This window comes from Chiloscyllium punctatum, chromosome 29 (assembly GCF_047496795.1).
Source record: "Chiloscyllium punctatum isolate Juve2018m chromosome 29, sChiPun1.3, whole genome shotgun sequence".
Lineage (NCBI taxonomy): Eukaryota > Metazoa > Chordata > Chondrichthyes > Orectolobiformes > Hemiscylliidae > Chiloscyllium > Chiloscyllium punctatum.
In genome coordinates, this window is record NC_092767.1 from 60,877,578 (window position 1) to 60,949,666 (window position 72,089).

Sequence of the window (72,089 nt, forward strand, 5' to 3'; positions counted from 1 at the left end):
GAGGTCACCGCAACCAGGTCAGGTCTGATCTGGGATTGGTGATACCCCCTGACCAAACCAGGCAGGATGATCTCGGAGACCCTCACCCTCCTCAGGGATACAATCACCCAAGTACAGGACAGGGGGGTGGATGCTTGCCTCAGCAGTCTGGACCAGGAGAAGCAAACTCATACATACACACACACACGACGCGTTCTTCAAAATGGGCTTTGGGGAGGGAATCTGCAATTGGAGACCCTGCAAGAAAAACCGGAGGGTAGAATGTATTGTGTGGTGCCCTGAACAGACTGTCAATCATTTGGCAGAATGCCTTATCCCCAGAACTTGCCAACAGCAACAAGACTGGGTGGCGGCAGGAAGGACAGCACCTGTGAGAGGCTGTTATTACACCCACTTCATGCTGCCTTTGAAGTGGCTGTGTGGGGAAGAAGGAAAGTGATATTGAGACTGTCATACATCTGCTTCTAGAATGTGCCTTTACAAAGGAATTCTGGAGGAAGATGCAGTGGTTGGTGTGGAGGTTTGGCCCCAGCAGCTCAGTGACACAGGACTCTGCTGCACAGTGTCCATTGTGGGGAACAGACATTAACCAATGTTTAAGACCGTCTTTGGTCTGTCAGAAACTTCCTGGTCTTCCAGAGCGATGAGTTGACCCTGACCAAGGGTTGCAGATAGGCATATTGTAAGGTCAAAGATGCTCCAACGCTTACAGCAGCAACTGCCACCAAGGCACAGTAGGGAAAGACTATTGTGTGAGATATCCCTGCTGAACCCTCCTAGACTTTCAAACATGTAAATATCAATATTATGTAGAGTCAAAGTCCAGAGGTCTGTTTATTTACTTGATATGCAACTATCCAGAACCGAACTGCATTTGTGACTATATACACACACACATTTTTATTTCCATAGTGTAATTTATTCATAAATAAGGCCTGATTTTGCTTGATATAGTCTTTACATATTCATCTTCATGAGTAAGATTCTAAAGGTCAAATGCTAGGAAGCATCATTGGTAGGGTTATTTAATACTCACTAAACTTTAAAACTCCACTTGAGTTGGAGTTGTGTATTGATATCAGGGTAAGTCAGACCACAAAAATCTGGATTTAGAAACTAAATATACAGAATAGCATGAATTATGGTGGGAAAAGGAAAAAACCTAGCAGGGAGAAGGTAGCAACAGAGGAGTGGCTGGTGTGTATGAATTAGTTCAAATTTAGGGGAAGAAAGCCTAATGGTATTACCACTAGACCCTGGTTAGATTAGATTACTTAGTGTAGAAACAGGCCCTTCGGCCCAACAAGTCCACACCGCCCCGCCGAAGCGTAACCCACCCATACCCCTACATCTACTCCTTACCTAACACTATGGGCAATTTAGCCTGGCCAATTCACCTGGCCTGCATATCTTTGGACTGTGGGAGGAAACCAGAGCACCCGGAGGAAACCCACGCAGACACAGGGAGAACGTGCAAACTCCACACAGTCAGCCAGCTGAGGCAGGAATTGAACCTGGGTCTCTGGCACTGTGAGGCAGCAGTGCTAACCACTGTGCCACCGTGCCGCCCACTCAGTAGTTAGGTTAGGAGCCCAGGTCTAACTCCTGCTGTGACAAATTGTGGAATTTGAATTCAATAAATATCCAAAATTAGGGAGCATATGATAACCATGAATCCATTGTTGACTGTCAGGAAAAAGCCTTCCAGTTCATTAATGTCCAAGGGAAGGAAACTACCATCCTGACCTGGTCTGGCCTACACAGGATTGCAGACACAGTGGGGTTGACTCATGTGCCCAGAGACCAGTTAGGGATGAGCAATAAATCGTGACCTGGCCAGTTATGCCTACACCCAAACAAAGGCATAAGTTTTAAAATTGAAAAGTAGACAGGTAGCATCAAGAGGTGGAGAAGTCTCTTAAAAAAATAGCAGGAATAGCTTAGTAAATCTGTTGGAAAGATATCCTGTATCAAAAATTAAAATTCATTAGCTGTGAAAAATATTTTAAACAAGTCAGGCAAGTTGAACAAACATCAGTACGGATTCCAAAGACTAAATTCATCACCTCCAGAGTTGCCCACAGCCTTGCTCCACCACAAACTGATGACAAACAATTATGTTACTATGAAACCGGAATTCTAAAGAAGGACTTCGTCATGGAATAGGTTAGGAAGCAATTTTCTTAGACACAAACTATAACAAAGGCAGATAGCTATCCCTTGAATTCCACTGAGCTGCTTTTGCAGTTCTGGGAAGACCAATTCCCAGTTTGGTTTGTGCATTCCATGCCAGCAGACAAGTCATAAGGTCAGTTTCTACAGAATATTGGGATTATATTTAAGTCTTTTATTAAAAGCAGCACATTGCAAATTTGCATCAAAGTCTGAAGACTTGAATACTGTATATTAAGTACAGTCACAATTGGCAATTTGACCACAAAAGTCTTTTAAAAGTTTCACTAGCATAAAGGGGAGGGATGGCTGCCTTATTTGGAGCAAAATATGTTCAGACCAATTTCTAGGAAGAGGCAGAAGCCTTTTGGAGGAGTGAACTAACTATATTTGCTACATTGGAGGCACTCCCATAGAAACAAAATTTCCAAGAGGGTTGGTCCCTTTAAGAAAAGCAGAGGTAAAAATTTGATTAATTCAATATTGACCAAAAGGAAATGTCAGCAGTTATCTTGAGACTTCATGTTGGGAACGGGGAACAAATGGAAATGCAGGAACATAGATCCTGGATTGCCACTCCATTGGAAAAGCCTAGCCAGATTCAGTTGTAATACCCCACCGCCCACCTTCAGTTAAAGGCAAAAAAGGAATTTCTCAGGATTAGTATTTGGAATTCTTTATTCCAGGCTGTTGTTGATGCTATCATTGACTATATGCAGCAAGATTTTTTCCAGACTAAGGGGCATTCAGAGCTGTGGGAGAGGACACCAGCCATAGTTCCCTGCCCAAGTTTAAATAAGCTACTATTTTTATTGAATAGTGGAGCTTAAAAGGAGACTATGACCTACTTCAGTTTCTTACCCTCATACTAGAATGTGAGATTCTAGTCATTCCTCTAGAGGCAACTTTGAAAATCACCAGTCCTATCATTACACATTTTGATCTAGAATAGCCTTCTCCCAGCTTAGACAGTGTATTCTAGGAAATTGCCTTGTGAACTGCATTTGCAAATTTGATTTGCAAAAGTTTGGAATTTGGTTACTAGTTACACTTTTGCTTCCTCAAAATTCTACTTTCACTTTTAAAGGGCCAGATTCAGTGACACACGCCCTTTATGCTCTGGCAATTTGCTCAACTATGAGTTAAGCCAGCCATTGTGCGTTTTAATTCCATCTCTACCCACTTAGATCCCTTCTGGTGAAGGGAGTATACTTGCATCATTAACATGGACCACTGATTCAATCACCACATTCCTCCCCAGCCAAGATGCCCTCAACTTTGGTCTGTTAGATCAAATTTCAAACATATCAGAAGTCTGTTCCAACCATTATCATTGTACTTCAATTAGAATAGGCCCAGCCCACCTGCTCCTCTACCAGAATGCTGGTATTAGCCATGTCCTCTCACAATCCCTACTTTTCCTCCACATAAAAAGGTTCCAGATAGGTCCATTGTTACCAGTTTCCTGTCACTGAAGGTCAGGCAATCTGTACTTAGCCCAAAACATTTCCAGTTAATGTTTTGCCATTTCTGTTACAGCACCTAAAGCTTAGATTCCAACTCCAACCTCAACCTTTGTTCATTTAAGTGAGAATGGTTTCTCCCATCCATTCTGGCAAAACCCCTCATTTTTGAAACATATCTCCACTTAAGGCCAAGGAAAACAGTCAACTTCAATTGTTACTCAAATCATCCAAATGTTGGACCTATTGTCAACCCCTTACATTCTAAGGCCTTCACATTTTTCCTATGGCAGGATCAGCAGTACAAAATGGTTTAACTTGGCTGGTGTCTACAGTGACAGTAGACTATTGTAGTCTGTGCCCCATTTGTGAAGCCTGACTTTATCCTACCACCTAAATTAGCATCTTTCCAGAATTTAAGTTTACTTTGAATAAACAAGCAATACATTAGTTCCTTTACACTATTCACTTCTGCAGCCTCATTTTGGGTGAACTTTCACACATTAGGATCAAGACCTCATACAGAGAAGCTAATGAGTGATGGGGCTTTGACTGGAATGGCATGATTGTGGATGGAGCAGGTATTAGTGTCAGCTATGGTCAATCCCTTAGATTTGATCTAAGCTAACACAAGATCTCTAGTGTATGAGAAAACCTTCGGCACAGCCATCTCGGCTATTAAGCAGAAACAATCAAAACACCGCCAAACAGAAAAAGGTGAAGTTAGATTTGCCACCAATCCTAGGTGGATGCTGCCAATGTATTGACTTAATGTCAACATTTTCCTGCCAAGATGGTGTAGAAGATCAGTGAATTAGTCCTTTGAATCCATGGCACAATATACTTGGAGGAAAGTTGACTTTATTTGATCGCCAGACAGCATTAACAAGAAATCCAAGAAAGCTGGTCTCCATCTTATTCAAAAGAATTGTAATAAGTCATTTACAGATTAATTAAAAACAAGCAGACTTATCACAGATTCTGTCCTAATTTTTTGGACATTGAGTGAGGGGAATAAAATTCATAGGAGCATATCAAGTGTTAGCCTATATCGTAATGGGCTGTCTCAGACACTGGAAACCTACAATGCCTGGAAGGGAAAAGGGTGCTCAACTTCATTCAACTTGAAGATCACTACCAGCAACTGATTTGGGTAACTATTCCAAACCAACCTGAATGGCCCAATCAACTACTGGAATATTTTGAAAATGACATTTTGGTAACTTGGATTTTGGTTATGCATTTACCCCCAGCTTAAAGTGGTAGGGAATGAACCATATTTGTTCAGTTACAAACTTCACAGCCAGTATAACGAACTTGACAATGAAATCATGTCAGGATTTAATGTTAAATGCCAGGTGTTTGATACCCTAAATAAAAACCTCAGTACAGGGCATCCCCTCTGTTCAGCTTCACTTTGAACATATGGTTCCAGATACTTAGAATCCCTATGGGCATGTCAACATTACCTTGCTTAGTAGGGTTATTGCTGTTGCTTTCCCAAAGAAAAGCAAATTCCTTGGAAGAGCAAATACAAGTGTATGAATATTGTAAAGAGTTAGATTGCACAATTTAGAAAGATTTGGGGAATAAGTAAATACCAGGACTATCAGTATTAGTCAACCGAGGACTGGGAAATAGTTGATATTTGACCTTGGTATCATTCCCAATACTGGAATCAGACTTACAATGGAAATAGCAGGAAACATTAGTGTTAATGGACTTAGCATTTATCAAATAGAGATCTAGTTACTACACAGTATTTAGTGCCAATTTTAAACTAATGCATTTAGGGATTAGGTAACTGTTAAGACAATGTAGTGAAAGCATTGTGAAAAAAGGGTCAAAAATAACTAGAAAGTGCTATTAAAGTACCAGAAGCCATGTTACCATTAATTTGGTTAATCTGCAATAATGATCAAAGCTACAATTCCAATTTACATGCAATTTTAAGCAGGAAGATGGAGCCTTTGGCATTTTGGAATTCAGGTGCCAGTATACTGTACAAATTAGCCCAGTATTTCAATAAAAACAATGCAGGTTTGTAAACATCCAGACATGCCAATAGAATCACTATTCTAGAAAGTGTGTAGCATGTAGTTTCTAATGTGTTCAAAAAATGACTACAGAATGAGTGAGAGGAATGTGACAAAACTGGAATTGTGGTAAACTGACTCAAGGCCCTGCCCACATCCCATTTGGATGGGTCAACTGATTTCAGGCTACAAAGGCTAGTTATCTACACAAATCTCATTTGGAATTGGAGTCACATGCTTCATTTTCCCAGTGGAAAATGTTTCCCAATTACAAATCAAAATTAATCTAAATTAGATTCAAGGGGGAGGCTCAGTTCAAACTTCATAGGAAGCAAACTAGATTGATACCCTAAAGGGAGTAAGAGGTTTAAATCATAGCAGATATGCTTGAATATAACTTCTGAAAAAAGTGGCATCATAGCAGGAGAGAAATACAAGCATGTGCAAATTACTGAGCTCTAAAATAGAGTCCCTATAAAAGAAAGCAATTTGACAAGTCATGCTTCAGCACAGGAAGCTTGTATAATAGACATGAGCTCCAATTGCAGCAACTAGAAATCTGATCTACAGAATTCAGATTTCCAATTACCTTTAAAAAATCTATTTAAATCAAGTCAGCTGCAGATGATAGGAAGAGCTGCTTTGAAAAAATAATCCAATAGAATGGGACTGACCAGCCAGATCACTGGTGCTTTTTGCACTCGCAAAGCATTAATTTCAGATCCAGGAATTCACTAAGCAAAGCAGCACATTGCTACACCATCTAGTGGAGTTAGAAATAGAACAGAACTAAAATAAGTGGTGGCGAATCCAGTGGATAAAACAGGAAAAATTAAAGTTGCAAGATTCCAAAGTTAGTTTTGACATTAATACATTTTATTGTAGCTTAGCTATGGCCAAGAACAATTAAGACCAATGAAAAGCTACTTAACCAGTAATGTTCAGGAACTGAATACTGGATGACTATTAGGATTTTAATTGGATTTGTATCAGAATATTTGCACTGGCAGGCAAATTCCTCTTGTTCAGAAATTGCAAACTGGGTCCTGGCAATATTTGCATCTGGGTCTTTCTGGAGGCACTGATACATTAGCAGACTGACATTAACCAATTAAAGTTGGAAATAGACAAATAGACCACAGGTTGCAGAGGAAAAAGGTTCAAAACCACATGTTCACTTGTTACGACTGGAGCTTTATTTAAAATGGGAGCAAAAGGAATGCATTTTGTTACTGATTGCCAACTGTTCAGATTCTAGCCTTAACCCATTTTGGGCTAAGATTGATAGGAGTGTCTAGTGGTTAATTGTAATACCACCACTTGCTGGGAGAAGATTACAAATTCAGAAATTAGAATAAGCTTGGTCAATTTAGCAGAGATAATGGCTCAAGAAAATTAAATACAAGTTCAAACTTGCTAAACCAGTTGGACTAATGGCCAAGAAATTGGTTTTAAAATTTCATCCAATTTCCCAGCTCACCCCAAGCATCTAAAAGATATCCATCCTCTTAATACTGGTAAATCTTCAAATCAGCCCATTAGCTTCAAGTAAAACTGGTTTTAGTGCTTAATTAGCTAGCACAGACTCTTGTCAATCCAGCCCACAATTTCATCTACAGTTGTAATTTTGGTCAATTATATTGCATTTACAAGATCTTACAACTCAGATTAGGCCAATTGAATCTTGAACAATGAATAGTGAATCTTAGATTTTGTCCCATAGGTTCAGAGTTGAATTCTTCAAAGGAGCAAAAAGTAGTGGCATCAGGGCAGATTAAAAGCAACATCCATTTTCAGGAGTGAATAGGAGAGGGGAACAACAATGCCAAAAGCAAAGATTGTGACCTGTTACCAGAGTTAATCTATCTTGATGGTGCCATTTAGAATAGAGAATGTCAACAGAACTAACAGTGCAGGATTAACATTTGTTGTTATGTTGAAGGAGTGCAGTGAGGGAATTTAAAGTCAGGTGAGATAAAATTATGGCTAAAATTCAGAATCTCTAGTTTCCATCTATTTAATCTTAGTATGGATAATTAGAGGTACTCTTACAAGATTAATAATTTAAGCCAGATTTCAAGAACATTTGGATTTCCTTCACTCAATTCCACAACTACTATTCCCAGCGAGGGTGGAATGCTGATGCATAATTGCTAGTGCAATATTCTTAGTGCAGCTGAACTTTAAATGTGACTATCAGATGCTCTGGTTAGTTTTGACCCCAATCCACAAAACCCCTTTTTGGGAGAGAAAGAGACACTGATAGGAAGGCAAATTGACCACTACAAAAAAAGTCACAATCCAAGTGTTTCAAAACAGCAGTACACAAGACCATTCGAGGCAAAAGTTAAGACAATTTTTCCTGGAGTTTCAAATTGGTCAAGTCCATTTTGGGCAGAAAGTCTACCAAAAAAATTGTCAAATCAAGTGGGCCATCATGTTAAAACCATTACTGGTCAGGAGACGAATGCTGTAGAAGGTTAAATTTATTGTGCACAGGAATAGATCTGTCTCTGCTGGACTAATGCCCTTAGCAGCAGCCACCTCCACCACTGCCTTGCTTTAATGGAGTGCTCTGGATTCGGACATTGGACCTCTCATCGTTGTGTGTAGGACCTGTACCCATGCGGTTCTTGATCTCAGCAGCCATTGTCACAAATGCCTGTTCAACATTAGTGGCATTTTTTGCACTGGTTTCCAAGAATGGAATTTGGAGAGAATCAGCATACTCCTACAAAAAAAGGATATTAGAAGGATTAGTAGCCATTTTAGAAATTCCCAAACTTTCAGAACAAGGTTTAAAGTTCACAACAGCTTATAAGAATGATTTGAAATTGACCCAGGGATTAACTACTAAACAGCTAGAGTGCTGATCAATCTCAAGATGGAATTGTTTGGACATTAGAATAACTTTGCATTTGTTTAAACCATACATTTTAACAAGTAAAGCACTTGCATATTTTAGTCTGTCTTTTGGTCAGTTATGGTGCATTCATGTGTTGATTTTCAACATGCCAAATTGTAGGCTTGATATTTCCATAACATGGAGTCTAAAGTCTATTAATTTTGCACCCATCTTAGCTCCTACTGATGCTTTTGGCCATTCTCGTTACTACTTGAAATGAAAAACAATGCTAAAGAAACTCAGCAAGTCTGGAGCATCTGTAGAAATAATGGGTTCAATGGGATGCTCAGAATAGTTAGTCCAACAACTTCACTCAGATGCTGTCAAATGGAGGGGGGGGTTGGAAGGAGAGAAAGATGGAGGGAGAGAAACAGTTGCCATTTTAAAATTTCAGATCTCCAGCAGCTGTAGTGTTTAATTCCTAGTTTAGATTCTGACTGAACATTTGCTTCCCTTTTCAGATGCCATAGTAATAGCCATTGCACTGGATCAGACTGGAACAGTTACCTCTGCCTATGAATACCTGTCAATTTTGCATTAGTGACCACAAAAGTGAATCAGCCACTAGATTTTTCTGAAGAGCACATTTGTCCAATAAGTGGAGCTTCTTGGAGCCAATTCAGGTAGTAATACAACAACTTTATTCATGGGCTGTCATTGATCTAGACCAAAAACACCACAACCTGGAAATTTGAAGATCCAGAGTTAGAAGTGACCTGAAATAAGTTGGCTGAGAGCATTCCAGAATATTGGTGAAATTTGAAGCCATGTTTAACAGGCTGTTGCTGTCACAACTTACCAGCTTTCTGGTAAAGTTTCTATTTAGTTTGGTTTAAAAAAGTGCCACCTCAGCAACAAGACAGCCACTCATTGAAAAATATCTATTTCCACCTGCAATTTTAATTTACAAAAACTTGAGCTTGTAGAAAATTGACACTAAACAGACGACAAGACAGAGCCATAAATATTTCCCAACATCTTCTGAAGTTCTACAGGTGAAAATGCGAGGATTTACTTCCCCTTTTGTTAAGGTGTTGTCATCCTTTGTAAACATACACTTGACAAAAGACTTATTACACAAATTACCCACTACAATTAAAAACTACCTGGAAATAAACTGGGTATTTTGAACTCTCCAGAGACAGCTAATCAAATTGGGTAAATTTCCATTTCAATGCAACTCCAAAATGATAAAGTCAATTCAATAGCTTCTAGTAACTGGGGCTGCCTTGTAACAAATACTACTTTTCTTGAAAAGTCTGCTAGACTAGAGATTTTGCTCCAGTCTGGGGTGCTACACTGAGTTAAATCAAAATAGAAATTCAGATTAGAAAAACTACCGGCTTTCTCCCTCTTCTCTCCCCTCCCTTCTCCTCCCCCCCCCCCGCCCAAAGCTTGTACTTAATTTCTAACTATAAATCAGACTCAGATGCTGCAGAAATCTGCAGCGTGCAACAGATTACCCTGCAGCCCCTACTTTGAGTCTTTGGTATCCAAGATATAAACCTACAAGCATTACATTTTTGAAAGCTTCCTTCCCAAGATGGTTGGGATATTCATGTTCATTGGAGTGTTTTTCAAACCATACCAAGATTTACAAAGTTACTATCAGAATACCAAACCCAGCAGATGCAAACATTTACCTACCTTAGCTGTAGTATAATCTACCACCTTCTTAGTGGTCAAGTCACATTTATTTCCTACTAATAATTTGTTCACATTTTCATTGGCATAGCGAGCTATTTCCTCTAGCCACTGCTTAACATTATTGAAGGAATCCTGCAAATGTTAAAAAACAACATCAAGCCACACAAGAACCTGCATCTAAACAGCAAATAGTCAAGCAGCTTCAAGTTACAGTATTTTTAAATAGAAAACTGGTGGCAAATTCAATTTCCAGCAAATTGCTCCATCCCGATTGCAGAGAGGATTCGTTTGTCATGACTTGGTTGGGGTAATCTGGGACACTAAAGGATGAGAATGTGGCATTATAATGATGCTGTGGCTTTGAAGTGTTGCCCTGGTTTCCTTTAGAGATGGGACAGATGCTGATTAGTCTACACAACAGCTTGAGGAACATTGTATCCAGCTGGGCTGCTTGTCAGCTCAGACCAATATTTTTAGTTTCAGCTTTTAGATTCAAAAGCAGCTGGAGTTTTGAAGCAGCTATTTCCACACCCCACCAATTGCACCTGCACTTTATATCTGCCTTTGGAATAAGTGTTAGGTCTAGGCTACATTAAAGTGTTTTAAAGGAGTGTTGATCATAGCAGGTATACATTTCCAGTCAAAGATTCTAGAACTGTCTAAAATATTTGTTAGGCCACAACTACAGGAGTATGCACCATTGTGCAATCAGAGGAGGGTGCAGAGATACCAAGATACTGCCTGGCCTGCAAAGTTTGCTTTAAGGGAGACCAGTCTCAGGAGAAAGCAGCAAGGGATATACACATTCCCTCCTTGAGGGAAAAAAGATCAGGGGAACAGATTTAGAAAAGGTAGGAGCAGAAAAGGGTTGGAGGAAAAATAGATGGGCATCTGATGCCAAAGCAGCTCTGGGCAAAGTACTGGGGGAAAGTAGATTAGAGTAACGAGGTTGCTTTTTGACTGGTGCAGATTTGATGGGCCAAAAAGGCCTTTTTCTGTGCTGTAAATCTTACAGCATTTGTGGGAGTGTAACTTGCCAAGTCAAGAAAGATTAGCACTGAATAGCATTGATTTAAGGGGGGGGGGGTGTAAATGCATAAGAGAAGGAGCTATACCAGTTGCCAGGTAAGGTGGCTGAGTGGAGCTTCAAACATTCAGATAGACAGCACAAAGTGGACCTGCCAGAGGAAAACATAGTACTATTCTAGAGGAAGTCTCAGATGAAACTAGTAACTAACTTGGCTTCAGACCTAGTGACCACGTACATAAAAAGGAAAGATTGGACTGAAAGTAGAGGCAAGTGCAAAAACTTAATAGAACAGAGAATTGATGAACCAAGTACAGAAACTATGTTGCAGAACATTTAAATCAGTTTAAGACAAAAGGTAGGAGATTAGATTTGTTCTACAATGCAAGCGTGAATGATTGGTTAGTTTCCGTAGAGTATATGCATAGAAATTCAGGATTGTAGTCTGGGGAGAAGGGGGTCTAGACAAACCACAAAAACTCGAACTGAAATCAGATCAGGATTGCAAAGTAACAAAACCTCAGCACAAAGTACAGATTTTTTCACAATTCAAACTGAATGGAAACAAGATGCAGTTAGTTAGATCTGGACCAAAACTCAGCATTTTGTTTGGAATTGGCAGTTTCAGAATGGTACATGCCATGGCACTAACTGGTGTTCCAATTATAAACAGCCATCCAACTTTAGTTCAAGAGACAATTCAGACTAGTTATTTCAGCTAAGTTCCCAACCAGCTTCCTTAAAAAGGTAAAGCCATCTAGTCCAGATTTCTCATGTAGTCTGTTAGATTGTTATGTATGAAGCTCAGCTGTTTACCAAGGTAAATGGATCAATTTAGAAATTAATGGTTTAGCTACTATACATCATTCCTTACATAAAGTAATGTAGAAGCAACTGTCCCAAATCTACTGTGACCCATGTCACTATTCTAAATAGGTAATTAATGCCCATCCTACCTGATCTGTGACATCATACACAATAATAATCCCATGTGCTCCTCTGTAGTAACTGGAAGTAATGGTCCTGAAGCGCTCTTGTCCAGCTGTATCCCACTGAAACACAGGTTATAACTTGTTAAAAACAATGTCAATGGTCCTGATCTGAACAAAGTAACTGAGTGCAGCAAGGATTTATAGAGTTAGGTGTACAGCACAGACCTAGACCCTTTGGTCCAACTCATCCATGCTGACTGAATATCCCAACCTAAAACTAGTCCCATTTGCCAGCACTTGGCCTATATCCCTCTGAACACTTCCTACTCTTATCCAGATGATTTTAATAGTAATTATACCAGCCTCCACTTACTCTGGTAGCTCAATCCATACACCACCTTCTGAAAATATTCTCCCTTAGGTGCCCTTTATATCAAACTTTCAGAAACTGGTTGCTTAAAACGGTGTCCAAAGGAAAGCATTTGGCATCAGGATATTAAAATCAGTTTAACTTGCAAGTTCATTAGAACTCCACTACCATGTTCCTCAAATCCTTCCAAGTGATTTGCTTCATGTTACTTGTCCTTACAGGATTAGTGGTGAAGAGTCTTACCTTCCAAAAAGATGTCAAATCTTCCACACCTATCAAAACATTCAATTTTTTGTTCCATGGAGAGCTCAACTTTCCAACCCAAATCCCTCATCCCAATCATTCTGGTTCTCTGCAACCTGAGTGCCTCACATTTAAAGTTGAAGTGACCACACCTGTACAAAATATTCTGCTGGGGTCTAACTGGAGTTTAAAGGTTAAAAAGATAAATCTGACTGCTTTTATATCACCTCACTTGATAAATTTTATCACTTAGCTACTCACTCTGGTTCCATGTTGCAGATATTTGTATTGTTTAACAATTTCCTTTAAATACTTGGGGTCAAATCATGCACAACACAGCTGACTGGTAGCAACTCTTGGGAAACAAGATACTTCCCATCTTCTAGTCTTAAACTCAACCATTTACCACACCCAGTCTTTTGACTTTAAATTTATACTGACCCTCCTATTCCACAAGCCCCAAAAATTGTCATCCACCATGGCAAATTGTCAGCATTCAGTGCAAACCCTCTAACCTTGGATAGAGAAAAAGGCAAGTTGGTTGCTGTTTGTACAAGAAACTCAAAGCACTCCAATAGCTTTTCCCAATTAAAGATCCCAAAACTTACAGTATAGCTGGATTGCAATTGCTCTTACGTATTCTGAAAAGTGCTCAATATCTGCCACCTCTAGAACCCTGACCACAGAATTCACAGCAACCAAGGGATACAAGATACTAGGCCAGTGACCAACCCACCCCAATCAGCCAGCTTTTTCATCAGAACTTTCCCTCAACCATTCACTGAATCAATTAGTGAATCCTGGCATTCCTCAACTCCATGTTAGAGACTGTTCAGTTCTGATAGTTTGAGGTGTGGGGAGAAAATAAAGTATTCCAAGGCCTTGAACTAGTTCATCTAGCCTCTAAGGAATGATATTCAATTGAAGAGTTTCTTGCCAATTAAAATTGAATATTTGTAAATATTCAAACAGATCTTATTCACCTTCACAAACAGAAGCTTAGAACTAGAGTCCCAACTTGTTTCGGATACGAAAAAGGAGAATTGACAAGTTATGTTTTTGGAGACCATCCCATCCAGCTGAGAAAAATATAACCCTGTCACAATGAAGGACGTCAAAGCAGTTTGAAAGCTTTATTACTGGGAAGAAATAAACCAATGAACTAAAAATAGTGCAACAGTTTAGGTAGTCTTGGCAGCAAGGTTAACTCCAGAGCATTGGAAAACCCCTCAGAACACAGATGCTGTATAGCAAGGACAGAATCTAGTATTTTGACATGAACACAAATTTATTGTTCCCTCCAGTTTGAGATTTTCCAATGCTCTAGGCTTAAATTTTGCTACCAAGACTGCCTGAATTGTTATGCTCTGTCCATGCCAAAAATGTGTTTATTGCAATAAAGTGTTTAGACACTAGACACAATGAGAAGATGGCTCAAGGGTTCCTATTTGAAGTGATCCACCAGAAACTGCATCAAGCACACCTTAATTTCTCCTCGCCTGCACAATGGAAGTCATGGATTAAGTCTCCACAGTATTTATATTGGATTTGGACTAGAACAAGGTGACATTCTTCCCCTCATCCACACCAAACACTTGAAAAGCCACTGCACAGCAAGTGTTACCCAATTCAAATATGAACAACCTACTCATGCACCTCACCCCACTACAAGTGCATGAATTCTTGTACCTGGAGCCAAAGAAACCACACCCACAGGTCTGATCAAATTTGATTTTCTTGCAAGTTCTGAAATGGCAATCGTTATTCAAGCTCTAGACAATTAAAGCTATTGTTTGATATAATTGGGAATAAATAACAAAGTCATAAAGCAAAAAGTTGAACTGGACTGCCAAAAAAGTGTTGACTATAGTCCAGACAGACATACTTACAATCTGTAGCTTAACAGTTTTACCCTCTAATTCTATGGTCCGGATTTTGAAGTCGACACCAATGGTACTTATGTAGCTTTCTGTGTATGTATCATCCTGAAAAAGAAACCAGGCTTATGAGGGAGTAGGTAGTACCACTCATCCACTTCCTGCCTCAAACACATCCATCACCTGAAACTTATCAGAAGTAGACTTTGTTATAATGAAGATTCATCATATTTCTGGTTCATCCAAAATAAGTGATCCACAGGGATTAAAAGTCCACCCAAGTTTATAAATTTAAATTGCTTGAATTGAGTGTTTAAGATAAGCTTACTGTCACCGATAGTGACTGAAACCACTGAATCTGTAATGAAAGTCTATGGTTCTCAAAGTTACTGGAAACCAATGACTGAAGAGAGTTAACAATTCTGTTCAGTTTGAAAAGCATAAACAAGGTGAAGCAGCTAGTGATTTTAAAGGTTCATGTGGTTATTGAAAGAGTTACCACAATCTAGGTGCTATAGTAAAGCAGTGCAGACAGGGAAAGATCAGAAATGACCCATGGAAATAATAGCACCTCAAATTAAAATTGAGCAATTCTACAGTCATAAAATTCTAAAACTGCAGTTAAGCACACCACACTTCGAAATCAAACTTATCCAAGGGAAGCAGACTCTGGTAAAGGTTTGACAGTATCTGATGAGCAGTTCTGGAGAATAAGGAGCAATTCATGAACATTGAAAACTCATTCACTTCAGTTCTATTGTTGGATGCAATGAAAAAAAGCTACAAACCAGATTTGGAGGGTGGATTCCAACCTCATTTGGAGTTTATGGATCAGGTGGAGCAAACTTTAGATCTTAATAGCCTTGGATAGAAGACTACAGCCAAAAGGTCAACCCCATCCAGACTAAAGCGATAGATAGTCACCAAAATCAATACAGTTCCTAGTGGTCTGGCCTGGCCGAGATCAAGGACTTTTTGAAAGTTAAAAAGGAACTTCTGAATGAGCCCAAAAAGTTAGAAGCCATGAAAGCCCCTTGAAAGATTTACAAGTTCACTATGCTGCCATTTTAAAACCAGATGAAATACTGGGAACTGGACCAAGAATCAGATTAGATTACTTAGTGTGGAAACAGGCCCTTCAGCCCAACAAGTCCACACCGACCCGCCAAAGCATAACCCACCCAGACCCATTCCCCTACATTTACCCCTTCACCTAACACTATGGGCAATTTAGCATGGCCAATTCACCTAACCTGCACATTTTTTGGATTGTGGGAGGAAACCGGAGCACCCAGAGGAAACCCATGTAGACACAGGGAGAATGTGCAAACTCCACACAGTCTGAGGTAGGAATTGAACCCGGGTCTCTGGCGCTGTGAGGCAGTGCTAACCACTGTGCCACCCAAACTTAACATTTTTCAGTCATTCACCAATCACCCTAATCCCTTACTTCGTTATGGTGTCTTCAACTAGGGGCAAGTGAGGACATTAATTCAGTGCCCTATGGGTTGACTGGGAATTAATCACAATAGCCAAAAGACTAGACCATAGACTTTCAAACCAGTTAAAAAAAATTAAGGATTTGCTGCTATTTTCTCCCTCAAAAAAAAATTTGAGTGGAGCAAGGATAAAAACACTTAGTGATTATATGGCATACCAGCCACAGCTGGAACTTGCAAGCCCAGGAGAGAGCGTAAGACATTTGCTGTCATGCCTCCAAGGTCACATGTTGGAAATCAAGACTCACTATTCCTGGACTAATCATAATAAATAAAAATTGATAATGCAAAATGTCTTGTGTATCTAGTGGATGGACCAGGTACAAAAATGCACAAGCCTCTTAATTGCAATATAACCACAACTATAACATTTATAGCTAAAATATAAAGACTGCATGGTTTTCAAAAGATGATCACTCTTGCCCTTGCACCTCAGCCCTTAAAGACCTCTTCAGTTGCTCCCACCTTAGATTTGTGGTAGAGAACTTAGTTATGTTAGTAAGATTGTTAAATTTGAAGTTGATACTCAACTTTGCTTACTACTTTTTCAATAAAGTTTTCCATTTCCAAAAGCAGAGAATACCTGTCAATTCTAATATTACAGAAAACGTACAATTTTTAAACTCCGTTTCAGGATAGGTTGAGGGTGAACTCAGCCACCCATGAATTGAAGCTGGCCACAACAGTTTAGACCACAACAGCATTTTACTATTAAAAACAGCTTTGTCACATTGACACAACTAATCACCTTTGAGTTAACACTGTTTTGGCTAATGAATTCAACATTCCATGAAAGGGCTACTAGCTTAACCAGTACATTCCAAAGGCAGGCAAAAGTCATTGGATTTGTGTAATTAAAACCACTGACCATCTTTGGCCTTTATGTTCATACTACATGAACCAAAGATCCAAGGTCAAGAGAATGAACTAGCTTAGCCAGAGACAATTAAAGTTTGACAAGGCTGACAGAAAAATTCTGTCATTGCAGCAGCACAGTACTAGGTATTAGTCACTAAAGTTAGAACACCATATAGAGATGGTGGAACTCTATAGAGGTGAACAACTAGATGTATAAAATGGGAAGCAGCTAAAGTGATACAAATAAAAGAGTGGAGGCTGTGAAGCACTACATATCTACTAGGCTGTAGTACAGGTCAACAAAAGTGTACTATAAAAAGTGTTCCCTCATTTAGAGTCTAATAGTTGTTTAGAAAGAATGGTCACTAATGCAAATGCTTGTGTACCTAGGAAATGGTCATTGGTTCGTGAATCTTTTTGGCTGATGACCCTGCATTTGGATAAAAACTTGGTAGGCTTTGAGCAGAGTGGAAGTGGTCCTTGACCATTGGCATTCCTTTCTTGTACTTTCACAGGAATAAGAATTTTTCCTTCAGACAGGAATTTGCTCCTAGTTTTTTCTAGGAACAGTCCCTCAAGCACAGTTTTGCACATCTTTCAGGAACCTAGACAGTCTTCAAACTATGTCCTTTGTCTTCTTTTCAGATGGCCTTAGAGAGAATTCCTCAAAAATCAGACAAAGGATGTGTTTTGTATCCCACATGATCACAGCCAATGCTGGTGCTGAGCTGCTTCAAGAGTGCTAGTATTAATACACCAAGCCTCTTAGCTGATCTACAATCTCAAACAGCAGCAATGGAACTTCCAAGAGTCTCTAGGATGTCTCTGTAGTCCAAGTTCCACAGCCATATATAGTTGGAAGGCACAACTCCTTTATACAGTAGATTTTTGGTATAAGCACTATGCCAGTGTCAAAGACACTCATCCTTGGGTGTCCAAAGGCAGCACTGATTAGATGTGGCAATGAATCAATACCAGCCTTAAAATGGAGGTAGCTTCCAATGTTAAACAGTCATTACTGGAAGCTGACCTGAGACAGGCTGCTAAGAAATTTGTTTAAGACCAATTCTTTAGTAATTTCTATGAAGGCATTGAGAGGATTCTCAGATATTGTCATCTCCATGCTGATGTTCCAAACAAAGTTCCTGTTTTAAACAAAAAAGTTGCTAGAAAAACTCAAGTTTGACAGCTTCTGAAGAGAAAAACATTTCAGGTCTGGTTATCTTCCTCAGAAAGAATGGTATCTAGGAAAATGGTTTGTATACAAAGGTAATGGAGAGAGAGGAGTAAACAATAGGTAGGGATAACACTAGTAGAACGAACAGTTGGACAAAAGTATGGATAACAATTTAGCTAGGATGATGAATAGGATTCCCAGCACTTGTCAACTTGGATCAAACAGGTTTGACCCATCTCCTGCACTCCCATCCTCACCCCTCTTCTCTGCAATAGGGATAGGGTTCCCTTGTCCTTACCTGCCATACCACCAGCAATGTGATCAGCCACCAAGATGCTACCAGACATTCCCTTCCAAATCTTCTGCAGGGACCATTCCTTCAGAGACACTGGCCAACTCTTCCTTCACTCAGACTACACCCCAAGGATACCTTTCCCTGCAAATGAAGGTTTAACACCTGCCCCATTTACCTCCTTCCTCAGTATCCAGAGGAAAACTTTCCAGGCAAAATAGCACTTAATCTAGTCTACTGCATTCACTGCTCACAATGGGCTCTCCTCTATATTGGAGAAGATGAAGTTGGGTGACCACTCGGCAGAAGAGTGGTTCTGTCTGCACGAAAGCTTCTAGTTGCCTACCAGTTTACCATTCCCTGGTAAAAATCTCCACCTCTGGCTTGCTGCCATGTTCCTATAAAGCTCAGCGAGCTGGAATAGCACCATGTGTTCTGCTTGGAGAGCCTGCAGCCCTCCAGACTTAATGCAGAGTTCAATAATTTTAAAGCATGAACTCTTCATATCCTAGCCCCCTACCCCACAGGGTGCCATTACACTATTGTCAGCCACTTAGTCTCCAATAGCTATTCACCTTTTTAGCCCAATGTTATTGTTCCTTTCTGTCCAACTGTTCTCCCCCTTTGGGCTCTATCCACATGTTTACACCTTACCCCATCCCTGCCTTCTGCTTATGAACCAGCATCATCAGCTCTTGAGAAGGGTCACCAGACCTGAAGCTAATTGATTTCCATTCAATGCTGCTGGATCAGCTGAGTTTTCCAGCTTTTTAAAATGTTTTCTTCCAGATTTTAATTGGGGGTTGAGTTTGAAATTTTACCCATGCTATAGACAATGCCCACATCACTGGGAAGCTTGCTCTGGATAGTGGGGAGACGGAGGAGGGTGATGCCATCACTTGTGTAAAGGATTCAGTCATATCACCAGTGGGGACCATCCAACATTTTTGTTGGTGAGGAATGAGACTGGAAAGTAATGGAAGAAATGACAGGGGAACTAAAGTGCTTTGCAGTATTCAGTGGAAAGCACCAGTGGTGTACCAACTTTGACAGTTAGGAGTAAGGAGTGTAGTGGCCACTGATAAGGAAGCGGAAAGGTCTGAAGGTAGATAAGGTCATCCAGACCTGATGGGTACAGAGTTCTTTGGAAGTTATCACAGATAGGGTTAAGGTATCCAACATGCTCACCTTCATTGCTCAGACCTTCTCAGTATAGAGTTGAGACATGCTGAGTTTGTACAGAATGTTGGTGAGTACTTTACAGTTCTAGTTGCCCTGCATATATGGAACATTAAATTAGAGGGTGCAGAAGAGATTTACCAGTATGTTGCTGGAACTGGATGGTTTGAGGTATAGGAAGGGCTGGGGCATTTTCCACAAGTGTCTGATGCGGAGGGTGACCTTGTAAGTTAAGATCAGAGGGACATAGGTAAGGTGAATGGCTAATGTCTTTTCCTTGGGTAAAATAGCTCAAAATTAGGGTTTAAAATAAGGGAGGGGAGAAAGATAAAAGGGACCCAAGGGGCAACTTTGTCAGAGGGTGGCTCATATGGAATGGTAGATTGAGATGCAGTTACAACATTAAAGACATTTAGATTGTTACATGAATAGGAAAGGTGGAGGTATGTGGGCTAAACATAAGCAAGTGGGACTGAAGGTTCTGTTTGTGCTGTATGATTCAGATACAAGTTGATGAATCTCACTGGACAACTTACTTTTGACAGGGTCTTCCTTAGCACTGTCAAAAGTGATGTCAGATCATTGAAGGCCATGTAGTGGTTGATATTCTGACATCTCTTGGCATTGTTGAAGTGAAAATCATGTCCATAAATCTAAATTTGGACCCAAATATTAAAACATCACAACTGAGATATTTGTACAAGTCCTCAAGCACTGAGGATGTCACCTAGACAGGGGACGAAACGTTTGCAAGACAAATTCCCAGCTCGGTGAACAGAACCACAACAAGCGCCTGAGCTACAAATCTTCTCCCAAACTGAATCCTCAAGCTAACTTTACCACTTCACAGAAGTTTAATATACTGACCACATTAGCACAGCAAAGCTCTTGCTAATCTTACTGGTGTTAAGATTAATTTACTGCAAAATGGAACTTGGTGACACCACACTTTCTAGGTCCCAAATTCTGTAATTCATTCTTTGGGGCCATCCAAACCTGGCTTTGCATTTGTCTTTGATGGCCTTGTCTCATTGACTGGCATGCTTGACAAATCATAGCAAGGAGCCACTTGTAATACTAGAGGTATGCCAATTTGGCTGATTTGCACAACCTCAAGTCAGTCAGTAATATAAGCAGCATTTAGAAATATGGCAGGTCAAGGGGAATTGGGTAAATAACTTGAGCATCTCTAATACTATCTTAAATTGTACTTTTCAGGACAAGTGATATGACCTGATTGTAACTCATGAGGAAAGCATGCACAAAGTACTTACAGCAAACCGGAGCAGCAGACAAGACTTGCCAACACCAGAGTCACCAATCAGAAGCAGCTTGAACAAGTAGTCACTAAAAAGGAGAAAGAGTTTAGATAAAAGCAAGCAATTGTGTTTCTGCAACTATAGAAGTAACCAGCCTTTAAGTGTACCCTTTTCCCATTGAGTGAGATTTCAATCCCAGCCCAAGTCAGGAACTGATTAAAGATTACTGCTTTAATAGAGAGAAGCTAGACATTAAAAAATTTAACATGGGTACTTCCATTGATAGGAGATTCCCCATAGAAACGTTCAAGTTCTACTTAAGTATTTCATTTAATGGATGTTACTCTTCCTCTATAGTAGCTTAAACCAGGCACTATTTGGCCACAAGGCTCCTAATTGAAGGAATTGATAGCCCTCAAATCAGTAATGTCACCAGATTTGGAAATGCTAAAACACTATCAAGTCAGACTGACTGCTGGTTGCACCTTTAGTTCTGCACAACTCAGGCCAATTTGCTGCTAAATCAACAGTCTAGCAATTACACTAAGTGATGATCAGAACTTGATCAGGTAGTTCTGGCTTTGTACTATTCTTGAGACTTTGCAGAAAGCACAAGTTAGAGTCCTGTTCAATAGCAACCAGTTTGTATTTGCAAGAAATTCCCCAGGTCCAATCCAGTTTTTAAAAGATCTCTTCAAGCAAAGTTTAATCAATGTACAGACTTACAAATTCATTTCTAAACAATGTTGCAGTCACCAAGGAATCAGAATATTGAGGTAGCTTACCACCAGGCTGCAATTTTCATGACAGTCAAAGGCTGGTTAACCCCAGTTTGATACCAAAATTGCTACTCTTAAGAAAAAATATTAGCCCAAGAGTTTCAAAAGCTTCGAAGTGTTCTGGAAAGATAAGGCTAAAAGGAAGGTAGTTCAGATGTATTAATTAGGGAAAACATTGTCATGTTGGAAAAAGAGAATCTCCTGGCAGGGGGAAGGAACAAAATCCATTGGATGAGAGTTAAAATGCAAAGTGGAGATGAGCACACTGTTGTGGTTATTCTCCCAACCTCCAAATAATGAAAGTTTAAGGAATAAATCTGTGGAGAAATCACAGATGTGTCCAAAATACATAGGGGTGATTCGGGATGTTTAATGACCCAAATAATCGATTGGTATAATGTTAGAGTCAATTGTAAGGAAGGGGAGGAATTTCTGAAATGTGTTTGGGGGAGAACCTCCTTGATTCATGGCACCAGGAAGACATTGTTGGATGTGGTGTTGGGAAATAAGGTGAGCCAAGTGGACCACTGATCCAGATGGCTAATGGAGGGGGAACTAGGGGGAAACAGAACAGCTTGCCATAATCTTCCAATCTTGCTCTAGATTGTGGGCGACATGGTGGCACAGTGGTTAGCACTGTTGCCTCAGCGCCAGAGACCCGGGTTCAATTCCCGCCTCAGGCGACTGACTGTGTGGAGTTTGCACGTTCTCCCTGTGTCTGCGTGGGTTTCCTCCAGGTGCTCCGGTTTCCTCCCACAGTCCAAAGATGTGCCGGTCAGGTGAATTGGCCATGTTAAATTGCCTGTAGTGTTAGGTAAGGGGTAAATACAGGGGTATGCGTGGGTTACGCTTCGGCTGGTCGGTGTGGACTTGTTGGGCCGAAGGGCCTGTTTCCACACTAATGTAATCTAATCTAATTGTAAGACAACATTAGATGGAAGAAATTTACACCAGAAGCAGGCCATGAAGCTAGTTTAATCTCACTTGATCTCTTATCTATAGCTCAGAAGGCATGGCAAACATTCATGAGAGAAAGTATGGCAAGCAGAAACCCCATGTTCCTGACATTGTCATAAGATGCCAGGCCTTTGTATTTTCTATATTCAATTATCTCTATTACCTGCATCTCTGCAGAAGATCTGCATTCATTTGCAACCATGTTTATTTCCCACCTCCACACTGATCTTATTCTACAGCTCAAAGTGAATGAATCCAGGATAACTGAAGGAAACAATATCTACAATTGACGAATTGAGGATTAGTTGATTGCAAACTGCATCTTCAAACTTCAAGAACTCCTTGAAATGTACTTTGAAAACTGCATTTGGATTATGTTAACTTGCCTCATGATAGTTAAAAATCACAACACCAGGTTATAGTCCAACAGGTTTAATTGGAAGCACTAGCTTTCAGAACGATGCTCCTTAATCAGGTGATAGCAGAGGGCTCTATCTTAATTTATAGCAAAACTTTAGTGTGATGTAACTGAAATTATACACTAAAAATTGATCTTCTGTTAAGCCTTTCATCTGTTAGAATACAGTGACGATTTACACATGAAAGTTGTGAAACTAAAGCTTTTTAAAGTAGCATTCTCAGGTTAGCCGTTAACAATGGTGATAGCTAGACAATGTGAAGGTGCTGGCCCCATATTCTGTCTATACTATGATATTTAGATTATCTCTTTAGATTAGAATCAATCTAAACATCATGGTAGACAGAACACAGGGCCAACACCTTCAACATAATGTCTAGCTCTGTGCTGGCTACCATGATTAGATTATCTCAGAACAGAGCTAGACATTATGTTGAAGGTGTTGGCCCTGTGTTCTGTCTACCATGTAGAGATTCTCTTTAAGATTAGAATCAATCTAAACATCATGGTATAGACAGAATACAGGGCCAGCATCTTCAACATATTACTGGATTAGTTCCCCACCCCCAAGCTTATCTCTCCATGCTTCAGGCTCACTGCCTTTATTCCTGATGAAGGGCTTTTGCCCGAAACGTTGATTTCGCTGCTCGTTGGATGCTGCCTGAACTGCTGTGCTCTTCCAGCACCACTAATCCAGTATTTGGTTTTCAGCATCTGCAGTTATTGTTTTTACCATCTTCATATTGTCTAGCTATCACCATTGTTAACAGCGAACCTGAGAATGCTACTTTAAAAAGGTTTTGATTTACACATGAAATTAGTGAACCACTGTTCTTACAGATGAAAGGCTTAACAGAATCAATTTTTAGTGTATAACTTCAGTTACACCACTAAATGTTTGCTATAAATTGTTACAATTGAGCCCTCCACTATCACCTGAAGGAGTGTTGCTCCAAAAGTTAGTGTGCTTCCAATTAAACCTGTTGGACTGTAACCTGGTGCGATTTTTAACCTTTGTACCCCAGTCCAACAGCAGCATCTCCAAATTACTTCAGTGATGTAATATTTCCCTCACGTTAAAGTGAGGCAGGTCAACCCATTGTTTATTCTTGAGCTATAATGAGCAAACAGTCCAAAACTCACCCAAAGTTGAGCCAGTACAATTGGTTGAGTTTAGGATCAGAAAAAGCCATCTAACCTAAACAGGCCTTGAGTGATTTCTCATCATGACAATACAAAGACACCCTACCCCCACATTTCACCCACCACAGGCCTGAAAGGAACAAAAGCACAGGATTCATAGCTAGCTCACTGGGTTTGCAAGATTTTAAACTGCTTTTCCAGCAATACAATCTCTACCCTTCACTAGAAGTCAGCAATAAACTGTTGCCACTCTTCCTTCAGCAGGTCTTAATCCAACCCATTGACCCCTTCTACATAGGAGAACCATTAACTACAAGCATTCCATATCCATTTCATGCTAAAATCCACTTGAGGAACTTCAAGCAATCTGTATGCCTCCCCAAGTCTAGGCAGCCTTCAGATTTTGATGCTGAAAGTTAGAAATGCAACAGTAGTCTTGGCTCACTGACTGCTAGACCAGTGCAGACAGGGTAAGGAGGCAGCAAACTCATGCCTGGTCTACAGCCAAGTAGTTATTGACAAATGATCAAATTTTTTCATCTTTAGCTGAGGGGAGATTTGTCTTACCATAGGAGCAAATCCTTGCAAATTTTGAAGCTTCCATTCTTGAAAGCTATCTAATACCAGCAGGACACCAAAAATCTGATGTACCTCCATTGCATTTCCAAGGTTTGTTAACGAAACCCAACTTTTTGAATCCCTATAACCCTTTCAGTAACAGCATGAATCCAACCAGTCCACACCAACCATGTTCCCAAATTAAAAGCTGGTCTCTTACTGTATTTGACCCATATCACTTCAAGCTTTTCCTATGTACTTAAACTTTACCCAAGTCCAACAGTTCATTCCACACAAACCACACAAAGTTGCCCCTTTTGAAAAAACTCAGTTAACTGTTCTAGTGTCTCCTCCAGAGATATAGCCCAAAATATTCTTTTAAAATGCCTTAGGACATTAACACCAAGACCTATAAAACAGTCAGCTTTGCACAAGCAATCCTGATAAAACTACAGATCTACAAGCACTAGCCATTTGCATTGATACACTATGCAGGTAACATCCTTACTGCACAACAATTAATTTCATAATACTGAAGTGCAACTGAACTTTACTCAGTACCTCAGCTCAGATCAGTTGGGCTCAATTATATAGTGTTAAAAGTTGCCACTCATTTCCCCTTTGTGGTTCTGCTAACTCAGGAAATTAAAACTAAGAACCTGCATTTCTGGTACTACTGGAGAACCAGAACTAAAATGTCAAGTCTGAAAACTAATCATATTAGGAATTCAACTCTAGGTAAACAGCTTTAGCTGTACTTTAGCATTAATTACAGAACAGTACACTGGCATCAAGTCAGAATGATTAAAAGCAGGCCAATAAGAAGTTTGCCCTGTTAAGTTGAAATTTCACAAAGATTAAAATTCCTGTCTGTCCTCCCAAGATCATTTTACTGAAGAGAACAATTTTCCATTCTACATCAATTGCAGAGCATATGATTTTAGGATTTGTTACCTTATCTTTACCCCAACCATAGCAGCACAGCTTGCTACCTTTAGCAGTAGCATTTATTCATTCAAACATGGTGATAGGTGTGCCCTGACAGGCAAAAGAGATTGTGGGAGGTTAATGCCAGTTTGATCAGATGTCCAGACCCCAGCTATTCACAGTTTAATGATTTAGATGAGGGAACTAAACGCAACCTTTGTGCAGATGGAAAGGCTGGAATGTGAATGGAGGGAGATGCAGAGCTAGAGAGATTTGGGCAGGCTAAGTGGGCAAGTGCAGCATAATGTGGATAAATGAGGTATTCACTTGTAGCAAAAATAGGATGAATTTGTTTGAATCTTTAAAGTGAGGAAAGGTTTGGAGGTGCCTGGCTCATTGAAATTGAATGAGCAGATGTAGCAGACTAAAAGGTGACAAACTGTTGGCCATCATAGCAAGATATTGATTACAGGAACATTGATATGCTGCAGCAGTTATTGGTGAGACCACACCTGGCATAGGGTATTGCAAGATTTTTCAGGTAATTTGACCAAAAAACTGCAGATAGAACAGCAAACATTTATCAAATTTATTCCTGGGATGACAAGACTGATGTACAAGGAGATGGAGTTAGTTAGAACTGTAAAATGGACTAGAGTTAAGAATGGGGGAGGATTAAGTTGAGTGACAGGACTAGACAGATTAGACACAGGAGAGTTCAGACCCAAATATCATAGCTTAAGAATAAACTATTAAAATAGGACCAAGATGAAGAAAGATTTCAGAGTGGAGTGCCTATGGAATTCACTACCCAGGAAGTGGTTGAGGTTAAATACTGTGAAGGAGATAACTCCTGGTTAAATGGAGCTATTGATCAGCCACATGAATGGTAGTGCAGGCTTCAGGGGTTGAATAGCCAAATCTATTTCTAGCTAGGTTTCGAGATGCATCTTTGCAGGATGAAGTCTCAATACTTCCTAAAGCAACTGCTCAGGTGTTATAGCTGTAGGTTCTGAACCTGTCTCAGGAGAGGACACCACCACTACACTACAAGAGCTCTTCAGTTCTTTGTGGTAGGGTCCTTCATCCAAGGATCTTCAGCTACTTTAGTGGCCTTCCTTTCAATGTTGGAAATAAGCATGCTCACTAATCATAAAAACTTCAGCACCCATAACTCCAGATAGGAAGCAGTTCATGTCTAGAGGGAGAAACCAGAACATTGTTTGAGACATTTGCCTATACATCACAAGTGTCAATGACCCTCTCCAGCAAGAGAAACTGACTATTTCACTATAGGAGCCGATCAAAAGTTGAATTCAGTGGTAACTGACTCCAAATCCTTCCATCTAAAAACAGTACTAGTGTGGTGAATACATCCCACTTGTCTGGAGAGTGTAACTCCAACATTAGGAGGAGCGGTCATGCTCAAAAGGAGGGAAGCTCAGAGTAGTCATCTGTACTACATGGATACAGACCCTTCAGTCCAAGTCAGCCAGATATCCTAAACATGTCTAGCCTCATTTGGCCCGTACCCCTCAACGTTTACTCCTACCCATCCAGATGGGAATGGAGATTGTACTAGCCTCTACTTCAATACACAAGCCTCTGCATGAAAAAAGTTGCCCTTAAGTCTAAGTCCTTCCCCTTACCTGAAAGGTATGCCCTCTAATCTTGGACACTCCCCACCTCAGACCTTGTCCATTCACCTTATCCATTCTGATTTTAAGCCTCTCAAGGTTACCCCTCAGCCTGAGCTCTACAGAAATTAGCCCAGCCTATTCAGCCTTCCCTATAAAGGTAAACCATCTAACCCTAGCAATATCCTTGCAAGTCTTCTGAACCCTTTCAAATTTCACATCCTTCTAAGTAGGGAGACACCCCCAGAATTGCATTCAGTATTTCAAGAGTGAATAACCAGTGTCCTGTACAGCTGCAACATGTCCCAACTCAATGCACTGACTAATAAAGGCAAGCATACTAAATGCAACTCCAGCTTATGAACTTTAAGGTCTTTGTCCAGCAGCACTTCCCCAGGACTGTACCATTAAGTGTACAACTGCTGTCCTGATTTGCCTTTCCAAAAGGAAGCATACACTATCCACTACACCTCCAATTTGTGTTACATGTAAATTTACTAACCATGCTTGTGTTCACATCCAGATCATTTATGTACAAAATGCAGTGGACCCAACACCAATCCTTGCAGCACACTGATCACAGGCCTTCAGTCTGAAAAGCAACACCACATCTACCTAAAAGCTTGTATATTCAAATGGCTCATTCTCCCTGTATTCCATGTGATCAAACCTTACTAACTTGTCCAACATGAATTTGTCAAATGCCTTACTGAAGTCCTTACATCACTACTCTGCCCTCATTTCAAAAACAGATTTCTCAGACATGATTTCCCACATACAAGACTATGTTGACTAACCCTTAGTCCCTTTCCTTCCAAATACATGTAAATCCTGTCCCTCAGGACTCCCACAACTTGCCTATCACTGATCTATAGCTCCCTGGCTTTTCCTTACCACTTTAGTGAACCTCCAGTCTTCCAGCACCTCACCTGTGACTGATACAAACCTCAGCAAGGAACCCAATCACCTTCAGCTTCCCATAATTCCAGAATACACTGATTAGGGTCCAGGGCTTTAACCACCTTTATGCATTAAAAGCATCCAGCAGCACCACCACTAATGTGGATATTTTCCCAAGATAGAACAATGCAGTTAAATAGAGATATGTGCTTCTCAACAGTAAGTGATGCACCACTCAGAAATACCCCCCCCACCCCCCCTCGGTTCCACATAGGCACCCTTTGCTGGTCTTTAAGGGGCCCTGGTTACTCTGGTCCTTGATTTGTAGGATCCCTTCTAGATCCTCCTTCACCCTACTTGCCAGAGCATTCATATCCCTGGTCCTTTTGATTTCCCTCAAGGAATTGAATATACTTGAGTAAAAGATTCATCAGATCTCTGCTGTTGATAATCAGATGCCTCCTTCCCATTAGTTGAAAACAATTTGCCTGGTTATCCAGCATTCCCTACACCTACAAGTCTTGCCTTAAGGCACTGTCCATGGACTCATTCTCTAGCTTTTACCTGTAAGCATCTGCCCCCAGCTTTTGAAAGTCTTGCACTGTCAAAAATTGGCCAAGTTAGAACTTCAACTTTTAGATTTCTTTCCCCCAGTTAGAATTAGTCACTGGCCCCAAAATGCTTCCCCCAGAGTCATCTGCACTGCCTTATTTCCTCAGGTCAGGTTTTGCATTTTCTGCGGTAGGTATATCCACAAATCAAATTCTTGTACATTTAAATTTCTCTCCATCCAAACCTTAATACTATGGCAATCCTAGTCTTTCTGGAAAGTTAAAATCCCCTTCCACAACCACCCGATTAATCTCACATTAGAAAAGAACGCCTTATAAAGTTTATAAAAAAATATAAATGGTAGGTGAGGGAAACTGCCAGGATATTTGGGAACTTAGATGAGCACAAATATACAAGGGATATGGACCAAGGGCACACAAAAGGGATCAGTTTAATTTGACATTATGTTCAAAGGGCCTGCTCCTGTGCTGTATGGTTTTATGTTCTAAACTAGAAAGGTTGGCACCATCCAGGACAAAGCAGCACTACATTCAAACTGACCCTCAGCAGCACAATCTTCAAAATGCACTATGGAAATTCATCAAGGCACCTTCAAGTCATACATTGTAAACTTGCAACCTTTACCTTCTAGTGGTCAGACCGGAGGACATTACCCATACAAATTCCTTTCGAGTCATACCATCCTGATTTGCCGGTAAATCACAGGTCAAAACCTTGGAACACCATATCTATATTGGGGGGGTAGTCGTAAGCAACTTGTCACTGAGCAGCACAGTGGCAGAGTAGTTAGCACTGCTGCCTCAGCACCAGGCAGAATTCTAGCCTCCAGCAACAGCGTTGAGTTTGCACATTCTCCCCATGTCTGTGAGTTTCCTCCGGGTGCTCCCGTTTCCTCTACAGTCCAAAGGTGTGCAGGTCAGGTGAATTGGCCATGCTAAATTGCCTATAGTGTTAGGCGCATTAGTCAGAGGGAAATGGGTCTGGTTGGGTTACGGAGGGCAAGTGTGGACTTATTGAGCTGAAGGGCCTGTTGCCACATGGTAGGGAATCTAATCTGGATCTGGGCAAAGGCAATCACTATTCTTGGACTTGTGAACTTTGTTAAAGAGCTGAAAATAACCCTTTACCTTTTATTCAGCTGTCTAGTGTAGAGTTGCCACAGGTCTTTGATGGGTCACCTCCACTCATTAGCCAGTCTTATTCCTAAAATCTCTGCTATGGTCATTTTGCTATAAGCAATTGACAAATTGGGGACACTTTCTAAAGCACAAACTTTTAAATTATGTTGGCTGCAGCAGGATTACAATCACTTCAAACAATGTTTTGAACTTTTCCTATAACAGGGTTGCACAAGAATGCAACCATTGTTATAAAACCAGCTGTACCTGCCTTGTGTTTAAGTATGCTAGGTATAATACTGACTTCTGAACTCAGGATCAATTGGTATCCCATCTTATTGAATTGAGCCATTAAATGAATTGGTGAACTTTACCTTAATTTCATATTTTTGTGCAACTTGTCATTCATGTAGACACATGTCAGGGTAATGACTTTATTTTTCATATAAAAGCATTGTGGCAATAAACTTCTGTTCCAAGGAAAATACAAACAATGAAACCATAGCCTTCAAAGGCTAGAGTATGTGCAAGTTGTTGATATTTAATACTAAGGCACCTTAGAGTACAATACACTTGCTGTAGCCTTAAACCAAAGACATTGTTACATGATTAAGGAACAGCATCTCAGCAGATAGAGACTTAATTGCTAGAATCGTAACTGTTCCAAGTTAAATCAAGTAAGCATCTTTAAACCAGATTTGGGGAACTTAACTAAACATTGATTTATGCATTATTTGATCTGGATGAAAATTAGTGGCCCAATTAGCAAGTTTGCGGACATGAAAATTGGAGCTGTAGAAGTGAGGAAGATGGTCAAAGGATAGTATATAAATCAGTTGGAAACTTGGAGAAATTACAGATGATTTTAAGTTTGAGAAGCATTCTGGAAGGTCAAATGCAGGAGTATAGAGTAGATGGCAGGACCCTTGGGAGCATTGATATAGAGGGAGTTTTGGGTACAAGTCCCTAGCTCCCTGAAATTGACAACATTTATCTACCATGTTGTCAAAAGGTCTTCATTGTTCAGAGCATGGACTCAAAGTTGGCAAGTCATGTTGCTGTTTTATACAACTTTAATTAGGCCACATTTGAAGGATTGTACAGTTCTGATCCACTGCACTGTAGGATGTGGAGACTTTGAAGGTGGTGGAAACGACATTTACCAGGATGTTGCCTGGTTTGGGGGTGCATTAGTTAGAGGTTGAAGAAACTTTGCTAGAATGTTGGACTCAGGCGATCTGATAAAAGTATAAAATGGAGATGCATGTATAGGGTGGATGCCAGTTCTTTTCCTGGAATAGAAGTATTAAATGCTACCAAGCAGAGCTTTAAGGCAGGGGAATAGGGAAGTGAGGAATTTTATGTTTTCCAATATATAGGGTGGTAGGTGCCTGGAATATGCTGCCAAGGGAGATTGTGGAAGCAGATAGCAACATAAAACATTTAACAGACATCAACTGAAAAGGAGGGATACAGGTCACATGCAAGCAGATGGGATGAGTACAATGGCACAGTTAGTGCCACAGGCAATGACAGTGGTCTATCACTAGATTAATCCCCAGTGCAGCTCTCCACTACAATGCCAACCTCACCAAGCCAGTGGATAAAAGGGGTGTAGTGGTAGTTTGGCACATTGACCTCTTACACCACTGAAGCCAGACACCAACTAGAAGACACCTCTTACTGTCCCCCTTACCATGACCCCACCCCTCATCACCAAACTATCTCCCAGACCAAACAGAACCTCATCACCTCAGGAGATCTCGCACCCACAAACTTCATAGCCCAGGAACCATGCTGCCAGATTCTACCTCCTTCCCAAGATCCACAAGCCATTGTCTCAGTATGTTCCTGCTCCACTGAACTCATCTCCACCTACCTCAATACTGTCCTTATATGGAGTTCCTGGACTAGGGATATGTTCAAGATATCACCCACACCCTCCACCTCCAAGACTTCTGTTTCCCCAGCCCCCAACACCTAATCTTCACCATGGACATCCAATCCCTATAGACCTCTATCTGCCATGACCAGAGCCTTCAAGCCCTCCATTTCTTTGACATCCCAACAGTATCCTTCCACTGACATTTGTTTTGCTGAACTAGTTCTCACCCTTCATTTTTCCTTTGAATCCATCCACTTCCTCTAGAAGGGTAGCCATGGGCACCTGTATGGGCCCCAGCAATACTGGTCTTTGTCAGCTACGTAGAACAGTCCCATCTTCCATAGTTACACCAGCACCAATCCCTACCTCCATCTGCTACATTGACTGCATTGGCACCAGCTCATGCTCCAACTTCAACACATTCCACTGACCTTAAATTCACCTGGACCTGACCTCACTCCCCTTCCTGGGATTCTCCATTAATGACAGACTTGACACTGACATTTTACAAATCCACTGACTCCCTCAGCTACCTGGATTACCCCATTTCTCCTGCAAAAACAGCCATTGTGTATTCCCAATGCCTCTGCCATCTCTGCTCCTGGAGGAGCGGTTCTACCACAGATCACACTAGATGGCCTCCTTTAGAGACCACAATTTTCCTTCAATGTGGTTGAAGATGCCCTCCAACACATCTCATCCACATCCCACACCTCCACAGGCCCAACCCCCTCCAACCATGACAAGGACAGGACCCCCCCATCCACCTGACCAAGCTACCAACCTTCACCAACATCCTGACATTTCCACCACCTCCAAACAGACCCCACCAGGAGATAGTTCCCTCCCTACCCCCTTTCTGCTTTCCACAAAGACTTCCCTCTGACTACCTGGTCAGGTCCACACCCAAAGGCCCACCCTCTTGTCCTGGCACCTTCCCTGCCACCACAGGAATTGCAAAACTTGTGCCCACACCTCTTCCAAGGCCTCAAAAGGAGCTTTCCACATCTAAAGTTTCACCTGCACATCCAATGTCATTTATTGTATCTACTGCTCCCAATGCAGTCTCCTCTATATTGGAGACTGGATGCCTCCTTGCAGAGCACTTTAGGGAACATCTCTGGGACACCCAGACCAATCAACTCCCTCTGCCAAGGACATGCAGGTCCTGGGGCTCTACCACCACCTGAAGGAAAAACACCTCATCTTCCCCTTGACTTCAACCCCAGGGCATCAATGTGGACTTCACCAGTTTGCTCATTTCCCCCCTCCCCCACCTTACCCCAGTTCCAAATCTCTAGCTCAGCACTGTCTGCATGAGCTGTCCTACCTGCTAATCTCCTTTCCCACCTATCCACTCTACCCTCCTGACCCATCACCTCCATCCACCCATTGTACTTTGCTACCTTCTCCCACTCCAGTTCTCTCTCCACCTTGGAGGCTTCCTGCCTCCATTCCTGAAGGGCTTTTGCCCAAAACATCAATTTCCCTGCTCCTGCTGGACCTGCAGTGCTTTTCCAGCACCACTAATTTAGACTTAACCCCAAGACCCAGCTAGTGTTCTGGGGACCTGGGTTGAAATCCCACCATGGCAGAGGAATTTTGAATTCCAGATTTATTTTTATTGAATTAAAGTGGTCTAATGATAATAACCATGAAGGCATTGTCAGTTGTTGGAAAACATCTGGCTCACTAAGTTTAGAAAAAGAAACTGCTATCACCTGGTCTGACCTACATGTGATTCTGGACCCACAGCAATGTGGGTGACTCAAATGCCCACTGGTCAATTAGGGATGGGCAACAAGTGCTGGCCAACCAGTGACCCCTCATCCTAATAAATAACAGACAGACATGGTGGGCCAAAGGGTCTATCAACATCATAGAACAGGAGTAAAGTATGAAAATGTAGTGGTGATCGCGTGCATAGCTCATTTAGTTAAATGTTTGTGCAAAATGCCAAGTGCAGTAGAGGAAATGTATCACTCAAGGAATTGCACTAACTAACTTGGTCAAGAAAATCCAAAACCATGCTCATAGCAAGTTGAGCATTACTGCAGAAAAACAGGCAGCTGTAAGTTAGATTTGCTGACTAGCATTACATTCACGATAGTTATCAATCCCAAGGATAAAAAAGCAGCTTGAATTTTTCATGCCATCTCCATTGTCAGCACCATACTTCCCATAAAGTTTAAATATAATGGAGTTGTTCCACAATAGAATAAGGCAACTTAAAGGGGCTGAGGGGATGCACAGAGGATGGAGAAGATCCTAAACAAGTGTTTAGCGTCTCTTTGATAAACATTGAAGCAGGGAACTTTGGAGAAATAGTAATGGTTTGAGAAGAGCTCATTGAAGTGGGGGTGCCAGAGGTTTTTAGTGTACCCCTGGACATTGGGGAAAGCTAAGAAAGAAATTCAGGGCCCCTAGCAAGGATATTGTATCATTGACAGCTATGGGTGCGGTGCCAGAATACTGGAGGGTGGCAAACATGCCATTTAATAATGGCTACAAGGAAAAGTCAGGGAACTACAGACCAGCAAGCCTAGTGGGCAAGTTTAAGATTCCCCATAGTATGGGAGCAGGCCCTTCAGCCCAACAAGTCCACAGTGACCCTCTGAAGGGTTACCTCCACAGACAATTCCCCTACCCAGTATTTACCCTTGGACAATGCACCTCACCATGGGCAATTTGGCATGGCTAATTCACCTGGACTGCACATCTTTGGATTGTGGGATGAAGCTACAGCACCCAGAGGAAACCCAAGCAGACAGAGACTGTGCAAACTCCAGTCACCAGCTGTTGGGAGGGATGCAGACAATATATTAGAAAGGAAAGGGATGATGGGGATAGTTAGCATGGCTTTGTGGGTGGAAAATTGCACACTAAGCCTGTTGTTTGAAGAGTCAACCATTATGGATGAAGGCAGAGTACATGTCGTCTACATGGACTTTAGCAAGGGCTTTGACAAGATTCTGCATGGAAAACTTAGTAAGTTTGGATTATGTGGGATCCTCAGAGAAGCCAATTTTGTCTCTAATTGGTTAATAGTAGAGATGGGGTGATAGAGGGTTGTTGCTCAGATTGCAGGCCTGTGACCAGCAAGGATCAGTGCTGAATCCACTATCATTTTAAAATATGAAAAAATAGGCATGTTTTAAGTTTATGGATGACATCAAGTGATACAGGCGACCCTTCAGTGAATGCAGTCGTCATCTCAGTACAATGGGATCTTGATCAACTGAGAAATGGCAGATGGGGTTTAATTCAGATAAATGCAAGGTCTTGCATTTTAAGACAAGCCAGGGTAGAACTTGCATGGAGTCAGCATGAAAACAAACCCTCAAGTCCAAGCCAACCAGTCCCAATTTAAACTAGCCTCACTTGATCTAGTCAAAAAAGTGTGGTGCTGGAAAAAGCACAGCTGGTCAGGTAGCATGGAGCAAGAGTTGACATTTCAGGCATAAGCTCATGAAAGAGCTATGCTCAACATGGATTCTCCTGCTCCTGATGCTGTCTGACTTGGTGTTGGGAAAGCACAGCACCTTTTGACTGATCTCCAGTATCTGTAGTCTCACTTGGTCCATATCCCTCTAAACCTATTCATATATCTGCCAGATTCTTTCAAGTGTCATATCTACACAAGTGCACTACATCTACCACTTCCTCTGGCAGCTCATTCCAGACACCATCCTCTGAAAAGTTGCCTCTCTAGGTCCCTTTTAAGTCTCTCACCTTCAAATTATGCCTTAGTTTTGAGCACTTAGGGAAAGATTTGTTATTCACCTGATTTATAAGCCTGTATAAGATCACCCTGCAACCTCCAACACTTCAGAGTAAAGGTCCCCACACAAGTTGGGCCAAAGGGTCTGTTTCCATGCTGTACATCTGACTAACTCAAACCCTCCATTCCTGGCAACATGGTTCAGAAAAGATTTAACAATCTCCAGGTTAATCTTCTCCCTGTTACAGGGTGACTGGAACTGCACATTACTAGAGGCAGCCTCACCAACATCCTGGACAACCTCAACATGCCCCAATTCCTATAGCAAACAAGGGAAGTGCACTAAGCACCAGCCTGTCAATCTGTAAGACATTTCAAAGTATTATGTACCTGAACCCCTAGGTCACTGCTTGACAATGCCATCCAGAGCCCTACCATTAATTGTGCAAGTCTAGCTTTTAAAATTATACTACCTTCATCCAAATTAAACTGCCACTCAGCCCATTGACCTAGTGGATAAAGATCTTTATCATGTCAGATAGCCTTCACTGCCCATTTTCCACCAATTTTGACAGTTAATGATAGGTCATGGGGAGTGGCATCAGAGGGACCTGGGGTATGGTGCATAGCTCCTAGAGAGTGTGACAGGTAGTCAGGATAGTGTAGGTGGTGTTTAGCATACTTTCTTTTATTGATCACTGCATTTGAGATGTCTATTACAGCTGTACAAGACCACTTAAGGCCACAGTTGGAGTATGAATTCTGGTCAGCCTGCTATGGGAAGGTTATTAAACTGGAAAAGGTGCAAAAGATTTAAGGATCCTTAAACCTTAAACTAGAAGGTTTAAGTTTGGGGGCTGGGACTTCAGAGCTCAAGAGGGAGGGGGTGATCCAAGAGGTTTCATTAAATCTGAGGGTCTATATGAAAAAGGTGACTAGCCAAGGTCTTTTCCCCCCCCCCAGGAAGGAAGAGTCGAAAACTGAGGGCATAGGTTAAAAGAGGGAGGAGAAAGATTTAAAAAACCTAAGGGGCAACTTTACAGAGGATGGTGTATATGGAATGAGCTGCCAGAAGTGTACAATACAACATTTTAAATGCATCTGGATGGATAAATCCATAGGAAGGGCTGAAAGGCATGTGGGCCAAATGGGACTAGATTAAGTTAGGATATCTGGTCAGCAAGGACAGATTAGACTGAAGGATCTGTTTCCATTATCTACAGTGGACTAATTAAAACTGACTTAGGTTTAGAGGAATGTAGTCAAATGGGACTAGTTCAGTTTAGGAAGCCTTTGGCACAGATACATTGTGCCAACAGGTCTGCTGGTGCCTTATGACTGACTAAGAACATTAGCTCAGCCAGTAACAGCACACTTCAGTGATACCTCCTTCAACCAGGAAGAAACCAGTTGCACTACTACAACTTACCCAATTGGTCCGGTGTTGGACAGAAATCTGGTGTCATAAGCTTTAAACAAAACTGCCATCCTCTAATCCCCTGTGACCAGCCCCCAGATATTGAGGGGGGGAATTTGCAGTTGATCACAACTCCAAGCAGACTATGTACACATGTTCTATCTTCTGTTCCATTATTAGATGCAAGTGCAGTACAGGCCCTTTGGTTCCCCAGGTTGATACAACAGGGCCAATCTGAAACCCATCTAACCTATTTATTCCATTTTTCCATATGCCTATCCTATAACCATTTAAATGACCTTAAAGTTGGCAAATCTACTGTTGCAGGTGTTCCACACACCAGAGTAAATATCTGACATCTGTCCTTTAAATGGAGGGTAATAGACATATCCCTCATGCTAGCCATCAGCACCTGAGAAAGGCTCAGATTATCTGATGTCTCAATTAAGTCACCAACCTTTAAAAAGCCTCAGTCCCTCAGCTTTTCCTCCAAGACCTTTCCTCCATACCAGGCAACATCTAGTAAATCTCCTGAACCCTTTCTAAACTTTCAGCATCCTTTCTATAAGGATAGTGACCAGAACTGTATGCAATACCAGGGTTTTGTATAGCTGCAGCACGATCAGTTCAGAAACTCAATCCCTCTAATAGGGATATGGTGTTAGCTTTTAAGACCATTAACTTGGGTGATAACTTAAGGACCATGCACATGGACACAGATCTCTGCTCATCTATACTACTAAGAATCCTTCCATTAGCCCAATATACTACATTCTTGTTATTCCTTCCAAAGTGACTCACTTTTCCACATTAAACTCCATTTGCCACCCCTCAACCCAGCTCTGCAAATTACTATGTCTAACCTAAACATCCTTCATCACTACCCACAACTAATCAACTTGTGTCATCTGCAAGTTTACTAAACCATCCTTCTACACCCTCATCCAGGTCATTTGTAAAAAAGTGAATGAATGGACCCAAGAGATCCTTGTGGTACACTAGTAACTGAACTCTAGGATAAATATTTTCCATCAACCACCTTGTCATCTTCAGCTCAAATTTCTGATCCAAACTGCTAAATCAGCCTCAATCCGATTGTGCAATTACCTACTGTGGGGAACCCATCAAATGCATTCCTGAAATCCACAATTGCTTTACCCTCATCCACCTGTTTGGTCACTTTTCAAAAGGTTGAGGCACAAGCGACCTTTCACAAAGATTGTCAACGATCCCTAATCAACAGTTTAATCCTCTTACAACCCTTTCCAACACTACTCAACTGAAGCTCACAGGTCTATAATTTTCAGAGTCATCTCTACTCCCCTTCTAAGAGGGAGCAACATTTGCTATCCTCCAGACATGACACTTTGTTGACAGTGACAACAAAGATCAAAGTTAAGGCACAGCAATCTCCTCTGGCTTCCCAGAGAATCCTAGGATAAATCCCATCCAGCCCAGGGGACTTATTTTACACTTGCCAGAATTGCTAACACCTCAGTCCTATCTAGTCAAGTAGCCTGTATCTCCGTATTCTCCTCAACCACATTGAAAAATATTCATTTAGCTCTTCCCCATCACCTGACTCCACAACTTCCCACTTGATTGACCCCAATTCTATTCGTCATTTTTATTCTTTGGTTGACAGGTCACATTCCTGCCAAATGCACCAGGCAATGACTTAAAATTAAGTGATAATGCTAGAGAAATTCAGTTCTGATAGTATGAGAAAATTGAATCTAATCACTCAGATTTCCAGGAATAGTAAGGTCAGTCAACTCAATGTTAACTGTTCTTCACTCTTCACAGCAACCCTATGTTTCCCCAGCCTTGTTTTTCAGATCCAGAATTGGGAATATTTTGCTTTTAACAATCCAAGCAGTGCCTCTGAGCCATTACTACTGAATCCCACATCCTGTGATTACCATTGGACCTGAAGCAGAACTGGATTAGTCAAATAGTGGCTACAAGAGGAGTAACTTCTCACCAAACACCTCTTTGTAGTGAACAGATGTTAGGAATTATGGCAATCTCCATGTGCCCGAATAGAATTCTGACAACATTCAACACCATCTGACACCCCATCCACCACCTTTAACTCACCAGGCATCTTTCAAACCAGTGACTTCAGTCACAGACCAGAAAGACATGCTTGGGATCAACTCCACATCAGTGGCTCAGTGCCAGAGACCCAAGTTTGATTCCACCCTCAAGCAACAGTTATATAGTTTACATACTCTTCCCCATGTCTGCATGGGTTTCTTTGCCCAGTCCAAAGGGATGCAGTTAGGTGGATTGGCCATGCTAAGTTAGCTATAGCATCTAGGAATGGACAGCTAGTGGGTTAGCCATGGAAAGTACAGGGTGAATAGGGATTGATCAGGGTTGGGTCTGTGTGGGTTGATTGTAAGGTCAATGTGGACTCCAGGCCAAATGGAGTGCTTCCACATGAAGCAAGCTTTGATTCTCACTGGGAATACAAGCATGGGTCCTTCATGGTCAAAATCCTGAAACCCCAATAGAACTGATGTAGGAGTGACTGCAGCAGTTCAACAGCAATAGTGCTAGTCTATCCAGCTGACCCAAATGCTTAAGAAACCAAGCACATTTCCAATTTATAATTTCACTTATGATCAGTTTGTCAGCTGAGAAATTGGAGCTAACAGATGGAGGTGATCAGTATTTCAAGAATGACTAAAAGCACAGATTAGCATCTTAACTTAAAGTACAACACTGCCATAAATGAAAATTGTTATCAGGTAGTTTTCCCCAGAAAAAGATCATTCTTAGCTGAAGAATGTTCAAGGCTGATAATGAGAACTTCTGATCTTGAATACCAGTTACACCTTTTTGAAAAAAGGGATGTTTCCTCGAGTATAAGCTATACAAAATCATTAACTTGCACTAATTTGAACAGACCCAGTTAAAAGCTCCCATCTGCCTTGATGAAGATGCCAACTCAGCATTTCAGACAACATCTCAAACGGATGCACCAAACACCACTGCCCTGTGGCTGACCACTTCAACTCCCATCCCCAAGGACAAGCAAGTCTGGGCCACCTTCACTGCTAAATCCAAGTCATCCAATGCTGGGAGGACAAACATCTGTCTTGGGACCCTCCAACCACATTTCACTAGTTTCCTCCTCTGCTCCCCCCAACTCAGCCGACCTGTCCTGCTGGCTTTACCTGCCTTCCAATCTATCCATCCCACTCTCCTCCAACTATTACCTTCCCCAACCCACCCTCCCAAATTCTCATTCCTGATAAAGCACTCATGCCTGAAACATTGATTGCCTTGCACCTCAGATGCTGCCTGACCTGCTGTGCTTTATTAGCACAACACTTCACTGTCTCAACTGTTCACCCAGGAACTGGCAGGAGACCCTTCCCTGCACGTTCATAGAGTGCCAGGTTCATATTTCCTTGAAAGTAGAGTCGCAGGTAGATAGGATAGAGAAGGCAGTGTTTGGTATGCTTTTTTATTTGACAGAGTACTGAGTTGGAGGTCATGTTGTAGCTGTATAGGTCTTTGGTTATGACACTGTTGGAATATTGCATGCAATTCAGATCTTCCTATCGGAAAGGTGTTGTGAAACTTGAAAGGGTTCAGAAAATATTTAAGGATATTGCCAGGGCTGGAGGATTTGAGCTAGGAGGTGATGAACAGGCTGGGGCCATTTTCCTTGGAGTGGAAGAGGCTGAGGGGTGACATTGTAGAGGTTTACAAAATTGAGAAGGGCATGGATAGGATAAATAGACAAGTTTTTTCCCCTGGGGTGGGGGAATCCAGAAGAGGGCATAGGTTTAGGGAGGGGTGGGGGGAGAAGATCAAAGTTGCACCTTTTTCCACTCAAAGGGTGGTACATTATGGAATGAGCTGACACAGGAAGTGAGGCTGGTACAGATGCAACATTTAAAATGGCATCTGGAAGGGAATATGAATAGGAAGGGTTTGGAGGGATATGAGCCAGGTGCTGGCAGGTGGGACTAGATTGGGTTGAGATATCTGGTCAGCATGGACAGGGTATGTTTCCATGCTGTACCTCTAGGACTCCAAGTTTCAGTTCATAAAATCTTCTCAAAGTCCATCTCTATGGTAGCAAGATTACAGGCCTTGCATTAAGGTACAAGTGTGATTGGCTATCAAGCCTTTACCCCGAAAGAACAGTTCAAAATGCAACTATTTAAATTGGACAATCATTTCTTGGGACTGGAGTCTACAGCCACTGCTAACATGTACAGCATTCTGGTCACGTCCAATTACAAACATTCCCAGAAGGCAGTCCGTCTCCCCAATCAAAACCACTATCCAGACTTCAGAACAGATCAAACCACCCCTTCATGTCTCTTCTGGCAAAAGACAATCCTAGAAAATAACCTCACATTTGTAACAGTGGTAGCCATGGACTCAGTTGTAGAGCTCCCAGCCAAGAATAAAATTCCTCCCTTTTAAAGCCACTTCAAATGTTTTAGCATTTGATGCTGTTCCTGTAAAACAGCAAGAACATTTTAAATTGATTGTAGCTGAGGCAGTGAAGTATTGTGCTGGAAAAGCACATCAAGTCATTAACAAAGCTCAAATATTGTAAGTCAGAGTACAAACTTCCCCCACCCCACTGATGAGACTCTTCAGCCTCATTCCAAACTGGAATAAACCTCAAGGATTATGCCACTTTCCTGTTTTTTAAACAGGAATGTGTACTTTTTACCTTGTCCACCCTCATCCAACAGCATCTCCACATCAAGATGAATTATAAAAATTTTAAATTCGAGATAATTACTCTTACCAATTGTGACTACTGCACCAAACCTGGTAAGGAACAATGAAGTGCAGGTGATTACAGCATTTAAGCTGTCAATTGTTGGTGCTAACTGCACTTTGTTTAGTTAAGCTCAGCGTTTTACTGTGAAATTGCAGCCCTTTAAGAGTACCTTAACTTACTCATGGAATGTGGGTATTGCCAGCTAGGCAAACATTTATTCCCATTCCTAACTGCCCAAAGGGCATTTGAGTCAACCACTGCTGTGGGTCTGGAGTCAGACCAGATGATGGCAGTTTCAGGACTACCTGGTCAGGTTCACACCCCCCTAACAACCCACCCACCTTTCCTGGCACCTTCCCCTGCCACTGCAAGAATTGCAAGACCAGTACCCACCCCATCTCCCTCACCTCCATCCAAGGCCCCAAAAGGAGCCTTCCATATCCAAAGTTTTACCTGCACATCCACCAATATAATTTATTGTATCGGTCACTCCCAATGCAGTCTCCTCTACATTGGAGACTGGAGGCCTCCTAGCAGAGCTCTTTAAGGAAGATCAACCACACCACCCTGTGGCCCAACATTTCAACTCCCACTCAGCCGAGGACATGGAGGACCTTCCGCCTTGCACGCCTGGAGGAAGAACGCATCATCTTCCACCTAAGACTTCAACCCCAGGGCATCAATGTGGATTTCACTAGTTCTCATTTCCCCTTCCCACCTCACCCCTGGTCCAAAGCTTTCAGCTCAGCACCATCCCCATGATTGGTCTTACCAGCCTCTTTTCCACCTATCCACTCCACCATCTGACCCATCACCTCTATCCCCTCCCCCACTCACCTATTGTGGTATGCTCCTTCACCCCACCCCCATTTATCTCTCCACCCTTCAGGCACTGCCTGTATTCCTGATGTAGGGCTTTTACTTAAAGTAGTTTTTCCTGCTCCTCGGATGCTGCCTGAACTGCTGCGCTTTTTCGCGCCATACTTCAGAATCTGGTTTCCAGCATCTGCAGTCATTGCCATCTGGGTAAAAACAGTTTCCTTCCCTAAAAGGACTTAGTAAACTAGTTGGGCTTTCCCTAACAGTTGACAATGGATGCACGGTTAGACTCAATTCCAGTATTTATTGATATTGACATGGTGGGATTCAAACCAGAGTCCCCAGAACATTACCTGGGCCTCTGTATTAACAGCCCAGCCACCTGCCCTTGACAGGTAAATGCCATGCTGGACACTCTGTACCCACAAGGTAGTGCAGTTTGTACTGGTGCATACAATGTTTCAGCATTAGCACCAGTGTCAACTGACTTTGAAAGTTACCTCAAAATCATTGACTGTAAACTTATGGCTGTAGTGTTTCTCTCCTCTTTGCTTAATCAGCTGAGCATACCTTATTGAATTAATTACAAACTATATTCTGCATCTGTAGTAGGCAAAAACTGCACTAATTGACAAAAGATTTGAGAAATCTAACGGACATTGGTATGTAATTTCATTGAAATACATGAATAAAACTAATCATTTAACAAGGACAATGAAGCTCAACTGGACTTACAAGTGTTAGCATTTCCAGCTATTCATTTAAATAGGCTGATGTACTTAATTCACAAGTCATACTTTCAAAAGACAGATCAGAAATCAATTAACAGTGCTATTGTAGCATGTCATACACAACAGGTTTCCATTCCTGCTCCACCATAGTCTTTAGAAATCATGAGGGGTTAGGATTCTACTCACTGGTGTAGAGAAGAATGAAAGGTAATTTCATTGAATCATAGGATCTTTAAGGGGCTTGACAGGGTAAATGTTGAGGGGATGTTCTCCTTCATGGGAAGGGTCTAAGACCAGAGGACAATCAAAACTAGGGAGGCACCAATTTAAGATAGGAAGGAATGGAGGTCTTTGAAACTCCTTACCATGGAGAGCTAGAGGGGAAGTCAGTATATTTACAGCTATTTGCAATCAATAAGGGAATTTAGGGTTTGAGACAGAGCAGGAAAGTGGACTGAGGAATGCTGGATCAGTCTGTATGCTTTTGAACAGTGGAACATGCTCAAAGGGCCATAAGACAAGACATAGGAGTGGAAGTAAGGCCATTCGGCCCATTGAGTCCACTCCACCATTCAATCATGACTGATGGGCATTTCAACTCCACTTACCCACATTCTCCTGGTAGCCCTTAATTCTTTGTGACATCAAGAATTTATCAATCTCTGCCTTGAAGACATTTAGTGTCCCAGCCTCCATGGCAATGAATTCCACAGGCCCACTCTGGCTGAAGAAAGGTCTCCACATTTCTGTTCTGAATTGAACCCCTCTAAGGCTGTGCCCACAGGTCCTAGTCTCCTCACCTAACAAACAATTTCTTAGCATCCACCTTTCCAAGCCATGTATTATCTTGTAAGTTTCTATTAGATCTCCCCTTAATCTTCTAAACTCCAATGAGTACAATCACAGGATCCTCAGCTGTTCTGCATATGTTAGACCTACCATTCCAGGAATCTGAGAATGTCTGCTGAACACACTCCAGTGCTAGTATGTCCCTCCTGAGGTGTGGGGCCCAAAACTGGGGCCTAACCAGAGCTTTATAAAGTCTCAGTAGCACTTCACTGCATTTGCTTTCTTAATCAGATTCATCCTGCATATTTACCTTTAGAAGAATCTTGACTAGCACTCCCAGGTCCCTTTGTACTTTGGCTTTTGAATTTTCTCACCGTTCAGAAAGTAGCCCATGCTTGTATTTTTTTCCAAAGTACAAGACGTCACATTGAACTTCAGCCATTTCTGGACCACTCTCCCAAACTGTCTAGATCCTTCTACAGCCTCCCCACTTCCTCAGTACTACCTGCCTGTCCACCTTTGTATCATCAGCAAACTTCACTAGAATGCCCCCAGTCCCTTCATCCAGATCATTAATATATAACATTAACAGCTGCAGACCCAACACTGAACCCTGTGGGACACCACTTGTCACTGACTGCCATTCCAAAAAAGAACCTCTTATCCCAACTCACTGCCTTCTGTCAGACAGCCAATCCTCAATCCATGCCAGTAGCTCACCTCAAGCACCATGGGCCTTCACCTTACTCAGCAGCCTCCTGTGTGGCACCTTAAAAGGCCTTTTGAAAGTCTAGACAGACCACATCCACTGTTTCCCTGGTCTAACCTGTCACCTCCTCAGAATTCCAACAAGTTTGTCAGGCATGACCTCCCCTTACTAAATCCATGTTGACTTGTTCTAACCCAACCCTGCTCTTCCAAGAATTTAGAAACCTCATCCTTAATGATGGATTCTAGAATTTTACCAACAACCAAGGTTAGGCTAATTGGCCTATGATTTTCCATCTTTTGTCTTGATCCTTTCTTGAACAATGGGGTTACAACAGCAGTCTTCCAATCATCTGGGACTTTCCTGACTCGTGACTTTTGAAAGATCTCAATCAACACCTCTGCTATTCCCTCAGAACTCCAGGATGAACCCATTAGGGCCAGGAGATTTGTCAATTAAGACCTTTTAGCTTTTCTAGCACTCTTGTAGTGGCAACCATACTCCACCCAGCCCCCTGACTCCCTTTAATTGTTGGGATATTACTCATGTCTCCCACTGTGAAGACTGATGCAAAGTACTTAAGTTTGCCAGCTATTTCCTTATCTCCCATCACTAGCCTTCCAGCATCAGTTTGAAGTGGCCCAATGTCTACTTCTGCCTGTTTCTTATGTATTGAAATAAACTTTTACCATAATTTCTAATATTACTCACTAGCCTACCTTCATATTTGATCCTCTCCTTCCGTATTTCTGTGTTATCCTGTTTTTGTAGCCTTCCCAATCTTTGATTTCCCAGTGCTCTTGGCCACTTTCTTTGATAGATTTCCTGACTTTGTCAGCCATGGCTGTCTAATCCCTCCCCAGATAATCCTTCTTGGGATGAACCTCTACTGTCCTCAATTATACCCACAAACTAACATTTTTGCTCTGTCTTCCCTGCTAGGCTCTGCTTCCAATTGATTTGTCAGTTCCTCTCATGCCCTCAATTACCTTTATTTAACTAACACCATTACATCCAATTTTGCCTTCTCCCTTTCAGACTGCAGACTGAACTCCACCATATTATGATCGCTGCTTCCCAAGTGTCCCCTTACTTTAAGATCTTTTATAAAGTCTGGTTCATTACATAGCACTAGGTCCAAAATAGCCTGCTCCCTTGCGGGCTCCATGACAAGCTGTTCCAAAAAAGCCATTCTGTAAACATTCCATGAATTCCCTTTCTTTGGATCCACTGGCAAGATTTACCTAGTCCATCTGCATATTGAAGTCTCCATGACCTTGCCTTTTCCATTTCCCAGTACATGTTGCGCCTCTGGTCCTGACCACTGCGGTCGTCTGTACATAACTCCCATTATGGTTTTTTTGCCTGTATTTCCTCAATGCCACCCACCAACTCCACATCATCCAACCCTATGTCATTCAGTGCCATAGATTTAATTTTGTCCTTAACTAAGAAGGCCACCCCACCTCCCTGTCTTTTCGACAAGAGTAGCCAAACTGCCTATTCTTGGTCCAATTCCTTATGGTGTTACATTCAAACCCATGTTTAAGTTTTGGGCATATTGTCAGCTTATTAATTCATAGGTGGCTCTGGGAGGTAAAGCCTGTATAAGACCCAAAAAGGTAGAGGTCTAAATTTTGACAATTGAAGTCAACTTGTATAGAGCACAAATGAAATGAAGCATGATCTGGTAAGCAGCTGCTCTAAGGGAATAGGAGATGCAATTTTTGTGCAAATAGGGAATGGTCAATGACTTGAGCAACTGCCTGAATTGCAAGTTTCTTTGGAAAGATCAAAGTTACAAAGGTAAAAGAAACAACATGGGGACAATGGACAAGAACACCATTGAGCCTAGTAAAGGTGAAATTCAACTTTTGGAAAAGCGAACAGTGAATAGGAACAAAACTGAAGCCTGCAGGATCCAGGTCTCCACAAAACTAAACTTGTTAAACATTGGGAGAGATTGTTAAAAACCCAACTATTTTCAAAAGTGCAACCTAGTCTTGAATCAAGACTGCATTTAAAAGCAGTCACAGGACAAAGACTATCAATTCCAAGCTGCAAGGAATAGAAATACTGAACTGCAACCACATGAACCAGCAAGAACTGTCCAGAGTCTGAAACACTTGACTTCAGATTGTGCAGCCCCAATTGCTAAGAGGTAATGACGACAACATGTACAAGTCAGATTCAGAGATGTACAACATGGAAATAAACCAGTTAGTCCAACTCATCCAAGTTGATGATATTCTAAATTTAGTCCCATTTGTCAGCATTTGGCCTATACCCCTCATTTCCCAAAAACAGGAAACATCAAGCACAGCCTTTAACAGGGGAGGTAATAACTAGGAACAATGCAAAAGCTAGATTTTGATTAATGGTTTTCACAAACTTACTAACAAATTGTACTGCTAGCTGGGGGGTTTAGCATTACAGATAATTTGTTTGGAGGGTGGGGGGGGAGAAGAGAAGGAAGAGGAGAGGCAGAAAGGACAGGGGAAGGTAATCTAGTGGTCCAGATGATTGCTGCTGTGCTCAAGTACACAAATCCCACTGCAAGCACCTAGATTTTAATGAAATTTAACTCCAGTAGAATTGAAATATTTACTTAGTACTGACATCTAATCAATCTACAATATCAAAAACTCATCTGGTTCAGTAGAGTCCTTTAGAAGAGCAAACCTCACCCTCACTTAGGTCTGGCCTACATTAAAATTCCAGAACCATAAACAGTGACTTAACTGCCCTTGAGTAGTTTTGTTGTGCTGAAGTCAAGTAACAATGCTAGCTTTGCCACATCTCATGAAATAAAAAGCTCCAGGGCAACTAGTGAAGACCACCAAGCTGATGTGCTTGAAAGTCTTTTTGCACCACCCTTGGAGGACCAAAGCAATTCCATTCCTCCAGCTATATCATTCCTTATCTATTAATGGTATTTCCAGCATTGTTACTTTACAGTTACTATTTTTCCATATCCAGAGAGCAAAACCAAGGTGAACTAACCTAGGATAAGCAACACTAGCATTAAAAACAGCACAAATTAGGGATAGATAATCTAAAAAAGTTTAACAAAAGCTAAATGTTGACTAGTCAACACCAGAGGGAAAGAGTGAGGACTGCAGATGCTGGAGATCAGAGCTGAAAAATGTGTTGCTGGAAAAGTGCAGCACATCAGACAGCATCCAAGGAACAGGAGAATTGACATTTCAGGCATAAGCCCTTCTTCAGGAATCTGAAGGAGAGCTTATGCCCAAAACATCAATTCTCCTGCTCCTTGAGGTGCTGCACTTTTCCAGCAACACTTTTCAGCTATAGTCAACACCAATGCTTTGAAGTGGAGCATTAAACAAGGTTTGTCTTCAAAATAATGCCCCCTATAAATAGAGTACAGAATTACAAATTGAATAGCCAGTCCTCCATTAGCAATCCAATTAGAGGTTTTAATTACTTTTGAATAAATAGAAGAGTTAAAACCTCATTAGACCCCAATAAGTGGTTGATAAGATGGGTGCGGTTAATTGACACCCCCTAGGCTGGCTACTCATACACCTTACATCACCAAGTCATTGTCAGTGAATCAGACTGAATCCAAGTGCTCTAGAAACATTAAAGACATCAACCTTAAGAAAAAAAGGGTCTTAAAACAGAAACCCATGACCCTGAGTGCAGGAACAGGCCTGGACTGAGCATCACTGAATACTTCAGGGAGATATTAAACATTGCCTTCCAAGGCCCACAAATAGTTTTACAGGAGGAACATGGTGTGTTCACACATTCACACCTACCCCCCCCCCCCACCAAACAAACAGGAACAAAATACACTCCAACTTTCCTGTCATTTTGTGACAATAAGACATAAACATTAACCCAGGAACTAAAACCTGACCGGAACGAGTTGCATTAAAAACCCGTATCGGGATTAACTAGAAGGACCACGAACGAGCGCGATTTGAAAGGAAGGAGGAGTTTGGAAGAGAAGGAAGGGACAGACCGCTGCCCCTAGCTCCTGTACTTACTATTCAGGATTCATGGCTGACATCACTCTCTCCCACACACACAACGAGACAAAGAATGGAGGGCCTTGGTAAAAGGGTGTCGAGCAGAGTCAGAGTCTCTGGGCCTAGCGATGACAAACCCCCCCCTCTCCCGGAGGCGACAATGTCAGCTCAGGCTGAAGATGGCGGCCGGCTGGCTCAGGGGCAGCCCGTCTCCAGCTGATCGCTCCGGCAGCTGAGCATAACCGCGCCCACGGCGCCCGCCCCGCCCCTTTATCCTGACGGACGCCGGGGGTGCCCAATGGTAGCGCCCAACGCCGCGCAGCATCGGCCAATCGGAGCGGCGTGGGGGCGCGGACTCCACTGCAGCTGGTCATGATGTCAGGCTTGAACGTGGCAAGGGGATCACGAGAGCGACAAGGTCACGTGATACCGGTCTTAAAGGGGACTTGTCTTAAAGAGGAATGTCTCTTCAATGAGAGACTCTCAAAAGGAATGTCTTAAAGTGGAATGTTTCTTAAAGGAGTATGTCTCTTAAAGAGAAATGTATCTCAAATAAGTGCCTTTTATGGGGATTTCCCTTCAATGAGAACGTCTCAAAAATGATTGTCTGAAATGAGTGTCTCTTAAAGTAGAATCAAAATTGGTTAGGGACCAAAAAAAACTGCAGATGCTGGAATTCAAATTAGACAGGCAGGAGGCAGGAAGAACACATCAGGCCAAGCAGCATAAGGAGGTGGAGAAGTTGACTTTTTAGGTGTAACCTGCCTGGCCTGCTGTGTTTTTCCAGCCTCCTGCCTGTCTATCTTAAAGTAGAATGTCTCTCAAAATAGAATGTCTCCTAAAGGGGAATATCTCTCAAGGGTGAATGTCTGCTAATTATGTGTCTCTTAAACTTGGATTTTCTTAAATTAATAAGTCTTAGAGCTGTACAGCATGGAAACAGACCCTTCTATAGAATAGGCAGAAGTGGGTACTGCAGATGCTCAAGATTGGACTCAAGATTAGAGTGGTGCTGGAAGAGCACAGCAGTCAGGCAGCATCCGAGGAGCAGGAATCCTGATGAAGGACTTTTGCCTGAAATGTTGATTTTCCTGCACCTCGGATGCTGCTTGACCAGCTGTGCTTTCCCAGCACCCTTCTTTAGAATAGATTAGAATCCCTACAGTGCGGAAACAGGCCATTCAGCCCAACAAGTGCACACCAATCCTCTGAAGAGTATCTCACCCAAACTCTCCATTTACCCCCAACTAATGCACCCAACCTACACCTCCCTGAACACTATGGGCAATTTAGCATGGCCAGTTCACCTAACCTGTACATCTTTGAACTGTGGTAGGAAACTGGAGCACCCAGAGGAAATCTGTCCATGCTGACCAGATATCCTTAATTAATCTAGATCCATTTTCCAGCATTTGGCCAATATCCGTTCACACCCTTCCTAATGATATACCCATTCAAATGTCTTTTAAATGTTGTGGAGATGCCAGTATTGGACTAGGGCAGACAAAGTTAAATATCACAGAACACCAGGCTATGGTGCTGCTCTGAAAGTTTCTACTCGAAATAAACCAGTTGGGCCTGGTGTTGTGTGATTTCTAACTTTTAAATGTTGTAATTGTACCAGCTTCCAGCAATTCCTCTGGCAGCTCATTCCATACACACACTACTGTCTATCAGAAAAAAAGAACATGGAGAACATTTATGGTCACTCAGGCAAGTAGTTAAGGAAGGACAATATGAATCATTAATGGCAAATTATGCTTAACTAATTTTATTGAACTTTCTGATAAAGTGACAGAAAGGCTTGGCAAACTAATGTGGTTGATGGACTTCCAGACAGCATTTGATAAAGTGCCATGGAATAGACTTGCCTATGAAGGTGAAGCCTATGACATAAGAAAGACAGTAGCAACATAGATACAAAGTTCCAACGACAAGTGATCTTGGAAATATTAACTCTGTTTTTCTCTCCACTGACAGCTGCTGTGTTTCTCCAGCACTTTCCTTTTTTTTATTTTAGAGCTCTAGCAACTACAGGACTTTGCTTTTGTTTCAATTGAAACAAAGTTAATTGAGTGTCATGAGGTAGAGTACTGGTGAGGAGTCAGTTTTCAGGCTGGAGGAAAATGAACAGTGAACAGGGGTTCCCTAAGACTTAGAGCACAGCTTTCTTGATCTATATTAATTACCTAGAATTTGGTGTCAGAGCACAACTTCATAATTTGAAGATGACACAAAACTTGGTAGCATTGTGAACTGTGAGGAGGAATGCGATACACTTCAATTAACACAGACAAGTTTGTGGAATGGGTCGTCAGGTGGCAGATGCAATTTAATGCTGAGAAGTGTGAAGTAGTACACTTTTGTAGAAATAACAAGGAGAGGTCATACAAAATTTAAAAATATAAATTATATACTTACATGAATAAAATATAGAATTCTAAAAGTGTACAAGCGCAGTGGGAGTTTGGGGGGGGGGGGTTACTCTTTATGCTCATTGCAGAGTTATCATGTGAATGCTTCATTACATTAAACAGGGCAGAGGGAGCACTTTGCAGTTTTAATGGGAAGGTAGAGAAATACTTTAAACAAAGACGGAGGGATGGAGATTGTGTGCAGAGCCAGGCACCAGGGACCAAACATACTCATTCTGTATTCAAAAATCCAAAAAAGGCAAGGCTATAAGGAATAGAGTTTGAGGCTAATTTTATCAAAAATCCATAATACAACATACAGTCCCTATATAATTTCTAGTTTGAATGCCATGCCAATCATATTTATCCAACAACAACTTAAAGTTATATTGGACTTCTAACAGAATAAAATGTCCAAGGCAATTCACAGGATCATTACAAAGTAAAATTACAGGAGGTCTTGTTGTGTAGTGGATAGTGCCTCTACCTCTGAGCCAGAACATCCGCATTCAAGCCCCACTCCAGGACTCTATTTACCAAGGAAATTTCATTCATAACACAGCCACAGTGCAACAACCCTCAGGCGCTATGCCAGGCAGCAAGAGCACAAGAGCTTTATGGTAAGACAAAACCGTACAGTATCTGTAGCACCAAAGCCTCTCTGCGTTAAACAACTCTACATGCAGACTCTTGACTTTTGCCTCATGACAAACGTCCTCCTGTTTGAGGGTCTGCAACTTTTGATAAAAACAACACTCGACACCATGCCTCAATAGGTAATTTTAGATTAGTTATTCAATAGCTTTGTCAAGGAATATAAGAGCATAGAATTATGAGCAAGAATAGGTCATTCAGCCTTTCACTTTTATAAGGCCTTGGCTTAGAGACTCAATTCCACTTTTATGCCAAACCTTCATAGCCCACAACTCCTCAAAATTTCAAAGACCTACCCACTTCCTCTTTAAATACTTTCAGTCTTGGGAAGGTTTTAAAGAATGCCTTAAAAAACAAAGGGAGAGTGAGAGGCAAATCAAACAGGATACGACTGACAGAACAACTCATGTAATTTGCATTCAATCCATTACACAGGTGAAATATTATATTCTATCAACAATCATTTTGGTTTCCTCATTGTACTCTTTTCTCCAATGTTTTTAATGTGAAGCAAATAAGATGCATTTAGCACCTTTCATGACATCATGGCACTTCCCAAAGTGCTTTGCTGCCAGTGAAGTGCTGGTTCAAGTTCTGAAGAAGAGTCAGATTGGATTCAAAATGTTAATTTTGTTTCCCTTCCCACAGACAATACCAGACCTGCTGAATTCCTGTGACTGATTCCAGTGCAGCCCTTGCTGTGACATTGGAAACATGACAGACAACCAGTGTAAAGCAAAGCCCAAAAGCAATGTTGCGATGACCAAATCACCTGGTTCGACTGGCTCTTCTTCAAAAAGTTGGCAACAAATTGTTTGTGGATTAGTGGTGCTGGAAGAGCACAGCAGTTCAGGCAGCATCCAACGAGGTTTTCAGCATCTGCAGTCATTGTTTTTACCTAACAAATTGTTTGTACCTACCTGAGGGGCAACTGGGATTTTGAAGATTCTGCCTCAGCACAGTGATGTGGAATCAGCCAGGGTTATGGCCTGGACTCTCCCGGAGACCACACTGACTCAGAACTCAGATTGCAATGTTGTCAGTGAGCACTAACATAGTGCCCGTTATGATGGAGATCTAGATTGGTCCAGCCACTCTCCCAGCTAACACATCCAGATGTTGGATGTTGTTTAGGCACATTCCCGCCTGTTATATTCTTTGCTGCTTGTACTATGCAAATAACAATAACACCAACTGACCCCCCCACTCCCCTGTCCCTTAAGCAGTTGGGGGTTACATGCTTCCCCACAGCCCTCTCCAAACCTCCTCTCTCTCGGCCCTGGCTACTTTGTCCTTCATTATTTTTTCATATGATGTGGGCGTCACTGGCAAGGCTTACAATTGTTGCTGATCCCAAATTGCCTTTGAAATGATCAGACTCAGTGGCACGTAAAAGGCATTATTAGTGAACCAGATGGGATTTTAGCAAGAATCGATGATCGTCGTCGTGGTTACCAATTTAAAATAATGTAATGGAGAATGTTAGACTAAGTCCCCTAAAGGGTTAACTGTAATAGTCTGTGACGTCATAGAGGGAAATGACAGCTGCTCATATGATCTGAGTGTCTAAGAGAAAGTAATGAGAACGAGAGGGTGTCAGATCTTGAAACTGAATCTGTTGCAGACAATATTAGAGTATTTTATAGCCAGCAATCTTCAGGAACTGTTAAATGCGCTTTAACCCAACATACAAGCCTTGCTGCCAACTTTATAATGTCAGATTTATTAAGTGAATTTAAACCCCACCAGGAAACATATTAGAATATAAATCCATGCCTGTGGATTATCAGTCCGAAACAATACACCAGTGTCCCTCCCTGCCACCTCAGCTCTGATTCTGTAATCTCTTCCGAGAACGGGATGACTAAAGAAATTGAGGGTTTTGTTAAGAAAAAGAAGGAAGCATATGTCAGGTATAGACAAGATAGATCAAGTGAATCCTTAGAAGAGAATAAAGGAAGTAGGAGTATACTTAAGAGGGGAATCAGGTGGGCAAAAAGGGGACATGAGATAGCTTTGGCAAGTAGAATTAAGGAGAATCCAAAGGGTTTTTACAAATACATTAAGGACAAAATGGTAACTAGGAGGAGAATAGACCTCTCAAAGATCAGCAAGGCAGCTTTTGTGTGGAGCTGCAGGAGATGGGGCAGATATTAAATGAGTATTTTGCATCAGTATTTACTGTGGGAAAAGGATATGGAAGATATAGACTGAAGGGAAATAGATGGTGACATCTTGCAAAATGTCCATATTATAGAGGAGGAAGTACTGGATATCTTGAAACGGGTAAAGGTGCATAAATCCCCATGATTGGATCAGGTGTACCCGAGAACTCTGTGGGAAGCTAGGGAAGTGATTGCTGGGCCACTTGCTGAGATATTTGTATCATCAATAGTCACAGGTGAGGTGCCAGAAGACTGGAGGTTGGCAAACGTGGTGCCACTGTTTAAGAAGGGTGGTAAAGACAAGCCAGAGAACTATAGACTGATGAGCCTCACGTCAGTGATGGGCAAGTTGTTGGAGGGAATCCTGAGGGACAGGATGTACATGTATTGGAAAGGCAAGGACTGATTAGGAATAGTCAACATGGCTTTGTGCATGGGAAAATCATGTCTGACAAACTTGATTGAGTTTTTTTGAGGAGGTAACGAAATGGATTGATGAGGGGAGAGTGGTAGATGTGATCTATATGGACTTCAGTAAGGCATTTGACAAGGTTCCCCATGGGAGACTGATTAGCAAGGTTAGATCTCATGGAATACAGGGAGAACTAGCCATTTGGATACAGAACCGGCTCAAAGGTAGAAGACAGAGGGTGGTGGTGGAGGGTTGTTTTTCAGACTGGAGGCCTGTGACCAGTGGAGTGCCACAATGATCGGTGCTAGGTCCTCTACTTTTTGTCATTTACATAAATGATTTGGATGCGAGCGTAAGAGGTACAGTTAGTAAGTTTGCAGATGACACCAAAATTGGAGGTGAAGTGGACAGCGAAGAGGGTTACCTCAGATTACAACAGGATCTTGACCAGATGGGCCAATGGGCTGAGGAATGGCAGATGGAGTTTAATTCAGACAAATGCGAGGTGCTGCACTTTGGGAAAGCAAATCTTAGCAGGACTTATACATTTAATGGTTAGGTCCTGGGCAGTGTTGCTGAACAAAGAGACCTTGGAGTGCAGGTTCATAGCTCCTTGAAAGTGGAGTCGCAGGTAGATAGGATAGTGAAGAAGGCATTTGGTATGCTTTCCTTTATTGGTCAGAGTATTGAGTACTGGAGTTGGGAGGTCATGTTGCGGCTGTACAGGACATTGGTTAGGCCACTGTTGGAATATTGCGTGCAATTCTAGTCTCCTTTCTATCGGAAAGATGTTGTGAAACTTGAAAGGGTTCAGAAAAGATTTACAATGATGTTGCCAGGGTTGGAGGATTTGAGCTACAGGGAGAGGCTGAACAGCCTGGAGCTGTTTTCCCTGGAGTGTCGGAGGCTGAGGGGTGGCTTTATAGAGTTTTACAAAATTGTGATGGGCATGGATAGAGTAAATAGGCAAAGTCTTTTTCCTGTGGTTGGGGAGTCCAGAACTAGAGGGCATAGGTTTAGGGTGAGAGGGGAAAGATATAAACGAGACCTAAGGGGCAACTTTTTCACACAGAGGGTAGTATGTGTATGGAATGAGCTACCACTGGAGGTGGTGGAGGCTGGTACAATTGTGACATTTAAATGGCATCTGGATGGGTATGAATAGGAAGGGTTTGGAGGGATATGGGCCGGGTGCTGTCAGGTGGGACTAGATTGGGTTGGGATATCTGGTCAGCATGGGCGGGTTGGACTGAAGGGTCTGTTTCCGTGCTGTACATCTCTATGACTCTATGACTCTAACTCAGTTGGCTGGAAAATTGCTTTGCAAAGCAATATGATGCCAACAGCGTGGGTTCAATTCCCATCACTGGCTGAGGTTACCGTGAAGGACTCTCCTTCTCAACCTCTTCCTCCCTTGAGATGTGGTGGCCCTCAGGTTAAACCGCCACCAGCCATCTCCCTCTGATGAGCAAGCAGCCCTATGGTCTGGTAAGACTATAGCAACTTAACTTTAACCTAGACCTCATGCTGTTAAGCAGAGTTGCCAACTAGGGTTGCCACATCTCAAACGCAGTTTTGTTCATTATATTTAAAGAAGGCAGTTTGGGGGAAGAACACAGTAATAAGCGGGTTGTCTGATGAGGATAAGTTGGACAGGCTGGGTTTGTTTCCACTGGAGTTTCAAAGGTTGATGAGGAGGGGGGTTGACCTGATTGAAGTTTTGAGAAGATTTATAGCTCAGTTTGAGGTTCATTTCCAGACGTCCCGTTACCCTACTAGGTAATATCTTCAGTGGGCCTCAGACGAATGCTGAAAATTCCTACTTTCTATTTATATGTTTAGGTTTCTTTGGGTTGATTGAAGTGTTTAATATTCTGAATGGTTGTGACAAGGTGGATGTGGAAATGATGCTTTCCCTTGTGGGTGAGTCCAGGTCCAGGAAACACTGTTTTAAAATTAGGGGTCACACTTTTAGGATGGAATTGAGGAGAATTGTTTTCTCTCAGATGTCTGTGTAACTTTGGAAGCTTCTACCTCAAAGTTAAAACTCACACGACACCAGGTTATAGTCCAAGAGATTTATTTGAAAGTTCAAGCTTTCAGAGCGCTGCTGTGACCTATGTACCCTGTCCCACTAACTACCTGACAAAAGAGCAGTGCTCTGAAAGTTTGTGCTTCCAAATAAACCTGTTGGACTATAACCTGGTGTTGTGTGATCTTTAACTTTGTCCACCCCAGTCCAACATCGGCGTCTCCAAATGCTTGCCTGTATGTGACTCCCGGGATTGTTTGCTGGGATTGAAAATTAACCTCCAAACCAACCACAAAGAAACATGATAAGGGGCATTGAAGGAAATGGTTTGGAGGAAAACATGCTGAACTCTGGCAAATGGGACTAGATTAGGTTGGGATATCTGGTCGGCATGGACAAGTTGGACCGAAGGGTCTGTTTCCATGCTGTACATTTCTATGACTCCATGACCTTTCGTTGAATGATTTTAAAAAGGTGCTCCATGAGAAATCAAAGTCAGGGACTGACCAAAAATAAAACCTGAAAGAGTTGCGGATGCTGGAAATCTGAAACAAAACCAGAAATTGCTGGAAAATCTCAGCAGGTCAGGCAGCATCAGTGGAGGGAAATCAGAGTTAACGTTTCATGTCCAGTGACCCTTCTTCAGAACTGATGGTAGCTTGGAAAAGGATGGTCTTTACACAGAAGGTGGGGTGAGGGGAGGGGGAGAGTAAACAATAGGTAGAGATAGAGCCAAAAGAGAGAGAAAACAGTTGGACAGATAAAGGTGTGTATAAAGGTCAGTCCAGGGGAAAGCATAGCTACTAATGGAGACAATTAGTGGCTAGTGATGGGTGATAAAAAGGCCTGGTGTGGGAGGGGTAGGGAAAAGCATGGGGAAAGGTGCGCCAGTCCTAAAATTGTTGAACTTGACATCGAGTCCAGAGGCTGCAGAGTACCCAAGTGGAAAATGAGGTGCTATTCTTCCAGCTTGTGCTGAGCTTCGCTGGAGACATGCTTCAAGACTGAGACAGAGAAGATGGTGGGGTGTTGAAGTGGCAGGTAATGGAAGATCAGGGTACTTTTTGTGGATAGAATGTAGATGTTCTCTGAAGCGGTCACCCAGTCTGCGTTTTGTCTCCCCAGTATAGAGGAGCCAACATTGTAAGCAATGAATATAGTACACTACACTGAGTGAAGTACAGGGAAAACACTATTTCATTTGGAAGGTGTGCCTGGGGCCTTGGATAGTGAGGAGGGAGGAAGTAAATGGGCGGGTGTTATATCTTCTGCAATTTCAAGGCAAGGTGCCATGAGGCTGTGGAGATGTGTTGGGAGTAAAGGAGGAGTAGACCGGGGTGTCCTGGAGGGAATAGTTCCTGCAGAAGGCAAGGAAGGGTAGGGGAATATGGTATCTCACTGGAGGATGCAGAAATGGCGCATGGATGTGGATGCTGGTGGGATGGTAGGTAAGGATAAGGGACACCCCATTGCTGTTGTGAGAGGGAAGGAGATTAGATTCCCTACAGTGTGGAAACAGGCTCTTTGGCCCAACCAATCCACACCGACCCTCCGAAGAGCAACCCACCCAGACCCATTTCCCTCTGACTAATGCACCTAACACTATAGGCAATGTAGCATGGCCAATTCACCTGGCCTGCACATCTTTGGATTGTGGGAGGAAACCGGAGCACCCGGAGGAAACCCACGCAGACATGGGGAGAATGTGCAAACTCCACAAAGTCAGTTGCCCGAGGCTGGAATCGAACCTGGGACCCTGGTGCTGTGAGGAAGCAGTGCTAACCCTTGAGGTGTGGTGTGGGAGATGGGTCGGACACGGCTGAGGGTCCTGTCAACCACGGTGCTGGGGAATCCTTGGTTGAGGAAGAAGGTGGACATTTCAGATGGCCCATTATTGAAATTGGACTCATCAGAACAGAAGCGATGGAGACTGGGGATTAGGGAGAGTGCAATGGAGTCTTTACAGGAAGCAACGTGTAAGAACCGTGGGAGTCAGTGGGAGCCAGCTTATTTCTAGAAATGGAAACAGAGATGATGAGGAAGGGAAGGGAGGGGTCAAAGGTGAACCAGGTAAAGATGAGAGCGGTGTGGAAATTCGAAATTGAATAGATAACCCTTTCCCATTCTGGACAAGAAAGGGAAGCAGCACCAATGATGTCATCAGTATACCAGACAAAGAATAGTGGATGTGGGCCAGAGTTGGACTGGAATGTTCCACATACCCAACAAAGAAACAGCCTTAACTGGCTCTGACCAATCAGGTATCAAAGTGGCTTTACAATTGGCTGTGGAAAGATGGCCATCTCAGTGACCAATGACAGAAGTAGCAAGGCAGAGCATTGAATTAGGAACTCAATACTGAACTGAGGGAGATCAGCGTTTGGGTCTAGGGGAACCTTCAAACTCCGCAGCCCCACAATTAATGTTGAAAAAATAAATATTGTGCATTAGTGTGAAATGATATTCTGCATTTATGATTTCATGATGAAAAGGCAATAATAGTTACTCATTGTCCATTCTCATACTTGCCTCAGGATCGGTACTGGAAGAAATGCATGTAATGCTGTGTAATTTGGCACCGATGGCGGAATACTTCCTGTAACTGTTCATCCATGATTTCATGCTTAACTTCCACATTCAGTTATCATTATGATAGAGTGGGCTAGATTAATTTGTGTTCTTTGATAGTATTTACTGATTCACAGATTTGGAACAGTTATGTGGGCTATTTGTAAAACTGCTTCTTGAACAGAATGAGGAGCATGATATGAAGGTTTTGGGAAGACTGTGATGGGGATACTTCGAAATCTACAGAACAACAAAGAACAGCATAGGTACAGGCCCTTCAACTCACCAAGCCTGAGCTGAAACGGTACATCTTTTCTAAACTAAAACACTTTTTCTGGCACATGGTCCATATCCGTCTATTCTTTGCCTAGTCATGTATCTGACAAGATGCCTCTTAAATGTTGCGTAGTATCAGCCTGCACCACCTCCTCTGGCAGCGCATTCTCGACACTTACCATCTTGTGTGTTAAAAGAACTTGCCTTTCAGATCTCCTTTACAGTATGTATATCAGTCTATGTGGATCTAGATCCTTCACGTCTACTGCTGAGGCCTCTGTCTGTTTGCTTACATTGTCTCATGAGCAGTTCACTCCATGTTTTGCCTCTCCCACACACCACCTCCGAAACCCTGCCATTCTCTGTGACGCTGAGAGGTTGAACCAACCTTGAGGGTATCCGAGTGGACTTGATTTTTTAAAAAATGGTCATCATGGAACAGAGCACTTTTCTCAGATATAAAATAAAACCAAAGTAGACAAATGTGATATCCTGCGACACATAGAGTTGTAGAGATGTACAGCATGGAAACAGACCCTTCGGTCCAACCCGTCCATGCCGACCAGATATCCCAACCCAATCTATTCTCACCTGCCAGCACCCGGCCCATATCCCCCCAAACCCTTCCTATTCATATACCCATCCAGATGCCTTTTAAATGTTGCAATTATACCAACCTCCACCACTTCCTCTGGCAGTTCATTGCATACACCCACTACCCTCTGCGTGAAAATGTTGCCCCTTAGGTCTCTCTTATATCTTTCCCCTCTCATCCTAAACCTATGCTCTCGAGTTCTGGACTCCCCGACCCCAGGGAAGAGACTTTGTCTATTTATCCTATCCATGCCCCTCATGATTTTCTAAACCTCTATAAGGTCACCCCTCAGCCTCCGACGTTCCAGGGAAAACAGCCCCAGCCTATTCAGCCTCTCCCTGTAGCTCAAATCCTTCAACCCTGGCAATATCCTTGTAAATCTTTTCTGAACCCTTTCAAGTTTCACAACATCTTTCCAATAGGAAGGAGACCAGAATTGCATTCAATATTCCAACAGTGGCCTAACCAATGTCATGTACAGCCGCAACATGACCTCCCAACTCCAGTACTCAGTGCTCTGACCAATAAAGGAAAGCATACCAAACGCCTTCTTCACTATCCTATCTACCTGCGACTCTACTTTCAACGAGCTATGAAGTGCACCCCAAGGTCTCTTTGTTCAGCAACATTCCCCAGGACCTTACCATTAAGTGTATAAGTCCTGCTAAGATTTGCTTTCCCAAAATGCAGCACCTCACATTTATCTAAATTAAACTCCATCTGCCACTTATCAGCCCATTTGCCCATCTGGTCCAGATCCCGTTGTAATCTGAGGTAACCTACTTCGCTGTCCACTACACCTCCAATTTTGGTGTCATTGGCAAACTGACTAACAAACTGACTCTTATGCTCACATCCAAGTCATTTATATACATGACGAAAAGTAGTGGACCCAGCACCGATCCTTGTGGTACTCCACTGGGCACAGGCCTCCTGTCTGAAAAACAACCCTCCACCACCACCCTCTATCTTCTACCTTTGAGCCAGTTCTGTATCCAAATGGCTAGTTCTCCCTGTATTCCATGAGATCTAACCTTGCTAATCAGTCTCCCATTGGGAATTTTGTCGAACGCCTTACTGAAGTCCATATAGATCACCTTCCACCGCTCTGTCGTCATCAATCCTCTTTGTTGGTTCATCAAAAAACTCAATCAAGTTTGTGAGACATGATTTCCCACGCACAAAGCCATGTTGACTATCCCTAATCAGTCCTTGCCTTTCCAATACATGTACATCCTGTCCCTCAGGATTCCCTCCAACAAGTTGCCCACCACCGACCTCAGGCTCACTGGTCTATAGTTTCCTGGCTTTTCTTTACCGCCCTTCCTAAACAGTGGCACCACGTTTGCCAACCTCCAGTCTTCTGGCACCTCACCTGTGACTATTAATGATACAAATATCTCAGCAAGAGGCCCATCGATCACTTCCCTAGCTTCCCACAGAGTTCTAGGGTACACCTGATCAGATCCTGGAGATTTATCCACTTTTATGCATTTCAAGACACCCAGCACTTCCTCCTCTATAATATGGACATTTTTCAAGATGTCATCATCCATTTCCCAACATTCTATATCTTCCATGTCCTTTTCCACAGTAAATATTGATGCAAAATATTCGTTTAGTATCTCCCCCATCTCCTGCAGTTCCACACAAAGGCCGCCTTGCTGATCCTTGAGGGGTCCTATTGTCTCCCTAATTACCCTTTTGTCCTTAATGTATTTGTAGAATCCCTTTGGATTCTCCTTAACTCTATTTGCCAAAATTATCTCATGTCCTCTTTTTGCCTTCCTGATTTCCCTCTTAAGTATACCTCAACTGCCTTTCCACTTTTCTGAGGATTCATTTGATCTATCTTGCCTATACCTGAGATATGCTTCCTTCTTTTTCTTAACCAAACCCTCAATTTCTTTAATCATCCAGCATTCCCTATACCTACCAGCCTTTCCTTTCACCCGAACAGGAATATACTGTCTCTGGACTCTCATCATCTCATTTCTGAAGGCTTCCCATTTTCCAGCCATCCCTTTACCTGCGAACATCTGTCCCTAATCAGCTTTTGAACGTTCTTGCCTAATACTGTCAAAATAGACCTTCCTCCAATTTAAAATTTCAACTTTTAGATCTGGTCTATCCTTTTCCATCACTATTTTAAAACTAATAGAGTTATGTTCGCTGGCCCCAAAGCGCTCCCCCACAACATGATTGGCAGCAAGGGCAGAACAGCTTCAAAGGGCTGAATGGCCTATACCTTATGGAGTGACAGATGATGAGACTCCAGTGCTTTAACTGTGGCTGTAACGTGTGGTCTGTACATTGCTCGTGACGGGTTTCACTTCTCTGCTTGTGACAGAGTGGGAAGTTGTGTGTTGATCCAGGTTACGCTACAATATAAAAACTTTCAGATTTTAGTTCATCAGTGTCCAATTTCAGCTCAAAGGATGCTGAAATACTTCCATTACAAATCAACTGAATCCAAAGGAGAAATTTGCCAATATCTTCACCATGTCTTGCCCCTGACCTGCATTATAAAACTTTGTTTGAACAGAAATCTACCATCTGGCTGACTGGAATCTCTCCTTTCCACAAAAGGGAAGGTATAAACAATTATAAACGGATGTGTTTTTGTTTCAATCCTGCCTTGTTGTACAGAGGCCATCTGGGATCCATCGTTCGGTATCTGCAATTGTTTACTCGCCCTTCTACACTTGTTACCATGCCTGTAGAATCTATAACTCTTTTCCTGTTGATGGTCACCATTACATCAATAGATTCTACCTTCTTTTAGGGTCCCAGCATGAGTTTAGGAATCACTATGAAATCTTCCAATGGTTGCCCTTTCAGTGGTTCAACAGCAACAATATCTGAACCGGTTATTTTCATGAAACCAATTGAACTCTCGGTGTTACCTCAAGAATGTTGAGGTCAAGACACACGTGTAGTCTCAAAAGTGAGATGCACTGGTTACAAACTACGACACATTTTCAACTCACTTACACTTTCGTTGTTGCAATGTTACTCGCAGCATTTCTTGCTCGAGAGATTTTCCATCTGCAGTCTGATTTCTACAGGCTATAACTTCTATTACTGCAGCCCTGGTATTTAATCTGTGCCAATGCTTTAACAAGGTTATTTTATCATTTTTCTTTGAGAGGGGTCGTAAAGACAGAGGTGCTGATATGTCTGGATATGGCTACTTTAAACAAAGGCAGGGAAGTGGCCAGTTTTCCCAGTTCAGGTTCTTTTCTGGTTTGGTTTGTTTTACCAGGCAGTCAGAATCTGCTGCAGCAGAGAAGTTGTTACTACGTAAAAAGGTTCCATGCTTCAACAGATGTTTCTTGCCTGACTCTTCTCTCTGCAATCTCTCCTGCCTGTAAGAACCAATGTTTGAATTTACCATTTTCTAACGGGTGTGTTTTTGGGATATCACGGTATTGGAAAAATTTCAGACTACATTAAAAGAAACATCTCCTTCATTAAGTTGCGATTTCGAGTCAGTTGTGTTTCCAAACAGTTAAGTTATTCTAAATTCTGTTTCCTTTTGTTTGTGTATTAACCATAGTGTGTAAATAAATTCTGTATTGCTTAAATTGCAGCTGCATCAGTCCTGGAATATCCACCATACATCTGCCTTTAAAATAAGAAAAAGTTAGGGCTACCTTCTTAAACTGTTTTGAGGGATTCTAGCCTGGTCCATGGTAGATCTGATAGGACAGTGACCTATATCAGCACTGAATCAACTTTGACATTAATACTGTAGTTTGTCTAATGACGAGTTTTGTCAAAATTAAATTGGTTAAATCACCATTCATCCCTAAGAATTCTTGGGATATCTTTTCTAAAAGAGGAGGTTATACTGCAATAACCTCTTTGCATAAATAAGCATTGTATTTTTACTGCTCTGAAAAATTCCATACTTTCAACAAGATGTCCAATCCTGTGTCCTGTTTGCTCCATCCTTGACATTAATTTTACTGAGAATATTGCTTATCTTTCGATTTCTTCTTGTTTGATTGTTTACTCTTATTACTTTAAATCTGCAACATCTCGATGCTGTTTATCCTATTTTCCTCAAAGGTTTAATGATTCTGTAATCGATCCAGACTGATGGGTTTAAAGCTAGTAATCTTGCGCTAGATTAATACTATTAATTTTCTTGAAGTTTCTTTAAACTTTGAAGCTCTCTCTAATAGCAATCTGCCATTTTTCTTTGACTGAAAGCACTTAAAACATTGCTGGAATAGATTTTATTCTTGGTCTTCTAATAAAGAATTAAATTCTGTGTTATGCCAATGCTGTTGTATTTTAATTCTTCTAAATTATAAATTTTGCTAACAGCAATACTGTGTCTCTTCACATTTTGCTGAGAGAGAGGAGTTTTTCTCCCCTTTCTTTAACAATCAAATGGTGGCTTCCCACCTTCTGGAGGTTTTCTGCCTTCTGCAGCCAAAATGGCGGTTTCCTGCTTCTTCATGCTCAAAATGGATATGTTCTGCTTTTCAGGGTCTGAAACCTTGCATAATTTTAAAGTTTGTGGCTGCAGCCTTAATAAATCCTTCTGCCAAGTTCACAGTTTAAAATATAAATGCCCCGATCTTATCATAATTTCTCAGTTCTTCAATTTTCTTCTATTCTGTCTTCAAAATCTCTTCAATAGCCCTCTTGTTGCTTTAAGCGTAGTCTGAAATTTTTCTGATACCGCAATTAATATTCGAGTACTTGTTCAATCTATTATAACTGTACATCTTGGAGCCTGCTCACAATGATTGATTGTTTTGAATGGTGGGTGCTCCCATTTCCTCCGTCCTTCCATACCTGGTCCTTTGTGCCATTATTTGTGGTGCAGGAGTAGATCATTTGCCCTTTCTCCTTGCTCTGCTGTTCAATAAGATCATGGCTGATCTGATTGTAACCTTGAATCTATATTACTGTCAACCCTGATAACCTTTCACCTATGAGTTTAACAAGAATCAATCAAGCTTCACTTCAAAAATATTCCACGACCTTGCTTCCCCCACATTTTCAGGAAGAATGTTTCAAAGACTTATGAGAAACCTTTTTTTTTGACCTCATCTCTGCTTTAAATGGCTGACTTCATCTTTACAAGCAATGGCTCCGAATTCTATGTTCTTTCATCCTTTGTTTATCCACCCAGTCAAGGCTCCTCAGGATCTTATTTCAATCAAGTCATCTCTTACTCATCTCTATCAATACCCTTCTCAAAAGAAAACCGAGTTTATTGTATGAAAGTAATAGGTACTAGTTAGTTAGGCATATTACAAAGACCATTGGGAGCCAGAGATGACATGTCTGTCTCCATCAGGAACTTGTGCTCAACTGCCAATTCCCTACCGGAAAACTATGATACATCACCAGATTGGGTGAAGCTTAACTGAGCTACAACATTATCGCTTTCTGAGTCATTACCTTTTGTAACAAATCACCAGGGAATGCAGACCAGGCTGGGTGTCTTTACTTGGCTTCGGAGGAGGCTGACTGACTCCCTAATAGAGGTTGTTAAAATGATGGCAGAGTTGGATGGCGTGATGGCAAAGATTTTTCTACTTGTGTAAAAGATCAAAACCCGAGCCATAAAAGCTCACAGAGGGCGTTGGCCTAGTGGTATTATCGCTAGACTATTTATCCACCATAATGTTCTGGTGACCTGGTTCCCATCCTGCCATAGTATTTGATTCAGTCGAATTCTTGTACAAGCAGAAGTTGCTTCTCTCTGTCCAGTCTGTTCACGATTTTGAAAACCTCGATCAGATCTCCTCTTAGGCTTCTTCTATCCAAGGAGAACAGTCACAACTTCTTCGATCGATCCTAGCAGCTGAAACTTCTCATATCTTTCAAGTTTAGTTTCTTAATTTTAAACTAAGAAGTCTCCTGCCATCCCCACCCCAAAATCTAATAGCTTTTTTGCCAAGCTAAAACATGATACAGTTATAGAAAAAAAAAGTTAGGACGGACAGAGTCATCATCTCTGGGTTGTTGCCGGTGCCACGTGACAGTGAGGCAAGGAATAGGGAGAGAGTGCAGTTGAATACGTGGCTGCAAGGATGGTGTAGGAGGGAGGGCTTCAGGTATTTGGACAATTGGACTGCATTCTGGGGAAGGTGGGACCTGTACAAGCAGGACGGGTTGCACCTAAACCAGAAGGGCACCAATATTCTGGGAGGCAGGTTTGCTAGCCACTCTTCGGGGGGGGGGGGGCGGGGGAAGGGGGTTTAAACTAATTTGGCAGGGGGGTGGGATCCGGACTTGTAGTCCAGCAAGTAGGTTAGCTGTCTTTCAGGATGTCCAAGAATGTAGGGAGGCTGTGGAGAAGGTAGCACTGACAGGGAATACTTGCGGACACAGAGATGGGTTCAAGTTTGTAGACTTCAACGCAAGGAGTATCAGAAATTAGGTGGGTGAACTTAAGGCATGGATCGGTACTTGGGACTACGATATTGTGGCCATCACAGAAACGTGGATAGAAGAGGAACAGGAATGGTTGTTGGAGGTTCCTGGTTACAGATGTTTCAGTAAGATTAGTGGGGGTGGTAAAAAGGGAGTGGGGTTGGTGTTGCTAATTAGAAATGGTATAACGGCTGCAGAAAGGCAGTTCGAGGGGGATCTGCCTCTGGAGGTAGTATGGGCTGAAGTCAGAAATAGGAAAGGAGCAGTCACCTTGTTGGGTGTTTACTATAGGCCTCCCAATAGCAGCAGAGATGTGGAGAAACAGATTGGGAAACAGATTTTGGAAAGGTGCAGAAGCCACAGGGTAATAGTCATGGGCGATTTCAACTTCTCAAATATTGATTGGAAGCTCTTTAGATCAAGTAGATTGGACGGGGCGGTGTTTGTGCAGTGTGTCCAGGAAGCTTTTCTAACTCAGTATGTAGATTGTCCGACCAGTGGGGAGGCCATATTGGATTTGGTACTTGGTAACGAACCGAAACTTGTTAGTGGGTGAGCATTTTGGTGATGGTGACCACAATTCTGTGACTTTCACCTTGGTTATGGAGAGAGATAGGTGCGTGCAACAGGGTAGGTTTTACAAATGGGGTAAGGGTAAATACGATGCTGCAAGACAGGAACTGAGGAGCATAAGTTGGGAGCATAGGCTGTCAGGGAAGGATGTCGCTGAAATGTGGAACTTTTTCAAGGAACAGATACAACGTGTCCTTGATATGTATGTACCTGTCAGGCAGGAAAGAGATGGTCGTGTGAGGGAACCTTGGTTGATGAGGGAGGTTGAATGTCCAGTAGAGCGGAAGAAGGAGGCTTGCATAATGTTGAGGAAACAAGGTTCAGACAGAGCATTGGAGGGATACAGGATAGCCAGAAGGGAGCTGAAGAAAGGGATTAGGAGAGCTAAGAGAGGGCACGAAAAATCTTTGGCGGGTAGGATCAAGGATAACCCCAAGGCCTTTTATGCGTATGTGAGAAACATGAGAATGACAAGAACGAGGGTAGGTCCGATCAAGGACAAGAGTGGGAGACTGTGTATTGAGTCAGAAGAGATAGGAGAGGGCTTGAATGAGTACTTTTCTTCAGTATTTACAAATGAGAGGGACCGTATTGTTGAAGAGGAGAGTATGAAACGGACTGGTAAGCTAGAAGAGATACTTGTTAGGAAGGAAGATGTGTTGGGCCTTTTGAAAAACTTGAGGATAGACAAGTCCCCAGGGCCTAACGGGATATATCCTAGGATTATGTGGGAAGCAAGAGAGGAAATTGCAGAGCCGTTGGCAATGATCTTTTCGTCTTCACTGTCAACGATGGTTGTTACCAGGGGACTGGAGAGTGGCGAATGTTGTGCCCCTGTTCAAAAAAGGAAATAGGGATAACCCCGGGAATTACAGGCCAGTTAGTCTTACTTCGGTGGTAGGCAAAGTAATGGAAAGGTGTTCTGAGGGATAGGATTTATAAGTATCTGGAAAAGCACTGCTTGATTAGGGACAGCCAGCACGGATTTGTGAGGGGTAGGTCTTGCCTTACAAGTCTTATTGAATTCTTTGAGGAGGTGACCAAGCATGTGGATGAGGGTAGAGCAGTGGATGTAGTGTACATGGATTTTAGTAAGGCATTTGATAAGGTTCCCCATGGTAGGCTTAGCAGAAAGTCAGGAGGTATGGGATAGTGGGAAATTTGGCCAATTGGATAGAGAACTAGCTAACTGGTCGAAGTCAGAGAGTGGTGGTAGATGGTAAGTATTCAACCTGGAGCCCAGTACAAGTGGAGTTCCACAGGGATCAGTTCTGGGTCCTCTGCTATTTGTAATTTTTATTAATGACTTGGAAGAGGGAGTCGAAGGGTAGGTCAGTAAATTTGCAGACAATACGAAGATTGGTGGAGTTGTGGATAGTGAGGAGGGCTGTTGTCGGCTGCAAAGGGACTTAGATATGATGCAGAGCTGGGCTGAGGAGTGGCAGATGGAGTTCAACCCTGCCAAGTGTGAGGTTGTCCATTTTGGAAGGACAAATAAAAATGCGGAATACAGGGTTAATGGTAGGGTTCTTAGTCAGGTGGAGGAGCAGAGGGATCTTGGGGTCTATGTTCATAGATCTTTGAAAGTTGCCACTCAGGTAGATAGAGCTTGTAAGAAGGCCTATGGAGTATTATCGTTCATTAGCAGAGGGATTGAATTCAAGAGTCGTGAAGTGATGTTGCAGCTGTACAGGACCTTAGTTAGGCCACAGTTGGAGTACTGTGTGCAGTTCTGGTCGCCTCACTTTAGGAAAGATGTGGAAGCTTTGGAGAGGATGCAGAGAAGATTTACCAGGATGTTGCCTGGAATGGAGAATAGATCATACGAGGATAGGTTGAGAGTGCTCGGCCTTTTCTCATTGGAACGGCGAAGGATGAGGGGTGACTTGATAGAGGTTTATAAGATGATCAGGGGAATAGATAGAGTAGAGAGTCAGAGACTTTTTCCCCGGGTACAACAGAGTGTTACAAGGGGGCATAAATTTAAGGTGAAGGGTGGAAGGTATAGGGGGGATGTCAGGGGTAGGTTCTTTACCCAAAGAATGGTGGGGGCATGGAATGTACTGCCTGTGGGAGTGGCAGAGTCAGAATCATTGGTGCCTTTAAGCGGCAGGTGGATAAGCTAGGAGAAATGTTCGGCACAACATCGTGGGCCGAAGGGCCTGTTCTGTGCTGTATTGTTCTATGTTCTAAAATGTTATTATTTAAATTAGTTGGCAGGATGCAACACTACATGATTAGATTAGATTCCCTACAATGTGGAAACAGGCCCTTCAGCCCAACCCGACCCTCCGAAGAGAAACCCACCCAGATCCATTTCCCTCTGACTAATGCACCAAACATTACGGGAAATTTAGCACGGCCAACTCACCTGACCTGCACATCTTTGGACTGTGGGAGGAAACTGGAGCACCCGGAGGAAACCCACGCAGACACGGGGAGAATGTGCAAACTCCACACAGACAGTTGATCGAGGCAGGAATTGAACCCAGGTCCCTAGCACTGTGAGGCAGCAATGCTAACCACTGAGCCACCATGCCGCCCTACATGATCACTTTAATTTGACAAAGAATGCTTACACTCTCCCGAAATGTGCACATTGTGGCTGCTAACTTGTGTTTTTCACTACAAAGTGAATGTAGTACAATAATTGGTCATTTTGTTGAGGACCTGCTGCAGTAACTTACATTTTCAGCAGATGGTGCTGTTGGGCTCTCTACAAACAATTCTTCCCACTCTCAGGAAGGTTTTGTCACTGTGACAGGATTTATTTAGTTAAAAATCACACGCACCAGGTTATAGTCCAACAGATTTAATTGGAAGCACTGGCTTTCGGAGTGCTGCTCCTTCATCACGTGCCTTTATCAACCACCTGACAAAGGGACAGTGCTCCGAAAGCTAGTGCTTCCAATTAAACCTATTGGACTATAACCTGGTGTGTGATTTTAACTTTGTACACCCCAGTCCAACACCGGCATCTCCAAATCAGGATTTACTTAGAAATACATTGCATTTATATCGAACCATCCATGAACTCACTGCTGAGGCATATTAAAACTGTGCAATATGTGACACATAGGCATCTGTGTAGCAAGTGTTTCTAAACACCAACAGTTCTGAAGAGGTCATGTCAGACTCAAAACATTAATTCTGTTTCTCCATCCACAGATGCAGCCAGACCTTCCAGGTTTCGACAGCGTTCTGTGTATTTGGTTTAGATTTTCAGCAACCGCAGTATTTTGCCTTCACTCAACCGCCCTCGAACAGATTGCCTTGTTAGGGTCATTTCAGGGGCAGTTTCCCTAGATATTGTTGTGTGTCTAGATAACAGAATGTAGATCAGAATGCGTAAGAACAATCGTTTTCTTTCAATAAAGAACATTAGCCTGTCAATTGGGTTTTAAAACAATCAATGATTGTTTCACAGTCGGCATCATTGAGATGAGCTTTCATATCCAGATTTAGTGACTGAATTTAAAATGCAGCAGCTGGCGTGGTGGGATTTGAGCACACATTCCTCAGTGGGGCCTGGACAGTGGTCAGCGTGTAACGTCCTCAATACCCTGCAGGAGAAGGGGTGGGCAGATCCTGTCAGGTGGTTCCCTGAGCAGTCTGTCAAAGTCATTTGGCAGACTGCCTCATTGTCAGAAGGTTTCAACAAGAACCAAGACACCACTTGGTTGTTGGTGAGAAGGACACTGTCTGCGAGAACCTTCATGTACACCCAGACTCTTTCCGTCACCACTTGCTGTCCTCAAGGTGGGGTAGAGACTGTCACACATCTCATAGAATCATAGAGTCATACAACACGGAAATAACCCGCTTCGGTCCAACCCGTCCATGCCGACCAGATATCCCAACCCAATCTAGTCCCACCTGCCAGACCCGGCCCATATCCCTCCAAACCCTTCCTATTCATATACCCATCCAGATGCCTCTTAAATGTTGCAATTGTTCCAACCTCCACCACTTCCTCTGGCAGCTCATTCCATACACGTACCACCCTCTGCGTGAAAAAGTTGCCCCTTAGGTCTCTTTTATATCTTGCCCCTGTCACCCTAAACCTATGCCCTCTAGTTCTGGACCCTCTCCATCCCAGGGAAGAGACTTTGTCTATTTACCCTCTCCATGCCCCTCATAATTTTATAAGCCTCGATAAGGTCACCCCTCAACCTCTGACGCTCCAGGGAAAACAGTCCCAGCCTGTTCAGCCTCTCCCTATAGCTCAAACCCTCCAACCCTGGCAACATCCTTGTAAATCTTTTCCGGACCCTTTCAAGTTTCACAACATTCTTCCCGATAGGAAGGAGACCAGAATTGTACACAATATTCCAACAGTGGCCATGCTGAACATAATCCCAAACTAAACCAGTCCCACCTGCCTGCTCCTGGCCCATATCCCTCCAAACCTTTCCTATTTATTTATTTTAAAAAAGCCTTTTAAACATTGTAATTGTACCCTCATCCACCACTTCCTCAGGTCATTCATTCCACACATGAACCACCGTCTGTGTAAACAAATTTCCCTCTCATGTCTTTTTTAAATCTTTCTCCTCTCACCTTAAAAATGTGCCCCCTAGTCTTGAAATGCCCCAATCCAAGACAGATGACAACTACCATTAACTCTATCTATACCTCTCAGCACTTTATAAACTGCTATGAGGTCACCCCTTAACCTCGTTCGCCCCAGTGAAAAAAGTCCCAGTCTGTCCAGCCTTTCTTTATAACTTAAACCTTCCAAACCCGGCAACATCCTGGTAAATCTCTTCTGAACCCTCTCCAGCATGATAAATCCTTCCTATAGTTGGGCAACCAGAACTGGACACAGTATTCCAGAGGAAGCCTCACCAATGCTCTGTACAACCTCAACATGACCCCTTCTGGGTTGTGCCTTTGCAAAGACGGTCTGGAGAGAGAGATGCAGTGGTTTTGGTCAGGTTTCATCCTGAGCAGGTCAATGACGCAGGACTCTGTGCTCTGTACGCCGAGACAAACATCAACTGTGCCTGAAGAATCTTCAACTCGATAAAAGATGCTCTTTGCCCGAAACCTGTTGGTCTTACATAGAAAGTAGAACATAGAACTGTTCAGTACAGGAACAGGCCCTTCGGCCCATGATGTTGTTCCAAACATGATGCCAAATTAAACTAATCCCTTCTGCCTGTGCCCTAAGTCCATATCCCTTCATTCCTTGCATATTCACATGCTTATCTAAAAGTCC

At 42.3% G+C, this 72,089-nt stretch overlaps 1 protein-coding gene across 1 annotated transcript; it reads right to left on the minus strand.

The window, feature by feature from the left end:
* Window positions 1-4,479: 4,479 nt before the first annotated feature.
* LOC140454455 (ras-related protein ORAB-1-like) lies at window positions 4,480-49,018 on the minus strand. The gene is made up of 6 exons (XM_072549206.1): window positions 48,796-49,018; window positions 20,952-21,024; window positions 14,685-14,780; window positions 12,207-12,302; window positions 10,224-10,355; window positions 4,480-8,402 (listed from the first exon to the last, which is right to left on the minus strand). Exons 1-6 carry the CDS (start codon window positions 48,816-48,818, stop codon window positions 8,202-8,204), a joined length of 621 nt encoding a protein of 206 aa, XP_072405307.1. The 5' UTR covers window positions 48,819-49,018; the 3' UTR covers window positions 4,480-8,201.
* Window positions 49,019-72,089: the final 23,071 nt, after the last annotated feature.

What these genes read in the sequence shown, in the direction of transcription:
- LOC140454455 (XM_072549206.1), bottom strand. Translation starts at nt 48,818, where the DNA reads ATGTCAGCCATGAATCCTGAATA. An exon ending in TCAGCCATGAATCCTGAATA is followed by an intron (nt 21,025 to 48,795) that starts GTAAGTACAGGA and finishes TCTCCTTTTTAG; the next exon opens with TGACTACTTGTTCAAGCTGC. An exon ending in GTCTGCTGCTCCGGTTTGCT is followed by an intron (nt 14,781 to 20,951) that starts GTAAGTACTTTG and finishes TTTCTTTTTCAG; the next exon opens with GATGATACATACACAGAAAG.